At 40.4% G+C, this 69808-nt stretch overlaps 6 protein-coding genes across 11 annotated transcripts; 4 read left to right on the forward strand and 2 right to left on the reverse strand.

Moving 5' to 3' along the window:
* Positions 1 to 3947: 3947 nt before the first annotated feature.
* klhl26 (kelch-like family member 26) lies at positions 3948 to 11640 on the forward strand. Of its 2 annotated transcripts, XM_084356079.1 has the most exons (3): positions 3949 to 4262; positions 6349 to 6531; positions 7179 to 11640. In XM_084356079.1, exons 1-3 carry the CDS (start codon positions 4213 to 4215, stop codon positions 8758 to 8760), a joined length of 1815 nt encoding a protein of 604 aa, XP_084212205.1. In that variant the 5' UTR covers positions 3949 to 4212; the 3' UTR covers positions 8761 to 11640. The 2 variants fall into 2 exon arrangements, with proteins under 2 accessions (XP_084212206.1, XP_084212205.1); XM_084356080.1 differs by lacking the exon at positions 6349 to 6531 and having other exon boundaries at positions 3948 to 4262.
* A 2905-nt stretch (positions 11641 to 14545) lies between these two features.
* Positions 14546 to 33228, forward strand: crtc1b (CREB regulated transcription coactivator 1b). 3 transcript variants are annotated; one of them, XM_084354755.1, is made up of 14 exons: positions 14546 to 14697; positions 16940 to 17056; positions 17589 to 17714; positions 18951 to 19012; positions 19265 to 19359; positions 19884 to 19972; positions 20070 to 20113; positions 20572 to 20795; positions 20888 to 21039; positions 21145 to 21381; positions 22072 to 22158; positions 24610 to 24696; positions 24804 to 24978; positions 25874 to 33228. In XM_084354755.1, the coding sequence occupies exons 1-14, from the start codon at positions 14572 to 14574 to the stop codon at positions 26083 to 26085; spliced, it is 1833 nt and encodes a 610-aa protein (XP_084210881.1). In that variant the 5' UTR covers positions 14546 to 14571; the 3' UTR covers positions 26086 to 33228. The 3 variants fall into 3 exon arrangements, with proteins under 3 accessions (XP_084210881.1, XP_084210882.1, XP_084210883.1); XM_084354756.1 differs by having other exon boundaries at positions 19899 to 19972; XM_084354757.1 differs by lacking the exon at positions 22072 to 22158.
* Positions 33229 to 33516: 288 nt separating this feature from the next.
* comp (cartilage oligomeric matrix protein) lies at positions 33517 to 45567 on the reverse strand. Its single transcript, XM_084354754.1, has 19 exons — positions 45427 to 45567; positions 41446 to 41519; positions 40940 to 40991; positions 40456 to 40604; positions 39979 to 40116; positions 39215 to 39289; positions 38899 to 39051; positions 38380 to 38484; positions 37853 to 37960; positions 37571 to 37730; positions 37257 to 37375; positions 37045 to 37097; positions 36748 to 36941; positions 36483 to 36661; positions 36342 to 36390; positions 35824 to 36020; positions 35307 to 35479; positions 34209 to 34348; positions 33517 to 33968 (listed from the first exon to the last, which is right to left on the reverse strand). The coding sequence occupies exons 1-19, from the start codon at positions 45491 to 45493 to the stop codon at positions 33910 to 33912; spliced, it is 2244 nt and encodes a 747-aa protein (XP_084210880.1). The 5' UTR covers positions 45494 to 45567; the 3' UTR covers positions 33517 to 33909.
* Positions 45568 to 50169: 4602 nt separating this feature from the next.
* tmem38a (transmembrane protein 38A) lies at positions 50170 to 58811 on the reverse strand. Its single transcript, XM_084355430.1, has 6 exons — positions 58309 to 58811; positions 54213 to 54369; positions 53279 to 53463; positions 52837 to 52924; positions 52245 to 52362; positions 50170 to 50878 (listed from the first exon to the last, which is right to left on the reverse strand). The coding sequence occupies exons 1-6, from the start codon at positions 58430 to 58432 to the stop codon at positions 50675 to 50677; spliced, it is 876 nt and encodes a 291-aa protein (XP_084211556.1). The 5' UTR covers positions 58433 to 58811; the 3' UTR covers positions 50170 to 50674.
* Positions 58812 to 60339: 1528 nt separating this feature from the next.
* smim7 (small integral membrane protein 7) lies at positions 60340 to 62211 on the forward strand. 2 transcript variants are annotated; one of them, XM_084354697.1, is made up of 5 exons: positions 60340 to 60428; positions 60657 to 60698; positions 60801 to 60856; positions 60970 to 61060; positions 61581 to 62211. In XM_084354697.1, the coding sequence occupies exons 1-5, from the start codon at positions 60403 to 60405 to the stop codon at positions 61594 to 61596; spliced, it is 231 nt and encodes a 76-aa protein (XP_084210823.1). In that variant the 5' UTR covers positions 60340 to 60402; the 3' UTR covers positions 61597 to 62211. The 2 variants fall into 2 exon arrangements, with proteins under 2 accessions (XP_084210823.1, XP_084210824.1); XM_084354698.1 differs by having other exon boundaries at positions 60804 to 60856.
* A 1640-nt stretch (positions 62212 to 63851) lies between these two features.
* Positions 63852 to 69720, forward strand: LOC311257997 (mediator of RNA polymerase II transcription subunit 26). 2 transcript variants are annotated; one of them, XM_084354019.1, is made up of 3 exons: positions 63852 to 64267; positions 66530 to 66607; positions 66710 to 69720. In XM_084354019.1, the coding sequence occupies exons 1-3, from the start codon at positions 64196 to 64198 to the stop codon at positions 68285 to 68287; spliced, it is 1728 nt and encodes a 575-aa protein (XP_084210145.1). In that variant the 5' UTR covers positions 63852 to 64195; the 3' UTR covers positions 68288 to 69720. The 2 variants fall into 2 exon arrangements, with proteins under 2 accessions (XP_084210145.1, XP_084210146.1); XM_084354020.1 differs by having other exon boundaries at positions 63853 to 64267; positions 66533 to 66607.
* The last annotated feature ends 88 nt before the right edge of the window (positions 69721 to 69808 follow it).

Genomic DNA, 69808 nt, shown 5'->3' on the forward strand with positions numbered 1-69808 from the left:
GAGTTTGATTTGTATTTACCTGTGCTGAGTGTCACGAGGAACATAAACACAACAATATATTGATGTAGTGAACGCCGGCATTTCAAAGTTTCCATGAGCTTGAGTGGAAAGTCTCGAAAGATCATTGTTTAGCGTGTGAGAGTCCATGTATTCGATCTGCCTTCATGTAACTCAGTTGTCTTTTCTCAGAAATGTCACAGAAGTTTCGTGTCTCTCAGGTTAAATGAGCTGCAGTAAACCACAGAGTGTCAGGGGTGGGGGGAGGCTGCGTCGACACATTGCAGGCAGACACAACAGCTATTCTGAAAGTGGCTTCTTTGAAGTCATTTTGTTGATTTTCTTTTTTTAAGTCAGTTTCCCTACAACTGTTTTTGTTCTATCAGACTGCCTTTCAAAAATAACTGACTGTGGAAACTACAGCAACCACCACAGACACCTACGTCTGTCTTGTGTTACTACAGTATGTCCACCGTCATGAAGAAAGAGTGGTGTCAGTCAAGCAGTTTGGAACAGGAGGGAAGAAATTCTTGAACTTTAGTTTGGACATTTTATTTGGTGAGGACATTTTGAAGATATATTTTGTAGGATTTCTACATTTAAATGTCAAAAAAACCCACTAAATCTTTGCTATATATATATATTTTGTCGAGTTGTGCACTTATATTATCCCAAATGTTTCCAACAATGTTCAAACACAGAGGAATTCACAAGTTAACTCAAGTTAACAGCATTTCATTAGTCGCCCATTGCTACTTCCTGGATAGGAAAATTGGCAAACAAGACTAAACTTTACAGGATTAAATCTTTCAAACATTACCTCATGTCATATATGACCAAACAGCATGATGACTTTATTGTACATTAGCCTTAAGCTAATGTTAGCGAGCATGAAGTAAAGTACATTTCCCCTGCAGCACCAGCACCCGAAAACAGACGTCAGGTTGATAAACAGGAGTGAAGATAAATCCACTTCTTAATCCCAAAGTTACATAGTAATCTCTAAACTCTCCTACCGTCTGTAAATGGCTCAGGATCATAGCAGAATCAGATGTGACTCTGGAGGGTCTGGCTCTTTGCTTGTTTGACTTTCCTGTCTCTCGATAGTTACTCACTTCCTTGCCCTGTCTGTGGCCCCAGGACCATTGGTAACTACTGACACCCCAGCTGACATAAATCATCTAAAACAGGTGCCAACTATATAGTTACATTTTTAAAAAGGGCTCAGCAATGGCCTAACACAGCTGGGCATCAAAGTTACTCAATAAGTAATACACAGTATACTTGTTTGGGACTATTTTCAGCTGTGGATTAATACATATTTGATGCTCATGACTCAAAACAAACAACAGTGCCCATGTTGATGGTAATAAAGCTCTCGTAGTCCTGGGAGACCACAGATCATTCTTCCGCAACTGCTCCTCATCTTACATCCTCATTTTTTTCCCATTTCCCATTTATACTAGTTTCACACTAAATCACTTGCTCTATCATTTTTAAGAGGTTACTTCTCTTCACACGTACAAGAGGAGCAGTGAAGAGGAGGAGGAGTCACGGATTTGCATGCGTTTTTTAACTTGACACCCCCACTCTTCATCCACTAGTTGCAGAGAGAGTGACAGAGTGCAGGGGCTGATGGGTCGATTAGTTCAATATGTTAGTCTAGTCTGCCTGGTTCATTAATTCTTTATCCGACTGATTTTTGTGCAAGTTAGACTCTGTGGCCTTATTGAGTAAATGTCCTGTATTTATAACTCCATTGCGCTGTCCGTGGTTCTGAAGTAGCAGATGGATTTGTAATCGCTCAGTCCCGCCCTTCAGTCATTTCCTTTTAGCTGCAGATAGTTCTTACTTTAGGGTTAGGGTTGGGCATTCCCCCCATGCAGGGCAGAGATGCTGTTCAGTTCTGAGTCATTAGTGTTCAAGTACTCGTCCATAATAGTCTCAAGGATGTTGCCCATCTCTGCCTCGATCAGCAGGTTAAACAAGAGTGCAAGAAAGAGTACAGCTATTCTGGACAAAGTACATCTTACTTTCATTTCTAATGTTGACCATTCTGTTCAAGTACCCGTCCATGGTCCTCTTTGCTGTCACCAGCTCCCTGCCAAAACTGCAGAGGAGGTGACAAAAGCACTCCAGAGATTCTTCATCCTGCTCCTCGCAACATTTTTGTCTCGAAGAGCTCAGCGAATAAGTCATATCTTTTTTCACCTTGTTGCATTTTCCCTCGATTTTATTATACACCCTTTTCTTTTACTCTTTATTCCATGAATAGTACAGCACTTTTACTGTCTTCAATTGTCTTGTTTTGTTGTATTGTGTTTATATTTCTGTGATTTTACGCTGCCTTGCTGCAAAAAGAATGAACTCTTGTGGGTCAAGAAAGATCTGAACTAACCCCAACTGTCAGGGTCAAAATTAATTATTGTGATCATTTTCATTTTTTAATATTGACGTCACTTCCCCTTACTCTTTATTTGTTTCTTATGAATCCTTTCTTTCTTTCTTTCTTTCTTTCTTTCTTTCTAAGAAAACTGTTGTGGTTGTGACAATCAAACTTGAAAAACATTTTCTTCACACCTCTAGAAGCCTCCAACCGTCTTCTTCTTCTCAAAGATTTAATCTTTGATGTGATTATGGAAGTTTAGAAACTGACAGTCACTGTTGTGTCACCAGTTGGTGGGACTTTCACCTTAAGAGGAGAAAACTGTACAGAAGCCTTGCTAGGACAATGTCAACTCACATCCACTTTTACATTTGTAATATTCTCATGGAAAGAAATTAAGATTAATTTTTTTTATTTTTTTTTTTTTATCACATTTGTATCCTTTTACAAAACAGCTCTATTTAATAAGCACCACCTACATCAGCTGTAGTTTCATGTCAGTCTAATTTGTTTGTCGTTCCAAATGTCTATATAGTTGTTTGTCTCTAACTTTGCTGTATCTTAATCATCCTTGTTGCTGGGTTGTTTTCAGCAAATTAATCTGAAAAAAAAGAATTAAAATGTAATTTGTGTCATTTAAAGACTTTTTAAAAAATCGTCTGTCTTGCAGAGCAGGTACAATTGTGTGTCATCTGCATAAAATGAGAAAAAATTACATATTATGTGATGTAGAGGTAATTTAAAATGTATTATATATTATATATCTATTTGACCTGGAGTCCTGGCATTGACTGACATGTTGCATCCAGCTCTCTGTAACACATAACAATTAAACACCAAATCTCTTAAGGTCTTGAGGAGTATTGATACGTGAAAAAACAGTACAAAAGCCTTTTGTGTCTTTATGGGAGGAAGCTGCAGGTAATCTGATAAACTGCCTTCGGTAAAAGAGAGCTGAGGTCACACCTCTTCCGGTTTGCCCCATGGGACCTTATGTTGGAAAAACTCTGTATGGTAGTGAAAGGGTAGAGACAAATAATTTGATCTCAATTGTGCCATGAGCTGCACATATTATGTTTTTCAATTTAAAACATATTTTTTTGACCTGAGAAGGTCACAGTTTGTTATATAATTAATGAATTTTAATACTGTGAAAATACATAATTACAAAACTACACAACCAGCTCTCTGTCGCTGAGTGGCGGTTGCATTGTGGGTAATGTAGGAGCCGTGTTTTCAAGAGGAAGAAGAATGCGTGACATTAAAAAAAAGGTCTCTAGTTCTGCTGTATCGATTTTGATCATTTGTTTTTAAACGGTCCCTTATGAGTCCAACAGTGTTGTAGGAGGATAATACGAGATCAGTGGACGGCTTTTCAAAACCTGTCGCCTACATTACCCACAATGCAACTTAGAAACTGTGTGACATCAGTGGAGGCAATTTATCAGATTACATGCAGCTTCCTCTAAAAAGGCTTTATGCTACTTTCTTGACATGTAGCATGTAAACACACTTTAATGTGTAAAAATGGTGGAGTTACCCTTTAAGGACCACAGGAACCAGTGGCCTACAGCTGAAGATGTTGTAGTGGCGCCTCCCAGTGGTCACGAGCGGTCAGTACAGAGGAAAGAGGTGTAACGAACAGCCGGTGGGAGAGGTCATCATCACCGTGTGCACCGTGCAGCTCCAGACAGACGGCTGCTCTCCGTCCGTGCCTGACAAACAGGCTCTCCTCGGACCTCTAACACACCATGACCAGGCCAGCCGTGCCGTTGACCTTCTGGTAACATTCATGAAAATGCCATATGCGTGTTGCTCTGTGCTAGAAGATGGCGGAGTCGGATGGAGGGGATTTTGCTTCGAAACATCCACAGAGCAGGTGAGTGAAGCTGGGTGAGGACGCGGTGTGACCACGGTGTTGGGCTGGTCCCTCGGTGTTACCTTATAGGAAGCCTCCACGGCTCCGGGACTGCAGCCCAGTTCGAGTCCGCTGAAAGGTTCCGGCGTGGCGGCTCGGCTGCAGGAAACACCGGGGAGTTGTGCGGGCCTCCAGGCAGACACACTCTGAGTTTTAAAATCAATGGCCAGCAGTGTAAATAAAGTCAGGATGTAACAATTGTTTATTTAAAATAGTTAACACGCCGAATTATGTCTGCGGTCTCGTAGCAGGTGAAGTTTAACACATCTGTTGACGGCTTGGTAAAGCTTTCTCTCTTTTTTTAAACGCCATGTCAGTATTTACAATACTTTTTGGCAGTGCTGATGCAGTAACGCTGCCCCACATAATGTCTCTGTTAATGATTACAATGCCTTCTGTGCAGCAGTCAACCAACAACACATTGAAAGTTGTGTCCTCAAAACAACACTTTTCTAAATAAAGTTGTAAATTGACTATATACTTGTACCATATTTTGAATGAAGTCAGATACAAAACTGACTGATGACAGCTGTGTCTACAGCACCACTGATAGTTGATAGTTAGCTTAATGCTGCATGTACAGGTTTGTTAATAATTCCTCAAATATGGTTATCAAACATTTAATGAAGGCAAAATATTTGGCAAAATTAACAATAAACTTAAATGTCCAAAGTGACATCAGTGGATCTGTAAACTCCACTGAGAATTTAATAACTATATTACTCCAAGCATCTTTCGGCATTAAGTTAAAGTTAAAAAAAAACATCCGAAATGTCTGTGATATGCTGATTTCAGGCCAAATCAATATATCGGTCGGGCTCTACTTAAATGAATGAATGAGGACTAGATTTCACGTGCCACCTGAAGAGCCATCTTTAATGTTACTAGCAACACCTGTGGTTTTTTCCTACTATGGTCAAAATGTCTGCAGTAAAAAAAGACACCTGAGAAAAGATTTGTACAGAGCAGGACACTTTGCAGTTGAAAAAAAACCTGTGGCTTTCTTGTGGACAGATTACCATATTGGCCCACATATGACATGACCACTCTTTTTGGAGCTCCTCATCAAGATATTTTGTGACATCAGTAATTACTGGCTCAAAACACACTTCCTATTATATTAGTTAAGGAGTTAAATTAGTGCAATGCTACCCTATCCTTTCATATCCTAACAAAGTTGGTACCCATAGTGGGTCCATAAGGTATAGATAATTATGAAAACTGCATGTAATAACTCTTAATTATACGCAGACTTCAACTTGTCCATGTGTCATCATTATAACGTATTTCTGTAGTTCTGGATTTAAGATATTTAAGGGAAGGACACAACTATGGCTCCTTAAAATCTGTACACATTTAGACTGTGCAAGTCAAATTTTTAGGGGAATCCGTCTAGAGCGCCTTAATATTTTAGAAAAAATCTCACAAGATGAAAATGATATGATCTTTTGCCAAACCAATATATTGTCCCATCCCTATTGGCCGATGGATTCATATATTTATTTAGGTATATTATTTTGAGTTAGAGGTTCAGTTCTCCGGTTATCCAGTTTCTAATTAAGGCAGATTGTTCATTTATTCTCAAGATGGCAGCCTGCTGGTTGTGTGTAGTACTACTGAGTCCTGGCTGTTTGTCTCACCACCTCCCCTCTATCCACGCACATACACACTCACATATATCACTATCAGCTATTGGCCTTTATAAAATCCACTAGCAGTCAACTTCTAATTGCACTGTTGTTTCTTTCCTGTGCAAAGATGCACTCTCACTAATGCAAAGACCCTGTACACTATAGACTGCATCCCCCCTCTGACTGTAGCAGATTAGATTACATTTCCACTACAGTATTCCTGTGTGCATCTACACCAGACATTAGATCACATTTTAATATTCTTGTGCTACAGCCTGCTTGGCCAGAATACCCGAGCTTCCTGCAGCATACATAATATTAAAAATAGCCATGGATAAAAACAGTGAGTTTTATTTGAAGGAAGTGTAGGATCCCTTGATTCACTGCTTGTGACAAGGCCTTGTTTTTCTTTCCAGTATGGCTAACAAGAATAGCACCCTGCGCTGTACATTCTCGGCCCCAAGCCACAGTGCCACCCTCCTCCAGGGCTTGTCGGTCTTGCGGGCTCAGGGTCAACTTCTTGACGTCGTGCTGGCCATCAATGAAGAGCGCTTCCAGGTCCACAAAGCTGTGCTGGCCGCCTGTAGTGATTACTTCAGGTTAGTCTGAATCACAAGACTTCTCACTGCTATTTACATTTTAAATTGGAAGCACTTAGCTGATGCTCTTACTCGGAGCAATTTACACTGAGTGCACTGCTAGTAAGCTGCAGGTCACAGATCAACTACTTTCAAAACAATTCGGTTGGGAGAGGAAGATAAAGCAGGGAGAAATGTGAAACCAAATGCAAAGTGATGCACTCACTTCGGCTTGTTTTCTCTCATTTTGTCTTTGATCTGAGCCATTGTACTTCACTGAATTTATATTTACAGAGCTCTTACTAAATTTACTTACTGGCTAAAAGGGGAAAGGCGTATTGCATAGATGGAAAGTGAGGACGTTTTGAAATGATAAATCATGAAATATGAATTAGATAAATGTACAAATGAGTGACATAAAAATGTGGCCAAATATACTTTTTTGCACACTATTCTCATTAAATGGTAGTTTGCAGTTCATCATACCATTGACACCAGACCTTTATCCAAAACATTAATCCAGAAAGAAGAAAGCTTTTTCACATCATACAAGTGCTCTGACTTATTTTTAGAAAGTCAAACAAAATTCATGCAAATTTAAATCGGTGCCTTTCATTTAAAGAGACTGAACACATCATGTGGTTTACTGACTCGTTCTTGTGTTACAGAGCAATGTTTACCGGAGGCATGAGGGAGTCAAATCAAGATACCATTGAGCTGAAGGGTTTGTCTGCCCGTGGGCTGAAACATATTATTGACTTTGCCTACAGTGCCGAAGTCACTTTAGACCTGGACTGTATTCAGGATGTTCTCGGGGCAGCTGTGTTTCTGCAGATGGTCCCAGTCGTGGAGCTCTGTGAGGAGTTCCTCAAGTCAGCGATGAGTGTGGAGACCTGCCTGCACATTGGCCAGATGGCCACCACCTTCAGCCTGTCTTCCCTCAAAGAGTCAGTGGATGCCTTCACCTTCCGTCACTTCCTCCAGATTGCAGAGGAGGAGGACTTTCTGCACATCCCCATGGAGCGCCTCGTTTTCTTTCTCCAGAGCAACAAACTCAAGAACTGTAGCGAGATCGACCTCTTCCACGCCGCCATCAGATGGCTCCAGTACGACGACTCTCGTCGAGAACAAGCCAGCAGTGTCCTGTGCCATGTGCGCTTCCCACTCATGCGCTCCTCAGAGCTGGTGGACAGCGTCCAGACGGTGGACATCATGGTGGAGGATGTGCTGTGCCGCCAGTATCTCCTCGAGGCCTTCAATTACCAGATTCTTCCTTTCCGACAGCATGAGATGCAGTCTTCCCGGACAGTCATACGTTCTGACGTCAAGTCACTTATCACCTTTGGCGGGACGCCCTACACTGACAACGACCGCACAGTGAGCACCAAAGTGTACCATCTCCCTGACATCGCTTCCCGCCAGTTCAAAGAGCTGACAGAGATGGAGTCAGGGTGCAGCCACGCTTGTGTTGCTGTACTTGATAACTTTGTGTACATAGTTGGTGGACAGCACCTACAGTACCGCAGTGGCGAGGGAGCAGTAGACAGCTGTTATCGCTACGACCCGCATCTGAGCCAGTGGCTAAGGATCCAGGCCCTGCAGGAGGCTCGTATCCAGTTTCAGCTCAACGTGCTGAATGGACAGCTGTACGCCACAGGAGGGCGCAATCGATCTGGCAGTTTGTCATCTGTAGAGTGTTACTGCCCAAAGAAGAACGAGTGGACTTATGTGGAACCATTAAAACGCAGGATTTGGGGTCATGCAGGAACTCCCTGTGCAGAAAAGCTGTATATCTCAGGGGGTTATGGCGTCTCTTTGGATGACAAGAAAACCCTCCACTGCTACGACCCAGCTTCAGACCAGTGGGACTTCAGAGCGCCGATGAATGAACCCAGAGTGTTGCATGCCATGATCAGCACCAGGGATCGAGTTTATGCTCTGGGTGGTCGCATGGACCACGTGGACCGTTGTTTTGACGTGCTTGCTGTCGAGTATTACATTCCAGAGAACGACCAGTGGACCACCGTCAGCCCCATGAGAGCAGGGCAATCCGAGGCCGGCTGCTGTCTACTGGACAGGAAGATCTACATCGTAGGTGGTTACAACTGGCACCTGAACAATGTTACAAGCATCGTGCAGGTGTACAACACAGAGACAGATGAGTGGGAGAGGGATTTGCACTTCCCAGAATCCTTTGCTGGCATCGCCTGTACACCAATTATAATTCCACAAAACACCACTCAACGCTAACCATCTGACCTGTGACTGTGAAGATTTTATTCCATTTGTGCTTTGTGCAGACAACTGAGTCAACACAAGGTGTGAATATTATGTAAGCTACTGAGTGTGTGTGTGTGTGTGTGTGTGTGTGTGTGTGTGTGTGTGTGTGTGTGTGTGTGTTTGAGGAAATGACCTAAAAAGTGACTAAGAAGTATTATTTTCTATCCTTGTCTTGTTTTTGGCAAGACGTGTCTAATTAACAGGCAAACGTTTCATCAGTTTTGGATTTTATGTGAAAACTCTTGATATTGAGACATTTATTTGATACCGATTCAAGCTTTTAAATGATAGTTTGTAAGTATTCGACCAACACAATTTTACAGGTTGAGTTTGAGTTATTTCCTGTTTGAATTACTGATTCTATGATTTATAATCCCCAAATGCCATAAAGATCTAATTCTCTTCCTGACGAATATAATTACCTAAATATAAAACACCTCTTGAAGTAGAGCCCGACCGATATATCTGTTGGCCTAAATACATTATTAATTTAATAAGTTCACTGTTTCAGTGCACTGATGTCATTTTAGACATGAGGTGTACTGTTGCACTGTAAAATATCCTGCTTCCATTACATACCTTTGTCACAAGTGTTGTGAAGGACCATTTAAAATATTTTTTATATTGGCCGATATACCAATATTGTAATTTTTCACTCCCTAATGTCAGTATCTGAAGCGGCCCCAAAAATTTGAATTTGAAGAAGACTAATTCAGGCTAAAGTGTTGTAGTTTTACCAGTCAAGGGCTTAAGTTACAGACAGCACAAACTGTCTCTCAAAATCTCAGTTTTGAAATGTTGTGTTTGCAAAGGTATTAACAGACTCAACCTATTGTAATGTAAGACCTTTTGATTGTACAGTTGTGAAAGTTTTATTCTTATTTGTTTGCTTCTTTTTATGTAGTAATATTTTGTTTGTTATTTTATTATTCAAACAGCCAAGCTACTGAAAATGTTGTACGTCTCTTCCAATTCACTAATCAACAAACCACATATCAATGCACAGTAATGATTGCACAAATGGACACGAGTAGTGGTTGTGTTTCAACTTGAATCAGTTAGCATGTGGCTGTTAACGATTTTTTTTATTATTGTGACTGCCCTTGTGTTTCCTGAGCTGACACCCCCACTGACACACTAATTGTTCTCTGAGTCAACATAACAAACACATGTGGATCTCTTATGGCAGCTACAGCCTTTATGTGTGTCCGTTGATGAATGACGTGTGTCTGCTGCTCTTTATCTTAATGAAGTGCTACATCTTGTGTACCACACATGCTTTTGTCCACACACATTAAGGGGATATTTATTAATGCACATTTAATGTTGAAACTATTACTCAAATCCTCAAAAAATCTCCCCTGAAAAATTGCTTAAACTGGCCATTTGCCATGTTTGACACTGGCTCGTGTTTTTATTTTGACTGCATTACTGCACTTTTCAAAGAGACATCTGCTTCTGCTGCTGATGTACTTTATATGTGTATAAGGAAGAAGCAGGCTTAAAGTTCTTGTTCTTCCTTTTTAATGTCACCATCTATATGACGGTGAGGAGTGTCTGTTTTAAAACTGTCTCCTGTTTGCCTTAGTGTGTTTGTATTGTTTTACCTGTACCAGTAAAAGCACATGATATCTTGTTGAAGTGCAATATGAAGTAAACTGCTGTTGTCAAAGGGGAATGTAGACATTTGTGTAGCTTTACGTGCATCCTTTATTAAAGGTGTATCATGTTTTAAAAATACCCCTCAGGTGCTTTTTATGTTTTTATTTCGATATTTTGATCAGCTGAAGCACTGCCTTGTTCAACAAAAGGTTGTGCTGCTTCCACAGACACTTTAAGGGAGAATTACTGTGCAGTTTTATCTAATAGCGCGCTGAAGTCACGCCTCTACCAGTTTGCTCCACGGGACCTTATGTCAGTAGAAATTTGTATGGTAGTGAATGGAGAGAGACAAATAATGTTTTGTTCCTGTCTGAATTGTGACATGAACTACACACATGATGTCTGTAAATTTATAAGATTTTTTCTTTCATCTTGAGAAAGTCTCAGTTTGTCATAAGACTGTGAAAAGACTAAGCAGCCAATAGTCGCATTAGTGACGTCGTCTTGTTGACTTCAGCTCTCTATAAGAATTCTAATATTTCTATTCCTTGGGGCTGTAACTAACAATCATTTCATTATCAATCTGATCCATTAATCATTTGGTCTTTAAAATGCCTTCAAGTAATAAAAGTGTATGTCAAAATTCAAAACCAAGTTGATGCCTTAAAATATCTTCTTTCCAACCAAAAGTAAAAAAAAAAAAAAAGAAACCACAGGAAGAGCCACAGAGAGGGATCCCTCTCCCGGGACACACAGACATGCACTAGATGTACAGATGTGTACAGAACAGACCAACGAAATTGTACAGAAATCAAAAGTATACAGATTTCATTGACAAAATATCTGATACAAGTAAATGATTAAAAAATGATATCAAATATATGTAAAAATATGTCTCCAGGAGGATGACAGAGCAGGCCGGAGCATCGCCAAGTGATGCTCGAGCCACACCACCTCCTCTCCTTCACGGTGATGAATTGCAAGAAAATATCAGCAGTTTTCGAATAATACATCATAAATCATCAATAATAAATGAAATGGAATAATTGAAAGCCCCTTACCTCAAATGTAAATTAAAGTGGAAAAGATGGATCATCTATGTTGCAGAGACTTTATAATTACTGTACTGTATACAACCAGTCCACTAACTTCGTCCAATAAGCAAATGTTTACTTCTAACATACAATATATCATGCAGACCTGTGTCTTTTTTGTTCTGCTTCATAAATAAATCAAGTTTGGGCTTTGTTCTGAGTGAATCCAGCTTTCAATTAGCATCTCAATTCAGACAATGAGTGTTCTTCTTACACATTTATTAGTTGTGTTCAGTTATTATCCTTTTGGAAGTACAATTCAATAACAGTTGTCCAAACTGCCACTCAGCTTCTGTGATGCGATTTTACCTTTACCATCTAGATTCTTATCTAATCGAAGAGTGAACCTCCTGCAATTCCCTTAATTTAGCCCTTAGATATACCAGAAACCTGAATGACTGAGAACCTGCGTAGACATTCAGATTCTTTAATGAATTTGAAATGATTTGTTTAGTTAGGTGTTGCTTTTATCAGATAGTGATAATGTGAGAGACGAACAGGAAACAAGGGGAGAGGAAAGGGGTATGATGTGCAACAGAACTGAACAGAGGGGTTTGTGGTTATCTGGTCTGTGCCTTAACCACTATTATTATTATATTATTTAACTCCTTTAAATTAAATATGTCCCTGAGGAATTTGATCAGTGCCGCGAGTTGCAATATGCTGTTTTTCAAAAGGCAATATCAAGTATTTATAGCTGTCTGACGTTTTTCAGAAAATCTAGATTGCCTAAAATTAATTTACAAGTGTTTGTGCTGTTTATAAGAAGTCCAATAAATAAATAGGATTGAGATGTATGTTGTGTTGGTGGACTTTGTCTCTGGTGGAAATGTGAGAGAGAAGAATAAAATAACACCATCAAGTTGCACCACAGGAGAATCTTCCTCCCAGTGGCCTTTAAAGGGTAACTCCAAGAATATAACACATTGAAGTGTGTTTATAGATGTTGGAGAGTACAACTGCATATGTGGAAAAGTACTATAAAAGCCTTTGGTGGAAGCTGCATGTATTCTCTAAATTGCATCTAGTGATGTCACTCAGTCCATTGTGGGAAAGGTAGGTGCCAGTTTTTGAAAACGAAGAAGAATGCCTGGATTAAAAAAAGTAATTTCTCTGGTTCTGTTGTTTCGATTTTGTTTTTTAATTGTCCATAATAGAGCGGTTTAGTTTGCAGTCCTAAAACCTGGTAATCAGTTAGCATTTTTGCACATCCAGTCCCCTCGTCTCAAAATGAGGTTTTTGAATTGATTTTCGTTCATATGCCTGAAATAAGGTCTGTGGTCACCACAGGCTTAAAATATGTACACACTTTGTTCTGTGGTATAAAATACATCATTAAATGCCCCACAATTTAATAATAAATCACTCACGTGTCTTTAAAACTGTTGCTAACAAGTGGCTAAATGAGACTACAGAAGTTGTCAGGGACATTAAACATCATCACACCAAACTCAGTCTCATCTACTTGATAGTTCATCTTTGCAGGCAATAATTCTCACTCTAACTTTACAACTTGTAGATCAATTTACAGGAAACGTGTATAATAATTGTGCAATAAGATGCTTAGAGGTGGTGACGTTTAAATCACTACACCTTGGTGGAGTCTGATTATAGCCTAATGTAAGCTTTTTAATTCTAGCAGTTTAATTTACCCTTTGAAAATCACAAAAGTAGTGTTCATCTGTGAAGATTATCTTGCTGAACAAAACGTGTCATAAACTTGTGTTTGTCAGAGAGCTAAAACTAAATAATCCCATAGGCTTTTTGTTGAGGGAACCAGGGAGATGATATCTTTCGAGTAAGCCTACAAAAATATGTCATGGTTGCACCACTCTATTGCCTCTCGTGAAGTCACTCAGTGCATTATGGGAAATGAAGGCAGCAGTTTTTTAAAAAAGGAGGAGAATGTCTGGAATAAAAAAGTTTCTTAAATCATCCACAATGAGTCCAACAAAGGTACAAGAATGCATTTATGCAGACCAGTTGACTCCTTTCAAAACCTGGAGCCAACATTACCCACAATGCCATATAGCCATTGAGTGACATCACTGGCGGCTCATAGGGTGCCGAAGTCAGACACCTTCCAGCGGATGGACCTCATGGGACCTTATTTCAGAAAAACTTTGTATTTTAGTGAATGGAGAGAGACAAATCATTTTTTGATCCCTTTTGAATTTTGTCATGAATCACACATATGATTGTCAATTTAAAAGATGATTTTCCAAGTCAAGAAAGTCTCAGTTTGTCATAATATTAATGAAATATTAGAAAATAAAATATTAGAAAGACAATAGCCAACAGTCACGTTGGTGATGTTGTCTCGTTGAGCGGAAACCAAAACCCGTAACTTAAAAACTGTAGAGCTGGTCCTGTTTATTAGCAGCTCATAGAACTAACAGACTCTCCTTTCACACAACTGCAGTTGTCAATATGACCAAGTTTATTGCGATTTTCAGTTTCTATAGTACCTTTCCCATTGGTGTTGGTTACGTACAGGATGTTTAACGAGACGATGCTGTTCACTGAGCGGTTTAACACAAAACTAGATTATATTTTACTTCAATAACGACAAACAGTGACTTTCCTGACTTGAAAAATGATCTTTTAAATTGACAAACATCATATGTGTGATTCATGGCACAATTCACACGGGATCGAACATGTATTTGCCTCTCTCCATTCACAACAATCCTTTTTTTTCCCCTGACAGAAGGTCCCATGGGGTCCACAAAAGACTTTACACTGCTTTCTCACAAATACACAGTATTCCTCAAAGACCTGTAAACACACTTACATTTGTCAAATTGGTGGAGTTCTGCTAAACTATTATTGCCTAGTAGGTTTTCAGGTAATTATACATAAATGTATATTAAAATATTAGAAAAATACTATTAAAAAAAAGTAAGATCGTCCCTTGTTTCAAAATCACCCTGCCACACATTCATGCTTGTTGTTGCCCACAGCTGAAGCAAAAAGCAAGCTCATCCACACACCGACGTCGTGCCGCCGATCGTGCGTGATGACGACACCAGAAGGCCCTAGCGTAGTGTGTAACGTAACATTCCATTGAGAAGAAGAGGGAAAGATGGCGTCCTCTAACAATCCCCGCAAATTTAGCGAAAAAATCGCTTTGCATAATCAGAAACAGGCGGAGGAGACCGCTGCGTTTGAAGAAGTGATGAAAGACTTGAACATCACCAGAGCCGCACGGGTAAGACCTGCTCGCCCCGGCTGTTTACATTGTGTTGCATCGCTGTTTGGCAGCTAACGAACGCTGCGGATATAAATCTGAACGTTGGGATGCTAAGTAAGCTAAAGTTAATATGATCGTCCGTAGCCGCATCAGTCCAACACCACCAAATGAGGTTTCCAGTGTCAGAAGCGCTATTCAGGGACATCAAGCCGCTCGTGCGCTGCGTTAACTGTCTTAGCCAGGCTGCTGAGGATGTGAATAATGTGCACCTGTGCTCTGTCTGAGGCTGCTTTGAGGAGTCACTGCTGTCATTGCACTAGCAAACAAATCGTCTGACATGTCGCTTAATCACGCGTATAAAAATATGTTGGGCAAGTCAGCTGCTTTCAACTAAAAATAAACAGGTATATCTTTAAGGGGGGGCTAAGTTAGCATTTGCAAGCCAATCAGATGTTAACCAGCCTTCCAGCTGTGTTGTTCTTTAACTCGTTCACCATTCAGAACTAGCTTAACGAAACCCGTTATTTTAGCTCGGCAGCATGTTAGCTGACTACTTTTACATGCTGCAAAAAGCAAACGTCGGACTGGTGGAAAACAAATACAGCTCTAAAACAAATCCCACATGCCTCTTATCTGCTGCTATTTATAACAGTTTAATTCAGTCATCGCACGGTCCCGTTAATCCAAACACTTTGACAACTTTCTCTCAACCGCTGTAAAAAGTTACCTCAAAAACGAGCGTTGATTATCGATTAATGTGCTGAAGAGCTGAAATGATCAGTCAATTAATTGATTAGTTCATTGATGGAAAAGAATGGATGATTTTGGTAATTGATTAGTTATTGAAGTCATGTATTACTCTAAAGTTATGTATATGAATTAATGTCTTTGGATGAGGGATTTGAATGATTAATCATTAGTAGATTGATCGTCAGAATTGAACTGAAACGGGCAAAAAATACATAAAAAAGTATCTTGTTAAGAATTACTAATACTTTCTTCTCAAATATATCAAAATAAAACAAAGTGCTGATATGAGAAATGTATTTAATGAAAACACGAGTCAATTATAATTGAAAAGATACTAAAAGTCCTTCTTTACAATCTGACATTATTACATTATAGCCATGTGGTAGCATCAGTATGGGTTGGATATTGTTGGTGAATAGCGACAAGACGTCATTATTTTGTAGTAACTTGGTGTTCACTTTATCTTTTTTTTTACTCTCATTAAACGGACAACACTTTTTCGTACACATACACCGATTATTGATTGTTCAGGCTGTCATTTAAAGATTTCCAACCCTACTTTGGTTTTGTGACTACTGGACGGACAAAACGAGCAATTTTACGACTTTACTGTGGGATTTGAGACATCATGACAAGCATTCTTCATTGTTTTCTCACACTTTATAGACGAAACAAAGACTAAAAATTATCAGTTGATTAAACGATGATGAAAATGATATAGTTCAGTCATAGTTTACTCTATAAAATATCAGAAAATACAAAAAAATGCCCATTCCAACAACAAGTTTTTACTTGAAGCATGACTGAAACAGTTAATCAATTGTAAAAAAAATTGTTGCCAATTCATTTTCTGGTTATCAACTAATCAACACATCGTTTCAGCTCTAATAACCCAAAAAAAGAAAAGAGGAAAGGTTTTTTTGCCAGGAATCGTTTTGGTCTAATTGTTGGCTGTATTGCTGGAAATGATGCCCACATGCTGCATCAGTGTAAACCCGAGCTGTACTGTCATTTACTGCAGGGAAATATAATTAATTGGTCAGTCTTGTGGTCTCTGCCAGATTTCTTTTTGTTGCCATCCAAACATCAATCCATTGCATCTGTTCCGATCATTATCAGTCTGACTTCTGTTCATTCCTAGTGTCAGAGGACTTGCATCACAGTGTTTCTGTAACAACATGCATCAGTTTTGTGACTGGTTTTGTATGAAGACACGTGGCTAATGTAATCACTAGGTGTGTTACATGTAAAGACTCTAATTACACCAGCTGTCAGTCAGGTGTCAGCTGATGTGATTTTTCTTTGCTATGAGAGATGTCGTCTGCCTCCTAATTGTTCATGAAGCAGACAATCTGCCCGTCTCATCATGTGTCATCTGTCACTTAATGGATTCATCCATCTTTCATGTCACCACTGTGGACTGGCAGGCATCATTCACTTTTTAGCATCACTTTTTTGTGAATCAGATCAATCATTCACTCATGCTTTCATGCAATTTTACTTTGCACAGTTGCAGTTACAGAAGACCCAGTATTTGCAACTAGGGCAGAATCGTGGACAGTACTATGGAGGCTCACTGCCCAATGTCAATCAGATTGGAAATGGCAACATTGACCTGCCTTTTCAGGTGAGCCCTTAGCCTCTCTCGGCTGGTAAATCAATGGTTTGTGCTCGACCGGTGTACCTTTCTTAGCTGTTGGTGATGTTATTGGACATACAAAGGTTGCAGTTATCTGTTGTATTGGTGAAAGATTGGCTCAAAACAGATAATTCCACTTTTTTTTATATAAAGAATTGAAGAAAGTCTGCAGGCTTAGTTCATCCTATGAAGGCTGAAAAATGACCTGCTGGTCAGAGCTGCACAGTCCAACCAGGTTCATCATGGTTCAGGAGCGAAAGGAAGCCAGAAGTGTGTAATACAAGATGTACCAGTTCTACCCTGCAGTGTAATTTGGTTCCTAAATTTTAAACTATATCATTGCTTGTCATGGCTTTCCATCTTAAAATACATTTGCCAACTCGAGCATCAGTATGGGGGGCCCATGGCTTGACTCATTTTGAAATGAACACATTTACACCATTAATCCTAAGACATTTTAGTTTTGCTGTGTAAGTACGCTGTTTTTGCTGGCCTCATTCACCCGATGTGTTCACTCCAGAACTCGGTGCTGGATACCAGTCGAACAACCAGGCACCACGGGCTGGTGGAGCGAGTTTACCGCGACCGGAACCGCATCACGTCTCCTCACCGCCGGCTGCTGTCAGTCGACAAACATGGACGCCAGATATCCTTTTTTGGTTACGGAAGCATGTTGTGTTGAGGATGTTTTGACTGCATTCATTGTAGCTTTGAGGCTTGAGAGGCCGCTTGAACATTGTTCTGACAACTTCCACCTTCATCTGTTGTTGTAATTAATTTAGCATGTTTAGAGACGTAACACTGAGTAGGTTTGAACAGTGTCAACACAGTTTTCATCTGATCTACTGCTCCTCGAGTGGTGCTGTAATTGCCTGGGAACCCAAAATGCTCCAGACAGAAATACAAAACCAGAAAGACAGACTTGAACTGATTTGTGCTCCGAGATCCAGATATATGGCTTTTCATTCAGTCATAAGATGATGCTTTATGTACAGTCTGGGCAAACGTGACTAGCATGTTTTAGCCAACAGTCAGTAACCAACAAACTGCCAAAGCTTTCCATGAGAAACTTACACTTTTATGAGTTGAAACATAGTCTGTAGTTAGCACATATTACACCAAGTACAGTCTCTGAACCCATCTACTATCGTATGACGACAGTTTGGCCACTGTTAGTGTTTTGGAGATGTTGTGTAGCTAACTTATATCCAGACCTAGACTTCCTCTTCCCTCTGCCGGTTGTCATTTACAACCCCATTTGCAACATGATATGTGAGATGAACTATTGACGTCGCCAGCAAACGATAGCCAATGGGTTCCAGCTACATGTTGCCCAGTGCGATCTGCCTCTTTTGCACTCCACACGGACTGTTTACCTGCATGCAACCAAAGCCTGCTCAAACGAGGCTGGCAGATACTACTGGGACTACAAACTGACTACAAATAGAAACCAATGCTTCCAAAACCCAAATCTTATCCCTTGCCTCCAGATTCTTCATTCAAATGCAGATATGTGTTTATAGGGATGACACTAAACACACCCTTTAGCTGAAACCAAGTCATGTCCCAAATTCATTTTTAAGAAATGAATTGGGTTTTTTTCACGACACATACGCACAGAGCCTGATACTGAATTATACAAAGCAATGGGCTCTATTATTACACTTCTGTTGAGATTATTCTTAGAACTGTATCTCGCCATTCAATAACAAGACACTGACTGAAGCCCTTTTCAAAGTAGTTGGATCCCAGTAACACTTGTGTGCGGTCATTTATTATGTATCAGGTCTATTAGGTTGAATTAACCAACAGGCTTGAAACTATGGATTAGCTGAGACCTATTTTTCATCCCCTGTGCTTTATTAGCCTTAACTAGATTCACATTGACAGCTGTCCTTACAGCTCAGTTTACCTCTCCCCACCGCCAGACACTAGCTGGAGAAGGTAAGCCACCGCCCCTTGTAAATTTGCCAAAACAATGAGTAAGACAGTGAACCAAAAAAATTAAATTACGTGACTCACTGTTGGTGCAAAGTTGCCAAACTCTGCCGAAACAAAGAAGGCTGTATGAAGGCAAATAAAGGTCTGTAACTGAGTGTGATTCCTGACGGATGTGATGCTGTACATTTGGCTCTCTACCAGTTTTGGGGATTTGGCAGTGGTTTTGCTGACATCTCATCTTTCTAACACATACAGGACAAATTCGGACTCTGCCTTACACCAGAGCGCCATGAATCCGAAGCCCCAGGAGGTGTTTGCAGGGGGATCACAGGAGCTGCAGCCTAAGCGAGGTAATGGAAGATCCAGTTACAAAGACACAGAGCCACTTTTATTTATTAATGTGCAGTGTACTAATGCAGGCGGCAAACCTTAAATGACATAAAAGGGTCGATGTCACAAAGAAGAAGATGTAGACTGTTGATGAAATATTTATGGAGTAAATGGATACTGATCTCTGGCAGAGGAATGCTTCAGCATGTTGATGGAGTGCTCAGTCGGCTGTGGAGAAGTAACATCTCGGAGGGGAGCTGAGTCAGGATGATCTAGAGAGAAGGATCAATAATTCACTGATTATCCATGGATTTTGTCTTTTTATGTGTGAGGCTGTGATATAATGAAGCCAACACTGGCTGGCATCCCCTCAGTCTGTCTGTCTGCTGGTCGCCTTGCTATTTTTAGACTCCCAGGAATCTGGTGCACACAGCACTATATCCTGCTTGACTGGCTCGGATATTGATGACTCATTTCTTGCACATTTGAATTGTTATTTATTTTGTTATTGCAAGCAACTGTGTCTTGCTGTTTCACTAATTAGTACTGCTGCTAACAGTGCCTGGGACGGAGAATTCAGAGTCGAATGCAGACAACAAGGATGCGCAGGATCAGTTGTGGGATGACAAGAAGGTACTGATGGGAGGAGGGAAGGGCGACACTTGTACACTCGTTGTGATACACGGAAAGCACTTCAGAGTTGTGGCTCATGATAATGTTTTCTCCTTAGGATGATTCATCAAAGGCCAACACATGCGATGTTCCTGGAATCAAGTGAGTCATTTTAGTATATTATTTTATTATAAGTAGTAGTAGTAGTGGTATTTACAGTGAAACACTAGAGGAGTATCGCAGCCTGTTAGTCACACAAATATGTTGTGTTTTAAGTGCAAGAGACGAGACAGCTGGTCTCGGTACACTGGAAATCATTCAATCTGCTTTGAGTTTGAAAGATAGACCGCAGTTAAAGATGAAAAGCAACCCCTGTTGCCTTGTCACTGGCACCTATGTCACTTCCCGATCCTTGCCAGCTGCCTGATCGGTGCTGCACATGTAGAAACCCCAACAGAGATGAGAGAGAAGCGAGATGTTTCACTCATTAGCCACTTCGATCATCCCCCCCTGGTTTGATAGGTTGGAACATAGTGATCACAGTATGTCATAGAAGAACTCAGCTGCAAGGTGATATGACAGCAGCTTTCCTCACGTCCGATTCAACTTGTGTCTTTTAGTATATTCCCATCACCAGACCAGGAGTTGAACCCGTCCGTGCTCCCAGCTGCACACAACACCGGTGGTTCACTTCCTGATCTGACCAACATCCAGTTCCCTCCTCCACTTTCCACTCCGCTGGACCCCGAGGACACCGTGGCCTTCCCCTCCCTCAGCTCGTCCAACAGCACGGGCAGCCTGACCACCAACCTCACCCACCTGGGCATCAGCGCTGCCAGCCATGGTAATAATACTATTTGAAAGCACTAAAACTAAATGTACATCAGGTGAATGTTGAAGAGCTTTCATGTGTCGTCTTATTTGCTTCCTCGCTAGGGATCTCCACTTCCTCTCAGCCCACCATGACTGTAACGGCACAGCGCCGGCAACCACCCGTGGTGCCGCTCACACTCACCTCTGACCTCCATCTCCAACAGTCCCCACAGCAGCTTTCACCCACCCTCTCCTCACCTGTTAACATCACACAGGTAAGGCTCTGCCCTGCTCAACCAACGCCATAGAGACTAATTAACAAAAGCCTATTTTGTCACAGGTAACTAGCCTAAACAGAGTCCGTGTTCGTCTTTTCTCAGGCCTTGTCAACAGAGCCGCTGACGCTGGAGCAGCAGCTCGCCCAGTACCCCCTGTTCAACCAGCTGACGGCTCAGGCCCAGGCTCAGCTGCTCAGTGACCTCCAGAAGCAGCAGCAGGCCCTGTCGCAGGGCATCCAGCTCATCACCTTGCCAACTCTGGCCTCCCCTGGTACAGCCACTGCCAGCCCTTCCCCAGACAGCCAGAGCCAGACCACCGCCAGCATCAGCATCAGCTCGGTGAGTGACCAGGAAGTCTAGTCAGACGCAGGGATAACAGTCAATTTGATGACATGACAGGGCCCATTTTACTAATTCTGAAGTGTCAGTTTTTTACCTGATTGTGCTGAAAGTTCTTCAATTGCCCAGAATACATCCCAGTAAATATCTTCACATCATTTTACTGGCTTACTACTTGGCTTTGACACTGATTAGCCATTATGTAGAATAATCCACTTTATTAGGAAGAACGCTTCTGTACTCTGGACTACCAGACAATTATGCCTTAAAATTTATGACTTTTGTTATATTCAGGTTTTTGCTTGCAGGTTCTTTTAAAACTGACAATCTTCCTACTATTTGGCACTTTTTTGTGAGGGTCAGGGCATTTTTTGGATGTAGTTGGTTGGATGTTGTGTGCACATTTAAAGCAAGAAATTGGCTGATGTAAGCTTATAAGATACAGAAATACACTTTCGACTGTTCTCTATGAACCAGCAAGTACTTAAACATTTTACTCAAGTAGTGCCAGATGTTACTTTTCCAGAAAAATTACATTTACAGTTTATCGGGTGTTAATTGGTGATATTTCCTTCCTGTACACATGAAACCCAATGAGCAGATCCGAGGCTCATCTTACATCCCATCCTTTGAGATTTGTGTGTGACAGGCATGAAGCTTAGTGCTAGCTAACCCTCTTCCCTCCAACAGTACCGCAATCAGACTGGCTCACCAGCCACTCAGTCTCCAACCTCCCCAGTCTCCAATCAAGGCTTCTCCCCCGGCGGCTCGCCTCAAGTAAGGGCCCACCCACCGAGCTAGCTGCTGTTTGGGGAAGGGCTTTGCGCCTGGGGGAAAGCTAATTGTAGATGAGATAGGCTGCTTGTCATTCTCTGTATCAGCAGTTAACCTCTCATGGTGTCAACAGCTGCATAACTCATTTCTTCATCACCGCTGTCACTGTTCACTGTGTGCATGACAACACGCCGATAGTTTGCTGATGGAGGCCGTGACAGATTGTCGTCTTAAAATATCTATAACATCTTTTTAGAATGCAGCAAACAGACACTTGTCTGATGTGGATGAGCTGCACTTTCATGAAGAGGACTCCGGTTGTTTGCTCCTGTTTCGAGCTCACATGAATAGACAAACAGACTGATAATGTTCTCTCTGGTTATTACAGAAAAATAATATTACACAATACATTTTGAGTAATTTTCATAATTGATTATACTCCCATTAAAATATTATTGAGTACAGTATTTGCCAAAAAGATCTGATGTAAGAACAGGGTCCACAATTTACACCAAAGGGAAAATGTGGGTTTGAATTGGGGATAACCTGCCTAAATGCACAAGTGGTGCAACATTGCATAGCTTGTACTGCACAACTGAATAAACTAATACTTGCGTCCAAATAGACTACTCGAATACTAGAGTACACATGCCCATCCCTAATTCCTAAATGCCAATCGACAGGACATCTTTTGACAAATTGGTATTGTGCTCTTGCCCGTAAACAGTCTATTTTGGGCTACTGAGTTTTTAATGACATTTTGTCTTTCGTGAGTCAAGAACTCTCATTAGAGCTAAACTCTGCCTACACAAACTAAATATATCACTCTCTGCTGTGGAAAAGTCATCAGGCTTTATCATGTTTTCAGTAAAATATTTGGCAGAAAGGCAAAGTCAGCTGCAAGAACTTTATGTTTAGTGTTTTTCAAGGTGCACTTCATGGGAAAACGGCCAGAAGCAAAAACTGAAAAATGTCATAGCTCTACTAGAGGTCGTAAACTCTACAGGGAACTTTTTAAGATGAGAATGAGCTAAGTAATATGGTCTATAAAAAGGAAATCAAAAAGGGAGAAAGTAGATTTTAAAGACACTGGTGAAATATAAATCCAAATTCTGGGCTTTCTTACACTGAATAAGTCGTCTCTGGTGCATCAGTGACTCAAGAAATGATGTTAGAAACAGTTTGACTTCACCACTAAAGAAAAAGCCACAAAATTCTAGCGTTTTTCACATCGCATGAAACTGTTAAAGGGAAATTCCAGTATTTGTCAACCTCTACACTGTTCTCATACTTTTTGTCAATTGTGTCAATGACATTTAACCCCCATTGTAGAGATTTAAGACCTAACAATGAGAAAAGTTTCCCAAAATAACGTAATCATTTTATCAATTTTATCAAAATAAAATAGGAATACTGGCCTGAGAAAATGTATTTAATTAGAAAATAGTGATGCAACAATATGGAAATTCTCACCCAATTCCGATGTTTACAATTTGTCCAGTGAACGATATTTTATTTAATTTTATTATTTGTTATTATCATTAACTCCCTTTTGTTATAAATGAATAACTAAAAACTGTTTTAAAGCCATTCAGCCCTTCATCACACGTACCTGTGAATGAGCACAAATTAAATCCTGCAAATTTATAAAACAACATTCAATATAATCTTTGTTACCATGAAAACAGAAAAAATAACTGCTTCAAAGGCATTTTTAGCCTGCTATAAAACTACATGCTCCTCTTTAGAAAAAGTAGTAAAAAATAGAAGAAACCATCAAGTTCCTGTGATGCCCTCCTACTTGCTTTTGGCTGACAGTTTTTAAATTGGAAAAACATTCAACATACTTCATTTATTCTAAACGATAAACCAGCAATCTATTGTTAAGGCCGCCAACTATCAAAGAAAGAAATTGCTTAAAATTTGCATCTGTAGATCCAATACAGCAGGCAGCTACGTAGAAACGTGTTGCTGATTTCTGTGTAATTGAAGCTGTTTGGAAGCTCATACTGGAGTCCACACGGGTTAAGAGTTTTCTTTATCAGTAGTCATAAGAGACAAAAATATCAGAATATCACTCATGAAAACCAAAATTCTCCGTTTGTGTCATAGTGAACAGGGCTGCTGCGGTCAACACATCACTGCAACCATGTCTTAGTTTTTGGGATTTTTTTTAGATGTCTGCCAAATTACATTAAAGAACATCATTTTATTCTGCTCTTCTTGACTCTGAACTGCCTCAGCCCTCGTCATGAGAACCATCTGCTTTGGTCGCCGCTCTGACCCACAGCTGTGTGATTTTGTGTTTTTGCTTGTGTTTTCTGTTATTCCATCGCTGAAATGTCTGCTTGTGGGCGCGGATAACTTGCCTTCTGGCTGATTTTGTTCTTTTAAGTGTATCTGCATCCTTTGCATGTGCACTGACTTTTTTATGGCTTCTTTTTCTTCCTCCAGCACATCCCTGTGGTGGGCAGCATATTCGGTGACTCCTTCTACGATCAGCAGTTGGCATTGAGGCAGACCAATGCCCTCTCTCACCAGGTGAACACACACACACACACACACACACAATACGCAGGAAATGACAGAAATGTTCTCCTCAGACAGTCCCTGACTTCACGCTGGGTAACATCTCTGTACCTTTTTAGCTGGAGCAGTTCAACATGATCGAAAACCCCATCAGCTCCACCAGCCTTTACAACCAGTGCTCCACCCTCAACTACACGCAGGCAGCCATGATGGGCCTCACCGGGAGCAGCCTACAGGACTCGCAGCAGCTCGGCTACAGTAACCATGGCAACATCCCCAACATCATCCTAACAGGTAGCCACACACCGTGAACGTCCATCATCTTTTAGCTGTATCATACGCACTATTTTTTGGTTGTTTTTTTGCCAATAATATGCAGATAATGTTGAGTTTAACTGCTTTGACAGGGTGAAATTAGCCTCTAGTCTCTTCTCCTTCAAGCACAAGCAAAGCTCTTGTTCAGGGAAGTCAAGAACGTGCTTGAAATTACTTGTTTTAGTTACGCTAATCACTGAATTATTTCATCTCGAGATAACAAAGCTAGTTTTCTAGTGATAGCGGGTTAATTTGTGTACATTTCTCTATCAAAATAATGAACTTGTGCTCTGGAGATCGCAACACAAACGCATGTGCTAACTAGATTAAGATTAGGAATTTTTTTGATATCGCAACAGAAAATACCCCAATACGTCAGATGGAGCAAACAGGCCGGCTGTCCACATGGCGGGCTGCCACCGGGCTGCTTCACCCAATGAGCCCAGAGACACTACAGCTGTGACAGCCAGTCGGTGTGTTTACCGGCAGGGAAACTCGGTTCACAGTCTGCTGCACCAGCTCAACCGCTGGTTGTTTGTTTTCACAAACCAACTACATGAAAAACACGACGTCAACTCACTGACACCAGACAGCCACTGAATTATCAGGAAATAATAACGTGTCAGTTACACTGACAGAGATTTTCGTGGCCCTGGTCGTTCGTTGAACAACTAGAGTGAGAGATCGGCTGAGTGCCTGTTCTTGGCTGTCCTCCTGTGCCACACCCCTGCGGGTGCCCTGGTAGTCCAATGTATAACTGTGCATGTCGTGATAAATATCGCATCGTGAATTATTTATCCTGACAATATCGTACCAAGAGTTTTTGGTATTGTATGTCAGTACTCACTTGTTTCTCTGATGTCACGTATCTCAGTCACAGGGGAGTCTCCGCCGAGCCTCTCCAAAGAGCTGACTAACTCTCTGGCGGGTGTCGGCGACGTCAGCTTCGATGCAGACTCTCAGTTTCCTCTGGACGAGCTGAAGATCGACCCGCTCACGCTGGACGGACTGCACATGCTCAACGACCCCGACATGGTGCTGGCAGACCCTGCCACCGAGGACACGTTCAGGATGGACAGGCTGTAATGCGAGAAGCTGACTATGGCCGAGAACAAGAAGAAAAAAAACACACTAACTCGTGAATGGAGAGAATCAAAGGGCAGGATGAACCCTCTCCCTCGTTGCATGGCCGTCCAGCTGTCCGACCTCGCCCTCGACTCCGTGAAGCCCTTTGAAACGATGCGCCACCAAAAGACAACAGGGAAAAAGACATCCAGTGGCTTGCAGGGGTATGGCCTTGCTGTCGTTTTGAATGAGATTGGTCGCTCAGCGCTTTCGCTAGCCTGCTGTGTTTACAGTGTACCATTACATGCCACATATATTCCAAAAAAACGCACATTTGACTTATTTTTTTTCTTTTCATATCCACTTTAATATTTGTTTTGTTGATATTTGCTCGTAGCAGGAAGCTGCTAGGACATTGGGCTAAACCGTTCCCGTTATAACGGCTGTGCTTAAAAAAAACAAACAAAAAAAGAAAAGTACCACCACAGCCGGTTTGCTTGTACCCTGCAATCAAATGATCGGTTTTCCCATCATGCCGTAACGGCTTTCTATTTCACACTCAAAGCTTTATTTTTGACAACCAAATGTTCTTTTCATCATGTACTGTATGTGTTGATGCTTTATGTATTTATATGTTCTATTTATTTATTTAGTTAAAGATTTTATATTCCATTTCATAATTTAAATTTGATGCCAAAATGCTCTCTGTAGGCATAGTGTAAAATTGCACTGATGTAATTTGTGTCTATTTATTGATTACTAACATATTTATATATGTGTTTGTTAAGCTACTTGGTTAATGAAGGAGTGCAAAACCTCCCCATAGTTGCTCTTGTGTGTGTTCGATGTGCCATTTTCTGACGTAGGACGTGGTAGACGTTGCCATGCTGCAGCCCAGCGGTCAAATCAAAATATCCTAGTTTTTAGCACAGCTCCAGGAAATGCTGCATGCTCCAGAAATGGGTTGGTTTTACGCCACTTGAATTAACTTTTTCTGAGAAAATCATCAGGTATTTCTATTAAAGTAGAAAGCAAGACAAAACACGTCCAAATTAATTTTCTGCCAGTGAAAAGCCAATATATATATCCAGACTGAGCTTCTTTTCGGTGAAGGAGGCCGTCTGTTTTTAAACACTAAAATCTTAAATCTTTTTAAGTCGTCACTGTGAAATCACCTGATTTTGCCTTACATGAGTATTCTACTGTTCTACTTAAGTGTCTAACGTGACAACGTATTTTCGTAACTTATTGTAACATTTTCTTGTATTTCAGAGGAACTTAACTTTTGGTCAGTGATATTTGTGGTTATGTTGTGTAAGGTTTGACAAATCAATGTACTGTATTTTGTATCGGTACAGTTTATAGCCAAATTGTTGATGTTTTTAAAGTGGGGCTTAAAAACAAAACAAAAAAAATCAAAAGGACGGGTGTGAGGTGTTTTTAGAAGGAGTGCAATTATGGGGAGGCTTTTTGCTCCTTGACAGGGAAGCTCTCACAAAAAATGCTATTGAGCTTTGCCACACAGGTCATCAGTGACAAAAATAAGGATTTTAACAGTCGATTGTTGGATATTCAACATGGAAGCCTTCAAATGGATGTTTTGATAAGATGCAAACTTGCAGATTCAGAGTATTTTTTATTGTAGAAGGTTTGTTTACTCCACTTGGTAAACTGGAAGAAGAACGTAAAGGTTTAAGAAAGAATATAATTGTATTTTTATTTTTGTTATCGTATGCAGTTTTCTCAGAGATCGCTCCTGATCTGTTCAGTGTCACAAACAAACAAAAATGGTCACAATAGCAATCAGGGATGTAGTGGAGTCTAGAAATGTTTACGCCACCTTTTCAAAACGAAAAATGTTTACACAAGTTTCATCTGAAAAATGTACATATTGATATCATCTCCAGCTACATCCATGACGCGGTCTCTTTCGCCAAAATATGTACAACAAATTGTCAAATTTTAAAACGTCAGAGTTCAATCTGCCTTGGCCTTTTGTCAGAGTTTCCCTGAGAGGTGTTTGTAGGTCTGTGGGATCATGTTTGGTATATTGTAATGTTCATGTACAGACGTGCTAATCATTTACTCACCTGAAGCGCTGTTGGGAAGATTTTCCAACCCCCTTCCTCCTCTCCTCCTCTCTCTCCCCCCCTCCCATAAAGGAATCACGTTTGGTTTACTGCACACCTCCACAGCTGTACGATTTGTTTCAGTTCAAGTGTTTATTTGTCCGCTGTAAATCTTCCCATCAAATGTTTTGTTTGCCTTCAACAGATCTGTGATTCCTATGCAAATGAGACAAAATAACGACCCTTAAAGGAAAAATCCACCTCTGTTTCTTTTTTTTCTTTGTTTTAAACAGGAGTTAAGCTGGATTTATTCTTCTGAAATGTTGTGATTATGGAGGCTTTGTACTGCCAAAAAAAAAGTACGAACAGGATCGTCTGAGATACAGAAAGAACCAGTTTTAATGGTCAGCTTAGGCTGTTTTCCCCTATTAATGCTGGTAGAGACCTTTAATAAAGACAGCTTTGAGTAATTTGAAAGACACTAAAATAAACATTAGACAAATCTATTATAGATGCACAATTATATCGGTACATCTTTGGTATCAGCTGATAATAAATACTTGAAAATGAAATATCGGCCCAAAATGAATCTTTCTGTCGATAAGATGACCATAGTCTGAGTAGTTGTCTTATTTTGCCCAGTGAATATGTACATTTTGAAAAGTATTGTACGTCTGCATCTGCCTGGCCCATCACAATAAGAGACTTGATGTTCTCTGCAATTAGGTGACTAAAAGAAATGTGCCTATATTTGTATCCGCATCGGAGAAAACGAGTTTGAAGATATATCACGCCTCCCTAAAAAGATCGTTTACGACCATGATTATTATTATTATTCTTATTGCTCTGTAAAACAGAGTCTCAAAAGATGGACCAGTTTGTAATATAAGACGAAGCTTTCCAAGTCAAACTATAATCTCGACTAGTTTGAGTGCAGGTCATCGAGTGTTGCAGTGGTGCTTTGACAATCAACGAGTGAAATCGTGCGCTGAACTATAAATGTATTTCTCAGAGGAGTGTCTCGACAGAGAAACGAAAATCCAGCTTAACTTTAAAATGAAATAACATTATAAATAACAGAATTCCTCTCACGTCTCTTCTGGTGCGACTGTTGTCTATAAAGAAACCTTTCCCTCTAACCCTGTAGGATGAAACGCCAGTAGTTGCTTGAAATATCTCAGTTGTCATGGGCCAATAATCCATAGGAAGAAGAAAAATAAACCACTAAAAAAGGCCTTGAAATGATCCTTTACCAGAAGCTTTTTTTTATTTATCTTGAGCTGGATTTTTCCTTTAAGTCACTGAAACAAATGTATATTTATTCCTAAAAAAAAAAAAAGAAATAAGCATTGTATTTGAGCCAAACGTCACTGTTGTAACACCAGTGATTTTGAGCTTTCCTGTCACATACTTTCTGTCATCCTGCTGAGTCCTAGTCCTTCACACTGACCTTGTACATAAACGCTATCGCTGAAACAAAATGCATGACTAAACTGACAGTCAGAACCTCTAAATGAAGGCCTTCTATAGCTCCGCAGGTTTGATTTGTGTAACATAACGCTATCACAAAGTCTAAAGGGATGCATGTATGGGTTTCTCCAGTGCAACAGTTAACTCAGTTTTCCTGTTAAGTGACTCTGTTACCTCCATCTCTGTATAATGCTACTTCATGAATGATAAGAGAATGTATTTTCTGTGGCAGCGTACTAGTTTTCTTGCCAAACGTCTTGGAGTTTTTGGTCCCATCACAGTCGGACCAGACTCCTCTCTCTCTCTCTCTCTCTCTCTCTCTCTCTCTCTCTCTCTCTCTCTCTCTCTGCTCTTCACCGTCTTCTCCTCAGAGGACCTGGACTGTTTCTTGTTCTACTCTCTCTCTTACTTCCTACTGTAGCATCTCACCGCATACGAGTGTAAACAGTTTATTCTCGCAACGAAAGAAACCTGCAGTCGATCCGGCCCCTCGCCTCCATCAGCACAACCTTTTTTTTTTGGCTTTCTTGAGAAAATGGAAGCAGGTTCTGTCTTGCAGGGATTGCAGATTGGCATGTGCACTGATCGTTTGCATTGTGTGGACTTTTGGAGCTTCTGCGTTACGCAGTCGACTGCATGACATGATAGACGCATCGAGCTGATTCTTATCCCACGTTATGTACAGGGCAGGAGTTTGATCTAGCTATGACATCAGATATGATTGTTCCATGTTGCTGTTGCCTATCATGTCAGGTTTTGGACTGGGTAAAGTGTAATTCTGTGGTTTTTTTTTGGATTTGTTTTTTATTTTCTGTTTTTGTGCAATGTTTAGTCCACTAGTTGCTTCGCACTTTATTTGTGACTTCCTTGCTTTTCGAGCAGGGTCTGTTCTGCCCGAGCTGAATGCTGACTGTTTCACTCCAGATGTAAACTCCGGAGATATTTTCATGTCAAAGAAAAGATGAATTCTCTATTTTCCTTTGTAAACTATATTTTGGCTTGTCTTGTTTTTTATCAGTGAAGATTTTAGGAGATGCAAAACTAGAAAGGGCTTACTCCAGTGCAGCTTGTGCTCTCGTGTTGGAAAGGAACGGCACTCCGAATGTACTTCTTTGTCGATCATTTACCCCCCCACGTGAAAATCGCATCGAGTTTGAGCAAGTTATTACAGTGACAATAGATTGGCCTCAGTAGTCTTGACTTCTACTGCACATACTGCCACTACCACAGTCTCACTTCATGAAATTAGCTGGAACTCTGAAATGCAGGTTACATGTTTTAAATATGAAGAACTAAAACAGGTCAAACATTTCTTCTCCAGTTCAACGTGCTTCTGTATGTGCATGTAATAAATGTTTCCGTTTACCTGCAGGCGCAATAGTAGAAGCATTTTGGTAGATGGTGCGATTTGTCCTGGAGAAGAGTTTTTTACGCTGGTCTGACGCGCTCCAAGTTAGAAATTAATTCATAGTTTAACAACATGACAAAGGTATTCGATGCCTTTTTCCGTTGTCTCAGATTTGCTAACAAAGTTAACTAACAGCAACCCTAGCGAAGATTTGAGAGTATGGCAGCTAATACACCTCTAATCAAAGTTAGCAAATTGCAAAGGGGAATTTATGAGGGTGTTAAAGTCAACGTTGTTCAGCAGAGTTTGCCTGATCGTGTTTTGGTGGGAAAACATTGAATTGGCATGTTGCGACCTTGCGCTAACTTCACAAACATTGAAACGTGGACAGCAAACCCCATTTCCCAAACAGACAAGATTAACCAATCGTCATCAAAATATATTTTTTACGTCTTGTAAGCTATTTAGTTTTGACTCGTCTGCTTGCGTCAGTCTGAGACACCACTCAGTTGCATTACTTGTTAGCACAACCTGCGTCTCTGTTGGGTTAAAGGGCGCCGAAGCTAAATCGTGTCGCAAACTGAAGAGGCAGGCGAGTGGAGCTCAGACAGGAGTCCTGTGTTTTAAAGGTGTCTCTTGAAGGGAACGTTTGACACGCTTTATGTCAAAATGTCCGATCAGTGTTGATGGTAAATGTAGTCGGTTGAAGCAGTGAATTGTTCAGTCGGAGCTGTATTTACAGAGACAGCTGAGCCTCCCTTAGTTACTGTTGCTAGGTTGGACAAGCTTGACAACAGGAAACATGGCGATGACGGTTCTGGTCAGCTGTGTGCTGCAATGTTTATTAGTTTTTGGGAGGCAGGCAGTGTAGCTCAGCAAGGACAGCCGCACATGATGAAAGTGAATGTTCACAACGTTAAGTTTTATTAACAAATTGAGGCAAAGTCTTCGCAACAAACAAGAGAATCCTTTATCTTCTATGGCTAACTCTAATTCATGTCATCTTACAAATAGGTCAGCAACCAACCTGACTGTCCTTTTCCAAATCTTCTTATTGTTACTACAGAAAAGCTGCTCAGTGGCGCTTAAAGCTAAAAAAGAAAACTTGACTTCCGGGTATGAAAATACCCAGATCTTCTACGTTGTAAGGCCCCAGCGCACTAGAGACCTCTGTTGACCGGGCTGGCAAACAAAACAAACCTAGCACATATAAGTTTAAGGCTGCTAGTATTTTCAGTTAACTTCCAGGAACTACTGAGAAGCTCCGTGATCGGCCATTGCTTCTAAAAAAAACAGTTCCACTGGAGTAAACGGTGATGACGCAACTCTCTGCTCGAGGGCTCTGTTGGGTACCAAGCTTGCTCAACTGTTATTGGAGCACAGAGTAAAAATGGGCGGGACTTAGGGAGGGTCAAATGCTGCAAAATCTCTTCTTTGGTTGTCAGTTATGTAATTTTTGTCAATGAAGGACTACAAGTTATTTCATCTTGGATTTAGCTTCTGGTCCACTCATAAATAAAAGTTGTCCTCCTGCTTGGAAATGAGCGAGATTTCAGACAGCAAAAATGTCATCCTAAAGTGCAGAGGACTTTCAGTTCTTGGTCAATATATCGCGCACTGCAGAATTTATGGCTTCACTTGATTACATTTATCATCAACACTGATTGGACATCCACATAAAATGTGGTGAATTTTCCCTTTAAGTCCCGGGATGAAAGGAAAGAGTTGCTGCTCGGTCTTTACTGCTCGTTCCCAGAGTGTTTTAGGTCTGAATAAAATCTCCCTTTAATAATACGGGGTTTTCTAAACGACTCTACAGCTCTCTCTGGAAAACCAGTTTAAGTTCCACCTTAAGCTTATAGTGAGAATAGCATTATATCACTGTTGTCCTGTAAGTCGTAGTAAAAGATCTGTAGCTATTTATTTGTTGCCATGTGATTCTCCTTATGTGACCATATTTGTTTATAAGATGAAAGAAAAATGTCAATTAAATTGAATGTGGAAGACAGATTTTTCTCTGCACATAGTCTTGATTTGCAGAATATGCTGATTTAGAAAAAAAAACTAAAAACTGTCCGATGTCATTTTACAACATCACAGCGTGTTGCTGTGGACATGCATGGTGTTTCAATCCTGTTGTATATTGTCTTTGCTATCGTTTCTATTTTGTAATCTGTATTTCCAAATGCAAAATTTAAAAGATTATTTTGGATATGTGCATGCTTGTGAAATGTTCAGAATGTTGATTTCCACTAAAAGCTGTTGAGTTTGAAATAAGTCACGTCTGGTACTTAAAATCCAATGTTTGACCTTTTTTAGTGTAGCTACAGCCTTATTATTTATTTCACCATTCATACATTTCATTTATAGAGCAGTTATCTTTATATTTAAAGATGCTTTGCATGACAAAAAATATTATTCCCAGGCTCTTTTTTGACTAAACTAGAAGGTAAATTCTCTCCACTTCTCTGTGATGTAAAAATACCTCTTAAACTTAATGCTTCATCAATTCTGATGAGCTAGTATTCTATTATTATTCATTAATAATGGTCACTTCACACTTAGCAGAGCTTAAATGAATCTAGTTACTGCACATAATTTACCAAAATCCACATTTATTCATTAATGACAGTAAAATCTTTGCAATAATTCTTCTTTCAAAACTATAAATTGTGATGTAAATATACAGTAGACAGTATAGCGAAAAACATATATATATATATAGGAATTTCTGTTTTGGTAACGACAATACAATTCAAACAATAGGTGTATTTACTGCTGTGGAGTTTTCTGTCAGGAGTTTAAACCTTAGGCGGTCTGTTTTTATGTTAAAAAATAAGGAGATTTTTTAAAACCTTTTTTGTTAAATGTTCATGAAATAATGCTGATTATTTTCTGTCTGGTCCCAGTTGTGCGTTGGAAAGTGTTCCCAGAATTCCCTGAGCTCATTTGTAGTCATCAGCCCACCAGCTGGACCTGCTGGGCTCTGTAGGTGTCAAAGTCCTCAGGAAGCGTGTCTGCAGTGGGAAACAGCAGGAAGTGAAAAACTGTTTATCCAATGGAAAAAGGAAAATTCCACCTAAAGTCATATTATATTTACAACTATACATGTTAATGCTTAATTAATTTCTACTTGTTTTATTTAGCAAGCTACCTACTGTAGAAGAGACTACTAATAGGGGTGAAATGTGCAAAACCAAAGGCATGTAGCTGTAAAGCAGAGTGACGCAATGAGCCCGTTCAGAAACTGGACTGACCGTTGCAGCGATAACGCAGGTTGGCCCAGATGATGTTCTCCTGGGAGAAGCAGAAGACTCCTAGTCGGCCTCCTCTCATTGTGGTGTCTATGATGACGCCTGTGTCCGCCACCATCTGAGGACCCTCGTAGAAACGAACTCTGCACGCCAACAAAGAGCAGGTAAAACATCACACGGGAGCAAATGGATTCATGATCTGTAGGTTTGTGCATAAAGAATCTAGAAGCGGTTCTAGTCAAGAACAGCTGTGTTTGCAATTATATTTCAATGTCGTTATCTGGAGATAACAAGTTGATTATTTTGTTTTCTTGAGAAAATGAGCTTTGTTATCTCAAGATCACAAGATAATCAACCTGTTGTCACAAGAAAACAAAAGGAACATTTCCTGTTATGTCTGTTTGTTGGTTGGTTGTTTTGTCAGCCTAATTACACAAAAACTATCTATCTAACTATCCATGATACTTGGATTGAAGATGGGTCTCAGCCCAGAATACAACCCATTTACTTTTGGTGTGGATCCAGATAAAGTGACAGATCCATGAGTTTTTTCTTTAACATTAAGAGATACGCCATTCTTTTTACATTTTCGTTTATTTCTCAGGGAATGGTACAGACATATTTAGGTGGCTGGTATCTATGAGTTAGTACCGTTCGATGCAGATCCAAATAAAAATCTTGATCCAGCGGATTTAAATATGTTTGATGTTGGATCAGGCTTCATTGAAATAAAGGAGACTGTTGGGCCTCGGCAGAGGTATGCACTCTACTGAGTGTTGTTTTTTTTTTTTTCTTTTGATGAATTATTTTGTAATCTTGAGAAATCAGCCTTCTGTTTTCCAGAGATAACAAGATAAACTAGCCCGTTATCACAGGAAAACAAGTCCAGTCTGTATGCTAAGCTAGGCTAAACATGACCAGGACAGAACTGAACTCAGAGATTTCTATTAATTATTTATTTATCCTCATTTACAATGTTGTCGAGATACAAAACAGTTAGGCAACGAGGCAATGTTTTATGTAGCTATTAAAAAAAACAAAAAAATAAGTAAAAAATTTAAAATGCACAGAGATTAATTTGACCTCTAACTCTGTCGGTACCTGATGTAGCCGTCAGCAGGTCGGTGTTGGAGGAACCAGCGGTAAGAAGTCTTGTCCTTCCAGCCAACATTGCGAGCGTCTTTCCACAGCAGTTTGACCTGCTCACTGGTGTCGCCGGTGTGCCACAGGGCGTTCCTCAGGTTCTCACCTGGACCCGTGTCGGACTTGACAGCCTTTTTCAAAACCACAAATGACAAGAAGTCTGGACCAACCTTTGATTGCAGTGTGTTGGTTAGCATGTCGTAGCAACTCTTTAATACCGGAATGCTTCAGGAAAAACTGAATATTGTAAACTTTAAACACATCTGCCCTGAGGTAGTTTACACGAAAGACACTACCTAAACTGCTAGAAAGTGTCAAATGTAATTTCTGTAACTGCAGAGTTCAGTAACAACCATGATCGCAGTTGAAGGCATCCCTGAGTAAACCAGTACTTCCTTATCCACTGGAGCTTACAATCCAAAATGTAATTATATCTAAGCATTAATATTTTTTCTTTAGCAGTCGTATGGGCTACCTTCAGTTGGATGCCTGGTTCTGCCACGGCCCTGAACGGGTTTGCCTGCCAGTAGATCTGTTCAACCTGCTTCCACATCACCACGTAGAAACTGGAGCTGTCCTGGTACCCGAAGATAAACCCTGCGTAGTCGTCGTCCGTTACCGTGTTCACATGAAACGTCCCTTCAAAGTCTACACCGCTGAAGGCAGTGTAACCTGGTGGAGAGACAGGTGTCACAGAAGTGCTGTTATAAAGTACAATATACTGTATTATTGATGGAAACTGAATGTTGTCTTTTGGTCTGATGTAATGGAAGTCAAAGGAAGCTGTGAATCCGGTGGCCAAGTGCTCTTTGGATTGCAATTTTGTTGTTTTTTTGTATCTAGCTCGTGTCTCACTGAGGATTTTGGGTGTGGATGGACTCTTGTGGTATATATATATATTGATCTCCTAATCTAACTCAGGCAAATCAACCAATGCCACTGTCTCAAAATGTCACTCACTATTCCTTTAAAAAGTAGGTGTAATAATCTTACCGACAGCCAACCCAGGATCACTGTTCATAGTCTGGACAATCTCTCTTCCCTGTACAAACAAAAAAGTGGATTTAAGATTGAATTTAATCTGAGATGATGTTTAGTATTTTGGGACACAAACTAAGAAACATGTTGTTGAACCTGGTTCAGCACCACCCAGTTGGGGTCGATCTGTGCGTCTCCCTCCGGGTCTAAAACGACGGTCTGGTACTCCCTGAAGTCGGTGAGGGTGACCTCGGCGTTTTCTGGACAAACATCGATGGTGTCGATGATGGTGTCGTTGTCAAAATCCTTCTCGCATATATCACCCACACCGTCACCTGAGGGGGTAAAAAGATGTAGACTGTGGTAAGAAGAACATTTTTCTTTATTGCTAGATGTAAGAAAACTGAGGGTGATCACACACCATTAGTGTCCTCCTGCAGAGGGTTGGGGATCAGTCGGCAATTATCGGGACCAGGTGGCAGCAGGTCCGGGACGCCGTCGTTATCATCGTCATCATCACACTCATCTCCTTTGCCGTCCTTGTCGGTGTCCAGCTGGGAACTGTTGATAACGGCTGGACAGTTGTCCCGAGAGTCTTGGTGACCGTCGCCGTCACTGGAAAAAAGAGAGTTTCACTGGCACGTGCACATTTTGTTTTCCAGTAGCCTTATTATACAGATAATTAAAAATGAATGCAGTTGATGAGGTCACACAATACCTGTCCTTGTTGGTGTCACAGGGGTCTCCAATCAAGTCGTTGTCCACATCCGTCTGAGAAAGATGAAATTCATTATTGTTGTAAAACTGATCAACATCTGTGTGACACATTCTGAGTCAACAACAGAGGTTCTCCTGATTCCCAATAGACTACAGAGGTGAGTATAAAAACAACATGTTATTACAAAGAGGGGAACAAAGGGGGTTGCAGACCTGTTCAGGGTTTTTAACATAAGGACAGCTGTCGCAGGCGTCTCCCACTTTGTCTCCATCACGATCTTTCTGGTCAGTGTTGGGAACCCTTTGGCAGTTATCCAGGTGATTGGGGATTCCTGAGATTAAAGTGGGCATCAGCAAATGTGTCAATATTTTTTACACAACAGTACAGTTTTTTTAATATTGGTACGATTAATCAAAATTTGCAGCTTTAAACCGACTTTTGATATTTTTTAAAATAGATTAGCTGTTACTACTAAAATATTAAGAAAATCTGTGTTAAACCATGTAAAAACACAGCGAGTACTTACCATCCCCATCAATGTCTTCATCACACTCATCACCGAATTTATCCACATCTGTGTCTTTTTGGTCGTTGTTTTTGATGGCGCGACAGTTGTCGCACGCATCGCCAAAGTCGTCCTCATCAGTGTTCTTCTGGTCCACGTTAGGCACCAACACACAGTTATCCTGCACCAAAATTGTTTTAGTCCTTTAGTTTAGTACAGTGACATGAGAAACATAGATGCCCACTGGCTTTTAATTACTTTTTATATCTCTGTATATCCAATCAATATTTTTTACGCATGAACCTGCATGTTGAGGATCCCATCCCCATCTGCATCTTCATCACAGGCGTCACCAATTCCATCACCGTCGGCATCTTCTTGACCAGAGTTGGGCACAGTGAGACAATTGTCCTGAAAGGAGAAACACTCACTATTAAAGTAGATGACAAGATAAAAAAATAAAATCAGATCATATAGTGACTATAAGAGTGTTTGGTTTACAAACTATCTCTTACATGGAGAACATGCTTTAAATCAAAAACTGTTCAAACTAAAAATTTAAGTTTTGAGTTTTGGTGTCCCATGATGGTCACATTGTTGTTTCTATTGCAAGTCTGGAAAAGTTTTAAGACAATCTTACTTTAAATACTAAACAAAGGTACAATTTCTGACCAAGCATCACAGCATACAGTACACATTTTACCACATCTCGGTAAGACCTGTGAATATTTTATTCTTTGCAGATGACTAAGTCATTTATGTGATTGTTTATGCAGAGGATTTGTGTCAGTAATATTCAAACATGTCTTCATGGTATTCAAGAGACTCACCTTGTCACAGTTTCTCTCAGGACAGACCAGTTTCTCATCAGGGAAACCGTCGATGTCGCTGTCAGGCCCACAGAGGTAGCCGTTGCCAGCCCATCCGACTCCACACTGTGAGGATGCATAATGTTTTATGTACTGTACAGCCTGTTTTCATCGGCCCTGTTTGTGTAGCATACAGAACCAGATGACCTAAATTGCTCAAACAGACATTTCATAATTCATCCTCAGAGATATATATTTCAAAGAGCTGGGTCAAATATGCTTACATGACTTTGTAATTTGTTTAGCAGCTGTGTACAAACCTCTATTTTTAAGCTGTGCCTGAATGTCTCATTTTAGAGGCACTTAAAACAAATGTGGCAGTAAGTAGCATTATTAAGTTTAATTTTGTAGATTTTACAGAAGCAAAAGCTGTATAAGTGGATCATGAAGATTTTCACAAAAAAATCTCCTGGGCTGCAAAAGTGTGATACTCTGAGAAATGTGAGCTCAGAACAGGAAGCAGAAAGTAAATTTATTCACCTGACACTCGATCTTGCCCTCCCGATGGACGATGCACTCAGCGCTGGCGTGGCAGGGGTTGGGTTGGCCATTCCCACAGGCTCTCTCTGGCTTACAGCCACGTCGCTGATCCCCAATGTAGCCAGTCTTGCATGGACCACACCTGAACGAGCCCTGATGACACACAGAGGAAACAGACCCATCATAAGAGTCAAGAGACAACTCTTAAACTAACTGAAATGTGCTGAAGTCTTTTTTATGGGCTATGGGACACTATATTAGCAGCGATTTCCTGTAAACATGACAGTAATGTATCTTAAATGGTGTTTATACTCACAGGGGTGTTCATGCAGGCAGAGTTCTCCACACAGCCTCCATTGCTGGTGCTACATTCATTGATATCTTTGCAGACCTTGATGGGACAAGGAGACAGGAAGAAAATCCAAAAACTTCAACTGGCTTTAGCGTAAAGAGTGAAAAAAGAGGCGGAAAACAAAGCAGAGCGAAGACTGACGTATGTTAAGGGTTAAGGTGGTGCTGAAACACACCAGTGCACACTGTTTGACATATTGTGTATGTACAGAAGAGAGTGAGGAGGTGTTGCTGAAGGATGAAGAGAGGGTAAGGTGGTGAGAAGCAAAGACAGACATGGCGAGGTGTACAGGGGAAAGTTTCTTCTCCCCAAGTTTCATCAAAAACTGTCAGCCATCTCCTAAAGGGGAGAAGTTAACTCTAACCCTTTCAATTAGATAGGTTACTTGGCAAATGCTTTAGGTGACTTTTAGTATTTATACAATCGTAATCTTTAGAGACAATCAGTTAATCTTCAGTGACAACAAGACCTCGATTTCTTTAAATAATATTGATGTAATAATGTTATTGTGTGTGATACAGCACTATAATAGACACTTTCTACCTCTGTACAACTGAAACTCAAGGTTCACTCATTATGAGAAAAATAATAAGTGAACCTTGAGTTGAGAGCCAACATTGAATCTCCTCGCATTGTTTTCTTCTTCTGTTGTAATATTAATTGCAGAAGTATTTACTGAGAGTAGTGAAGAGGAGTTGATCAGTCTCTGATTGTTCTCTTATTCTGACCTGTTTGTTGGCGGTGGCGTAGGCGAGTCCAACGCCCTGGACCTGAGGGCCAGTGTATCCAGCAGGACAGGAACCACAGCGGAAACCTGGGGAGGTGTTTATGCAGCGCACACCCATGTGACACGGCTTCACGATACACTGCCAGCAACAATGACACAGAAACAAACATCAAGACCAATACAAATCTTGTCACACATGTTTACTGAGATGATTACTTTCAACTGTGTTTTGAGACGTGAGAGATAATCAATGACAATTTAATTAGTTTTAACGTCACGCTACATTGTGCAAGTGGAGAATTGGTTCACGTGTAACTTCAAGAAAGAGATGATTTCCTATCAATTGGTAGCTTTGTGTAAGAGACAATGTGTGGGGTCCCTCAAGGGTCGATTGTCGGACATCCGTTATATAATTTATACATGCTGCCGCTAAGGTTATCCAAACCTACACTTAACTTAAAAACACTTCTCTGCGTACCTCGTCCACATCAGTGCAGTGAGTACCGTTGCCCTCCATGCCGTCAGGGCAGGGTCCACACTTGATTCCATGAGGGGTCTCCATACACTTCACTCCTGGGTGGCAGGGGTTGGGCACACAGGAGGGACGAGGGTGCATTCCTCCCATCCCTGAGGAGAGAGGAGGTCAACTTTCCTCTGTTCTCAGCTCATTGAAGCATCTTTTGACACAGTTTGTTCTACTGCTTTATTTATATCATCTCATCTAAGTTGTCCTGATGGTTTCTGTAGTATATTTGCTTTATATAATGATATGAACCTCCCAATCAACATAAATATCATTACATTATTTCTCAATATTATTCTTGTATACAGATCCAGCTTTTAGCAATTAAAAAAAAAGTTGTCATCTTGAGCACAGTTATCTGAACAAAAACAAAGCCTCAAATTCAACTGAAAACTGTTGTGGAAATTTTAACTGTGTTTTGCTCAGCTGGTCAACTCACCACAGGCTTCACACTCCATCACAGTGTTCTTCAGGAATACAATCTCTTTTACCTGGAAAATACAGTCAGTCCAATGATGACGTTTATTAGGATTTACACCAAATGTAGACATTAGCATCACGTGTTAGCTTCATGTTTGCTGTCTAAATGTTTAAAGCAACATTATGTAGAAATCGGCATTTTGTGCGATTTTGCGCCCCCAACAGTTTATGAGTGCAACACCACTATTGAAAAGTCAAATCCCAGCTCTGTACAGTTTGTACTAACTACAAACATCATGACAATGTTATGTGTTGAAAACTTGAATGTTGAAGTAAACATGTATGTAACGCCGTGATCCAACCCTCTGACTGAAGTTACATAGTGCAGAAACAAGTGATAGGGGGGCAGAGTGGCTGAGACAGAGAGACCATTCACCCTATTATAGACACTGTACCATAACATGACTTTGAAGTTGCTATTTTAAGGTAAATATGTTACAAAATGTTGATTTAATGTGTGTTTACCTGTTGTTTCAGAAGCTCTTTAATCTCAGCCAGTGCAAGGTTTGTCATTTTAATCTGACTGATAATTTCTCCATCTGAAACGAGAAAAAATATATAACAATCATTTTAAAAGACAACAACACAACAACGTCTATTTTAAGCAACAGATTTACCTTCTGAGGGAACCAGTCCACACATACACAGTGTTTTACTGTGGACTTGGGGGTAGATTTTACTTTGTGAATCCATGATGTGATGAAGGTCATACTTTTATTTTTCTTCACCACTGATTTAGAAACATTGTTGTTCGGCACTTCACTAACAAATCTTAATTTGAAGTATTCAGATCTCTTTCTGAGGTAAAATTAGAAATAATATTGTATGAATTCTGTATTACAAGTTTAAGTCATACATCCACAACATTACTCAACCAAAAGTATTAGCATTAAAATATAATGAAAGTACCAAAGTAAAAGTATTAGTAGTGATTATTTTCTTTAATATGTGCATTACTTTAATGTTGCAGCTGATAAAGGTGGGACTTCGATATATCAAAGTAAATAGTATCTACAGCTATAACATAAATGTAGTGTAGTAAAAATTACAATATTTTTCAGATGGAAAAAATATCAATTAGAAGATAATTAAAGTACGTCAGTAAAGTACCTCAAACTCGTACTTTAGTACAGTACTTGAGTTAATGTACTTTGTTACTTTCCACCAATGCCTTTAACTGCAACCTCATGTGGCTATCGGTTTCAATAAGTAAAACTAACAAGAGTGAACACACATTTTAAAATAATTCAATAAAAAATGTGAGATTTTGTTCTGAATAACAAATAAAGATATAAAACTTGGAGAGGATATGACCTGCTCCGAATGAAAACCATCATCAAGAGCAGACCAGAAACACAACAGAGGCACCAATAAAGACCAAGATAATATAATAACAAAAGTGTGTAGTCTTGACGAGCTCATCAGTCTTCCTGTTGGCTGAACATCCAGGACCAGAAGCTCAGTGGGGAGCAAATATGGTCATACAGAGAGGGGGCACAACACACAACATGATCCACTGCCTGTCAAATACCAGAGTCTAATACCTGAGGCTCCTCAGTCACCGCAGGCCTCATTTGTATCCTCTACTACCCACGCATTCACTGGAGTCAGAGATGTTTTGATTGCAGCCGCAGAATTGATTTTCCAGATATGGAAAGATACAAGGAGGATACATTTTTCAAGCTTACAGGAAAGAAACTCTGCGGGTGTCTTTGAGTTTGTACAGTGTAGTACAGTGAAGTGTTTGTCTGGGGTTTTGATGGAGATTGTAATCTCTCAACTATTGTGTCTGACAATGCAGAAATGTTGAAAAGATATTTTTCTCTCTTTAAAATATGACTGTCTAACTTTAGAAAGGACTTCATTTCTTCTTTCAAGGAAAAAAATGTCACATAAACATTTAAGTAGTTTTATTACAAAAGTAAAACTGACACAAGAAAATCTTGAAAAGCAAAGCAAAATTGAATCTATTTAGTGAATACACGAATGAGTAAACTGTGTTTGTTCATCAGGAGGAGCTAGCGAACGAGGAATCAGTGATTTATCGGACACAGCTTTTAAAATGAACGACAGTGAATTGTTATTTGACTTTTGGTGACTCACTTTAATTTGGTTTATTTGCTCAAGCTGTTTGAACTATGGTGACACCAGATAACTGCAGTGTGATTAACAAGGAAACAATAAGGTAAAATAAAATGCAAGTTATTGTTGGCATATAAAGGTGATTTGCAGGTCACTGAATCTCTCTCTGAAGAATAACTCACTTCGTTTGTGGAAATCAAATGTAAAATGCAACAAAACTAATTTTGAATCTGCAATACCTGATTTTTTGGCCCTTGTGGAAAGCAGAAACCAGTTGTGAACATAATATTGACATATTATTATGTCCACCAGCTAGTCTCTTCACTGTGTCTGTCTGCTGTTTGGTGCTGAGCAGGTGTAGCACAGTTAGTCTTTCGAGCTTTTTTTGCCGAAAACAGCTGAAAATGACATTGTGGAGCAGTGAGATTAAAACCAAAACTTGCAGCCGGACAGCTAAATGATGAGTTGAAACTCGCTATAAATCTCCAACTTGGGTGATTACTCCTTTATGAGCAACGTCTTTTATCGTGAGTCGCTTTAACTTCTTTTGTGATGATAATAAGATCACAGATTCTCTGGATTTCAGATTCACAAAGCTTATCTCAACACAGGATCTGATCCTTTGGGATTTTCAGGTGTGGTCGGATCCTGACGTTACATGCTGTTTGTCCTAATTGACCCCCATCGTCCCCCCCAAACGCTGTCCCTTCCCCCAGAGGAGCCGTACGAGGGCAGAAATCTCCCTGAGCATGAAGCGCAGGAAATGTGGTCTTCTCATTAGCAGCAACTCTGTTTACTGAATGGATTCCACAGAAGAAAGAGAAGATAGTGGAAATAAATCTCTCTCCCTGCTAATAGAAAGGTAAAGACAACAGAAAGCTCACTGATTGTTTTTCCTCATTGTGTGCAAGCGCAGGCACAGAAAACACAACCTCAGAACACCAAGCAGATACTCATTTACATTATGATATAATGATAAAGAGGAGAAATTAAAAACACTTTCTGAACAAAGCTATACACTAATTCAATGATGTTTCAAACCTTTGAAACGTTCATTCTCTCGTCCATCTCAGACATTTTGCTTTTGGTGTTTCTCCATTTTAACACATTCAATACCAGCCTATATATTAATACAGTAAAATACAGTGTTGTAAAAAGTATTCAAAAGTCACACTTGAGTAAAACTAAAGATATGGTGTGAAAATATTACTCTGGTAAGAGTGAGAGTCACCCACATGAATAAAAAATTGACAGTATTTGAGTAAAGTCTTAAAGTATCAGATATGAATATACTTAAGTATCAAAAGTAATTTCCTGACTGTAAATTTACCTCAGTATAAAAAGTATGTGTAAAAATAAATGATGCATATAATTACATGTATGTATAAACTGTATACTGTAGGTCGTTTTGTTTTTTTAGTCTGACAGTAGATAAAATAAATTTGTTTAAAATGCAATCTGCAAAGTAACTAGTAACTGAAGTTATCAAATAAAAGTAGTGGAGCAAAAGTAAAAAGAAAAATCAGAAAAAGGAAATACTTACGTAAAGTACAAGCGCCTCAAAACTGGACTAATGTAGAGTACTTGAGTAAATGTTCATAGTTACTTTCCATCACTGTTGACCGATTATTGATTCCAATATTCAGCATTTTTCTGATTATTGGAATCGTTTTGTTTTTTTAATCTGATTTGCGATTCAATAAATTAATTTAAAATGGGCTACTTTGGTAACTAGAGGCTAGAAGTTATCAAATACATGTAGTGGAGTAAAAGTACAATATTTGCCTCCAAAATGTAGTGGAGTGGAAGTATAAAGAAGCAGAAAATGGAAATACTCAAGTAAAGTGCAAGTAAAAATTGCTCTTAAGGAGAATACTTGGGTAAATGTTCTTAGTTACTTTCCATCACTGTCGACCGATTATCAGATCTGATATTCAGCTAGATATCTATTTATTTATTGATTTATTGATTTATGAAAACAATGAACATTGGATCCAAAAATCGGTCAGCAGTGACGGATTCTCTATTTAATTGCAATTTTGAGTATTTTACTTGAGTATTTCCATTTTCTGCTACTTTATACTTCCACCCCACTACATTTTGGAAGCAAATATCATACTTTTACTGCGCTACATTTATTTACCTCCAAAATGTAGTACAGTGAAAGTATAAAGTAGCAGAAAATGAAAACACTCAGGTAAAGTAAAAGTACTTCACTTTTGTTTTAGTATTTTATCACAGTTTTTCAGGCAAACATGTTATTTCCCAAGAAAGATTAATGAAGTTCCATCTTATTGTTTCCCACCTGCACAGCCCAAAACAAAAATAATGTCTTTAAATAAACAATAAACACATTCTTCTCACCTCTCTGTCCTGCTGCAGCGTGTCCTCCCATGTAGAGCGCACAGCTCAGCACCAGAAACCACAGCATGGTTGAGTCTGTGCTGCAGATGCTGCTGTCCTCTCTTCTGCCTTCAGCTCGGACTCAGCGCTCCTCCTGCAGACCTACTTTCAGTTCTCTTTTCTACCCTCGCTCTGGCTTTTATTCCCCGCTCCACCTCCCCCAACCTGGCTTTCATCCCCGTCCTTTCCCCTCAAACTCCCCTGCAAACGGGAACGGGATTGATTGCACATTAACACCCCCACATATGATACATGCAACAACATCTGTTTTTATCATACTGCTTCATTGTGGACTTTTATTTCACTCCAAAAACACAATATGGTTTGTTTGAGCGAGTTGATTGGTGTTCATATTATAATCCTTCATTTATGACAAAGTGGGCGGTCAATGTTCAATTTTATATGTTTAGTTTTGAATGTATTGATCGGTTGGTTGTGTGTTTGGCTCCTGATTTGGCAGCCTGACGTGAGAGAGAATATGGCTGGAAACCGAACTGAGACTGAACGCAGCCTCCATGACCGACAGGGGACACAGTATGGAGGCGATTTACAGAGGATCTGACCAGGGTTACTTTGGGCGCAGGAGAGGCGTGAAACAGGAGAGAAGCTGCAGAGGGTCGTACATAAGCAGCAGCCGATTATTTACTAATGTTACTCTGTGAATTGAGGATTTATTTCAACCAATCTGGAGGCGATTGTTGAAAGACAAACCAGTGACTGTGTTGGTGAGCTATATTTTGTTTATGTTGAGCTTGAACGAAGTGTGCTTTAAGCTTGTCTTACTTGAGTAAGAGTATTTAATTCCTTGATATTTTGTTGTTTTGTGAGTTCATAATGTTAACAGCTGGCATATATCTCCCAGCTAAAACTACAGGGCTATCAGACTACAGAGTGGTATTAGTAGACACGACGGGCCAGGGCTAGCTGGTTGACTTGTAGAAATTCTGCAACACAGTACGTAGATGTCTTTGTCATACCATCAACACTGTTGTTTCTTCAAACTACAGTTCTGGCCGTATCTTACAAATTGCTCCTTTCATGACTAAGTAAACAAATAGTCTGTTTTTTTTTACTTTAGTGTCACACCATTTTGAGAAGAAATTCAAGTAAAGAATGATCTTTTAGATCATTTTTAGAGTAAGTACTTACTTTGTCACCAATTTATATTTTTTTATTTATTAAACACAGTAACTATTGTCTTTACAAACCAATCCGCAGCCACATTACCTGATTGTTGATGAAACTGGCTCTGCAACAGCTTTACATAGATGCAATGCTTCCCGTTAACTGGCCTCAGACATCTGAGTAAGGTAACACAGAAGAAACACAACTCACTTCTTAGATAATATCAGAAAATAGTTCAGATCCAGTCCAGATTTTACAACAAACCCAAGTTTACTGCTTCATGATTACAAATGCATTAGATTCTAGTGTGTGTGTGTGTGTGTGTGTGTGTGTGTGTGTGTGTGTGTGTGTGTGTGTGTTAATGGCATCAGCAGATGTCAGTTACATTCCTGGCAGTGAAGTTTTTGGTCCAGTCACCTTGATAAGCTCTCACCACCTCCTCTCTCTGCTCGCTGCTTTGCCCAAAAAGAGGGAAGTCTCACTCTGGGCCTCCTCTGGAAAAACAAACACATCAGCAGCTTGTTTCTGTCGCCATGCTGGAGACCTGGACGCTTCACTCTGAAGTGGAAGAAATTAAACATCTCTGAGATCTTCCTTCTCGTCTTTAAACAGCAGGAAATTAATGTTTTCAGGAATGTTAAGTCATTAAATTAATTGTTTTATCAATGAAAACGATCTTATTCCACACTGTCTGTCAGTATCACTTACTGTATGCAGTATTTCTTCATCACCTCATTCCAGCTCATCGTTGAAGCTTGATGTTTATATTTGAATCCAAGACTCCTTGTTTCATCTGCATACATTAATCAAAATTAATTATTTTCTCTGTCTTTTGCATCATTACAGACCCACTTTCTCGAAATTCAGCCTGACACACTTGGTATCTCTGGAAACTGGGATGTCCACTAGAACTTAAAATAAGTTCTTTCAGTTCGAACGATGTTTGGCTGCACAGAGTGAGTTTGTACTGACTGACCCATCTGCCAGGCTGCTGCTTGTTGAAGGGGAACCCCACCATTTTTACCCACGTACCACTGCATATAGGAAAATATAGGGGAAAAAACTATAAAAAGCATCTATTTTAGCTTTGAAACTACAACTTTGAGGCTAGCAGCTTGAGGCTACATTAGCCTGCCTAGTATAACTGTGTGACCATGTGGTGATGTAATTGGAAAAAACAAGTGAAAAAAAAAAGGTTTTCAAACTGGGAACGCCATCTCAAGTTGGACCAACAACACAGAGAATCTGAGAAAATGATGCTGCATTCACGTGATCCTCAAATAGTCCCACTTCTCGAGTTTGGAAGTCGTTCTTCGGACTTCATGCGGTCAAGTCAGAATGTAGGAGTGACGTGGACGCCAAAAAGAAGTTGTTTTGTGTTTTATATATAAAGCCAGGATGCTTTTCTGGCTATTCTGACCCACAATGCTCCACATGAAAGTGTAAGTACTATGTTCTTTGTACTCCTTCTTTGTGCTAAGGCTGCGATGGATATAGGAGCAAGAGAGTCAAAGCTCAATGCGCACTGTCATGACGAAGGAGTGCAGTATGTCCTAATTGTAGGCATACTGCAAGCAACAGTGTGTACTTTGTAAGGGCAGCTGCAGTACATACTAAAAGTAAAGAGAAAAAGTACACGATTCAGAACACGCCCATGCACGTTACCACCAACCCAATATTTACTTTCATCCGCCATGTTTCAGCGTCATATGACGTCAACCCAGTAACTCGTGTACCAAAACTTGTTCTGACTTTCTGAGCTGTTGCTTTGTCTTGAGGGGGCAGCTGGTGCAGTGGTAATCTTTTTTGTTGTGATTTATTATCTTGAGCTTGAATTATAGTCCTTTCTCATCTGCGTCTTCAGCAGAAATGACCCAGTTTTCTTACAACTATCAATAAAGTTTATGTCATACAGAAAACTGAAGAGAATAAATGAAACCTTTGGACTGTGTCCTTCACTCTGCTGAACTGATGTTTCAGAGATGGTTTCTGCATGTGAGCTCCAACAGTGCAACAAGCGTAACCAACACATCCTTTACCTCCCTGATCTCCTGTGCTGGTGGAGGAATGCCAGAGGAATGTTAAGGTCAAAGGTCGGGTGTAACAACCTCCTGCTAAGTTCATTAGTGATGCTTTATTGCTTGTGCTACAAGAGTTTGTCTTGTTTGTACAAGAGCTCGGCAGGGGGCGTCCAAGTTTCTCAGGGCGTGCCCTCATGTTGACCTCAGACCTGTCCTTTCACCTCCTAACAGCCTCAGAGTTACATAACAGAGGGTTTATGAAGACATATGTAGTCCTGACTGCCAGCTGAGTCCTGGACCAGGACCAGGTCTGCAACAGGTCTTTAGTGGTGGAGTTTTAACACTTCTTATCCTTTACAGTTAAGAATAAGTGCAATGCATCAACACTCCTTAGTGTTAGACAACTGGTCTCAGCTGCAGAATGACTTAAAAGGGCTTCAGATTAATAGATCAAATCCCAACGATGGCTGCAGACAGCTGTGTTACAGCTCAGATACAGAGGCTTCACACGCAGTATGAAGGTTCGTCTGATTCTGAATTGTGAAGTGCTGCACTCAGGTAAAGTTTTGAGGCACTTGTACTGTTGTCCATTCAATGTTACTTAATGCTTTAATCCATTTTTCTGACATGATAAACTTCTAAATCATGATGCGTTTTTCACCAAGTCATTTCAGTCTAAATTTTAAGGGGCTTCATGTCACAATTTGTAGCAATTTACATATATTAATCACTTTTTATTGGCCATATGTGACATGAAAAATTAGACCTTCTTTGTCTCTCTCAGTTGTCTGTACAAGCCTGCAGATGATTTGTTAAAGTTGTTCAAGGAGCTGGACTGTGGATTTCTTTGTGAAGGACTTGGTTTTTCTGCGACAGTCTGAATGATGTGACTTTATGCAGGTTCTCAAGTGCCTCGTCTCAGTGCCTCTCTGCTCCTGTAGCTAACGTTAGTTTAGAAATGGAGTTTGCTAATGTAAACTAATAAGCAGCTTCCACCTTTCCAAAGAAGTCCTACAGAGCCGCTTTAAAGGTGCTTCTTTTGAGAATTGATCCCATTCAGTTTTGGTGCAGATTCAGATAAAGGGACGGTTCCAGCAATTTCTTTCTCTCCTTCTTTAACACTGGGGATAGGGCATTTTTGGACATTTTTGTTAATTTCTCAGGGAATAATCCATGGATCTTGATGAAAAAGTTCATCCCTACCACAAATTTTTGAAGCCATTATCTTTTTATCTAATATTATCTTGAGATCATAAGTACATTATTTTTCCATTTCAACAAGATAATTGACTTGTGACCCTGAGATAAAAACATTTTTAAAAGTATAATTCCAAGCATGGGCCATTCTCAACGTCCACAGACATACTATTCACACCAGCCGAGCATTTACACCGAAGTTACTGAAAGGCAAAGTGTCCGAGCATCCATTTTGTTTTATATCCAGTTATTTCACTTTGATTAAACATCCAAAAGCTGCTGATGTGCTGTTGTAATGTTTCATGTAATGAGCTCAATAAATGTCAACAAGAAAATGAAAATAAAAAGCATCCAGACAAAATGTTTCTCTTGATTTTATTTAAAGACATGAAGTTGTCTCATCTCAATGTAAAAAGCAGCAATGTTCTTTCACATTATGCTTTATTCACATTTGGATTTCTGATTGAGATTCAGGTGAATTTATATTTTCTATTTCTTTATGAACTGAACTCAGTTTAAAGGAAACCACTGACACCCGGTAACACAACTACTGATGTGGAACAGAGGCCCATGCAGCTCCTACACGTGGATCACCACACAGATGTTGAGCACAGATGTTCACAAACACATAAATAAATAGGTTTCAAATGTCCAGGTTGGGTTGAAGTGTGAAACATCTGCTGTGGTATTTACAGAGTCCTGTGCTGTGTAAAATGCAGAAAAGCACCATTTTGCTCTAATAGAGAGGGTCTCATTTGGTAAAACATCAAACTGTCCCTTTCCCTGGAAAGGAATGGGAAGTCCCGTCATGTGGAGGCCATGATGGGGGCGAGTCGGATGCAGTTTCACCGGAGCAGCGCGGCGTCCTACTCGGCTTTCTTAACCTTCCTCTTGCGAGAGCCTTCGCTCAGCTCCTCCTTGCTTTTCAGAGGTGAAGATGGGACAGCGGCGGGAGCGTGATGGTGGTCTTCCTCAGATCCACCCAGAGGGGAGCCGAACAGCAGGTGGCAAACCCAGGACTCGATGAGAGCGAAGGGGGAGCCGTGAGAGTGTCGGGCAGTCATCACCACCTGAAGGAAAGAGGAGTCAGTCAGAGGATATCAGACTGATTTTGTGATACTAAAGGGGCATTTCATGAACCTCAGTACCATGAGAGCCTATGTTATAAACCGGTCACATGGACTGATGGAAAACAGAGAGGCATTATGGGAACTGTAGGATTCCAATCCAATTCCCATCTACAGAATAAATCTTGGCATTGTTTGTTTCAGCAAATCACGGACATGAGGAATCTCTATGTAACCAGAGCTTAACTACAGCGTTGTCACAAGACAGTTTAATCTTGTGACAACGCTGTGGTTAAGCTCTGGTTAGGTTTAGGCACAAAAACTACAAGGTTAGGGTCAAGAAAAGATAATTTTTGGGTAAAAGGTCCAGTTTTGTCGGGAGAAAAACATCAGCAAAACATCCTGACGTCTCCCTAAAAATACAAGATTTGTCGGTTCAAACAGGAAGCAGTCGGTGGTCTTGAACAGAGCGCTGTTGCTTGGTAGCTGTCTCATAAAAGTCATCTGAACTACGTCACTTTAAAACAATGTTATGATATGAAACACAAGCACACAACATAGGTCTGCAGACACAGACAATGCCAACATTTTATTCTATATCTTGGCATCTGCTGCATTGATTTTGACTATTCTGTTTTTAAATGTATCTCTTGCAAGTCCTCCACCTGTATGGAGGTGAAATAATAAATTGCCGCCCTTTAAGGACGTCTTTCTGAGTTATCATGTGAACAAACCAGTCACGTGCACTGTTTCTCACCATAAGGCCTCACAAACATCTTGAATGCATTCTTAACAGATAAAAAACTAAATCTCTGCCTTTATAAAGCAAATTTTATTCACGTTTGCTGTTGGTATTTTTCATTGATGTAGCTGGCCCACTATAAAGAAAGAGCGCAAATAAGTCCTACAGACTTTGTATCATGTGAATGTGCCTCCTTATCGCTTCGATCTGCTGGCAAACATAGAAATGCCCAAAAGCAGCTGTGTGTTTGGATGCTACCAACAGGGTAAAGAACCCAGAGTGGACTTTTTATAAGCTGCTGAACCAAAAAACTGAGCCTCTGAGGAGACAAAAGTGGATCCAGGCTCTCTGTCGCTATGCAAAAAAATGATATTGACATTCCCAATCCCCCCTTCAAAGCTCTGATTGGTCGCCTGTTCCTCTAAACTGGCAGAGACAGCTGGAGATTAGCAAAGCAAAACCTTTTTGAATCACTTAACAAATCAGAGATGTGGGCAGATTATAGTCGAGTGCGAGACACAAACAAAACAAGGCTCCACAGAGTCAATAATGGTCGTATTCACCAACTTCTATGACTTATATCTTTTACTGAGAAAAAAACACTTCACACAGCAGCCCTGATCTCACCTTGCTGGTGGCCATGAAGATGGTGAAGATGAGGATGAGGGTGCTCTTGGACACTGGCAGCCAGTGGGCCTCCTGCATGGTGAAGAGGATGGCTCCGTACAGACTGGCTTTGGTTGGGCTGCACAGACAAAAGACAAAACTGTGAGTCGAACATCTGAGCTGGTGAATATAAAAACTAAAAACAACAGTTGTTATATTTGCATTTTCATTTAATCTGATTGTTTGGTCGAATGTTTTGAACGAAAGCCTGAGCGTTCCTCTGTAGGCTGAATACATTCTCTGCTTATCAGAAGATACAACCTTTTATTTTGGGGGATAAAAGATTTTCATCCGACAGTGACATTGTGCAAGTCTGGTGCATTTTTTGATATGACCACCAGGGGGCGGCAAAGTCACACTATGTCAGATCCTTCACTACGTGACTTCAACAAACCTGCTGTTTCTCAGAAAGCTTGGATGTGTTTTCTGTCAAATCTTAGTCACAGCAGCTTCCTTAAAGTCCTAGTTTTCTCTCTGGGGTTTGGTGGGAAACAACTACACACTTGAGGAGGCGCTTGTATTTTCCCATCCACAGCAGGAAGCACAGACTTACAATGACATGCTGAGGATCTCGTTGGTTTCGGGCCTCCACACGCCACGCAGCAGCTGCTCAAAATTGGAAATGAGAGCCACTCCAGACCCTGCGAAGATAAAAATAGACAATGGAAAAAATGAGGACAAAAAAAGTCTGTGTCTCGTGTGACTGCTCTTATTTGGCTTCAGCTTTTCTCTCATTTTCATCATGGGTGCCTGCAGGGTTTCACTACTGAAGCAGAGGCAGTAGGGGACAAGACTAGGGAACCCTTTATATATGTTTCTATGGACATTTCTACACAAAATATATATGTTTAACTTTGTCGTTTCCTGAAGGTGTTTCTGCGGCAACGTTACACACATCCTTTGCTCAGGTAGAAGTACAGATACTTGTCGACTTGTGTCAACACATTTACAGCAGTGAAAGGAGTCAAATCACAGCGAAATCACAGGACGCTGACCTTTGACGTATCCAACGATGACCATGATGACGAAGCCGTGGTGGTAGGCGTGGTGGGCGTGGTGAACGCCGGCGGCGATCTTACGAGTGCGGACGACCTCCTTCAGGGCGACCAACACCAGCTTGATGGGCAGGAAAGCCACACATTTATAGAAGAGGTTCAGTGGGCAGTAAAAGATGAGGTACCTGAGTTTGGATTGGACACAGAAAAACATGGTGGAGAGTTAGATGGGACAGTCTCTCAGTCTCTCAATCTAAACAACAAAACACACAAGTAGTGTGGCATCATGGGAGTTGTTGTCTTCATTGTTAAGAAAAATCTATCCGGGTGATTAAGCTAGAAGTATCCACAGCCGAGGTAATGTTTTAAAGTTTGATTCATGTTTTTTTCAGTCACATTCGCCAACCTTACTTCCTAAATCTCTGACTTTGTCCTGGAAGTTTTCTATCCGTTTGGATTATGAATTCGACAGGTGGGCGATTCTTACATATTGCACCTTTAAAGGGTGTTAAATAATTATTAGAAATGCTCCACAGTCCTTGCTGTAGACATTTGTCCTATTTATTTTTGGTATAAAAGTTTGAGCTAGAGACACTGAGGTCTGTAGAGGTCTGTAGATTGTTTCTTTAAAGATATTTGTCTGATACTTAAAACCTTAAAGACAAAACTGTCTTCAGATACAGCGGCTGATATGTGGGAATTAGCTGAACTGATCATTTAAAGAGTTGTTTCTTTCCCCTTTAAGAGCCGGAAAATACATTCATTTTTTGAAGGGACCTCCAAACAGTGGCAGGCAAAAGATAATTTGATCACATACAGTCGTCAAAGTTTGATTTTAAAAAAAGCATTAATCAAAAAGTTTGATTTGATGCTCCATCCATTTGACCTTAAGACAGAAACTGAAGGGGAAACATCCTTCTGAGGATTTTCTCACCAGACAGCTGAGGCCAGCAGGATGTGGCTGTTGTGTTGGAAGTAGTCGATGGGGCTGCTTCCAAGCATGATGTCTGCCAGGATGTAACTACCAAAGCAGTAGAGCATGGCACAGAGCCAGGAGGCCACGGGACTCCTGCGAGAAACCTCCACCGAGCCTGCAACACAGAGGAGGAGCCGTCAGGGACAACATGAAAATCTGAAAATCTTAGTTTCAATGCTCATGTTTTCACAGCCTTAACAAGCTGCAGTGTGTCACTGATTATTATAAACAGTTACTCATTGAGTACAAAACAACACTCCTTTGTCATATTTTACCATCCGCCTGACACACTGCAGCTTCTGTGCAAGAATATTTTTAACTGGGTGACTCTTGTCTTCCAATATAAATCATTATTAGGCACAGAAGGTATCAAACAATTATATAATTCAGCGATGTCTCTGCAGTCATGGTCCTGTCTGGTAATGAAATAAAATCCAGAGACCTCTTTGTCCGAGACCGAGACAAGTGCAAGTAAAACTGAGACGAGACCTTCACAAAGTGGTCTTGAGACCACAACCAATCTCAAGTACAACAACACTACAAAACAATGAATGAAAATGATTAATTAAAGGTAAATAATTCCAACAAAGTAAAAGAAATGTGCAGAAAGGGTAAAAAGTTTCAAAGATGCCGTCACAAATGTTCCTTTTCAAAACTTTCTCTGAGTTCCTGCAGAGAAAGGGGTCATTATCAGTGGATCCCTTGTGTGTCTTGGGGCTGTATCTTTGTCCACGCCCAGTCGACTATTCAGCTCACGCCCTGATAATCTGCCTTTTTATCAAGACCTAATATTGACTCAGGACTTCAACAGGCATTTATAAGCTGACAGTTTTCCATCTGAAGGAAGTATTCGCACAGAACAGACCGCTCTTTATAACTTATTAAACTGTTTTTCTGCTTTATATGATGATTTAATATTCTTTTTCTGAATGTGACATGTAAAGGAAACATTTAGTATTTCTATGTGGACTTATTACGTTCTAAACATTTGTATCAGGTCACCACAGATCATGTCATGACATTTATACCAGTCAAAGGTGTATATACAGGGTGTTTACTGTCTGATTAAGTCAGGCCTTGTATCTACAGCCATTATGTGTTTGGCGGGTTGGTTTCAGTCTCAATGAATCTATCAAGCCTTACACGTATATAGTCCATGTTTGTCCTACTAACAAGAGGACAGGAAACTTTATATAAAAATGACTGCATCTCTCCAAGCCGGTCTGTTTGTTGTCCCACAAGCTTTCTTGTTCTCATTTCCCTATTTTATCCTGTGTGTCCCCTTTTCACCTCTCTGTGCTGGAACAGCAGCCGTCCTGGGACGTCTCTCAATGCCCCATAAAACCTGACAAAGTGACTTTCACACACAAAAAACAAAAAGAAAACAAAATCGAGGTCCCTCAAAATGACCAAGTAAAGTTGAATAATAGTTTTAGGTTGTTACAACTTATTAGCTCATACAACTCGGTTTCCTAATCTTTTAAAATGTACAGCGTGTCCCTCTCCACTCATTCCAGATGTTTTGGATCTGGATCTTTGTCCTTCATAGACTCAGCATCTTCTCTCGTCTTTCTCTCCCTTCATGTGCTTGTTTCCTTTCTCCTATCTGTGTGAATGTTGTAGTTGAGTGCATCCATCACATTTTATTTTGAAGGGTCCAATTAAAGTACAGTAAGTGTATTATTTCACTCTTAAATGTAGTGAAATGAAGGTAAAAAAGTACTTAGAATAAAAATGAAACATGTATTTGAAGCACAGGCACCTCAAAAATGTACTTTTGAGCAGTACTTGATTAAACGAACTCAGTAAACGGAGATGTGAACAGAGCGCGGCTGCTCCACTGCACAAATCTCCAACAACAGGTGGGTGAGGGTGTCGTGGTGCGACAGGCGCTCAGTTTGAGAGCAATCTGATCCTGAGAAATGCCGCCCTATAAATACATCCTGCTCAACTGCTTCTCCTGCCCGCCAACTGACAGGCCTGACTTAACCTCTGACCCCAACACTTGTCCACCCCCCCACCTGCTCATGTTGACCCCCGAAACTCATTCATGTACTGAACCGTTCCAACATGTACTGTGAGCCGGGACACTCCTCTCAGACACATGTGGGAACAGTGCGACATTTGACTGTAAAATATTGTGAGAGATGAAGATAACGGTGAACAGTTACAGTCATGATGTCAGCTGTCACAGTGAGCCTGAGCTCTGATGAAGCAATGGACGCACATAAGTGATAATTGTTTACATGAAATACAAGTAACTGTATATATATATATTGGCTAACTTTATGCATGTGATCAATCAAAATGGGAAATGATCACAGCCATGAATGTTAAAAGGGCTTTATGTGACAATTTACATGTATTGATCACTGTTTTATTGGTCAGATGTGAGCGAATTTTAACTTGACGTGAAAAATTATGACCTTCCTCTTCTCTCTCGGTTGTCTGTACAAGTCTGTGGATGATTTGTTTAAGAGGCGCTTCGGAGGTCTGGACAGATCATTTCCTTCTGACTTCATACCCCCAGATGTTATTTTATCACATGAGGCAATCATAATCTGACGTCCTGCAAACAGTCAATGTGCCGCCTAAAATTAGTGTCACTTTCCTTTAAGGCCGAACTGTAAACTAGATTAGATGAATAGTTTATTTTAGAGAGAAAATTAACTCATTTTCACCTCAATTTAATTTCACTGGTCAGGACACCAAATAGACTGAACAGACTCTACCAAAAAGTAAAAAGGCAGTTCCTCCCCATCATTACTACAGACTACAGACACGTCATCCGAGCTGTAAAGTCAAGTCAAGTCACAAGTCTTTAACTTCCCACTCGAAGTCGAGTCTCAAGACGCAGGACACCAAAACAGTAACTTGAGTCGAGTCAAAGTCTCGAGTAGCTCTGATATTTTCCTGGATTTACTGCATGGAGTATCACTGTCGAGGGAAATGTCGAAGATGATAAAATAAAAATGTAAAACTTCTTTTTTTTTACTTTAATCACTTTAATCGCCAATACATGCCCCGGTACAGTTAAACTACCTCACTTTGCACATACTGTAGCATGACAGTAGTTCTAGTTTTCCAATTATATGTCTGCATTTGTGGTTTCTGTGTGTCATATCAGCTACTGGATGTCTACACTTCCCTCAGGAGCAATAAAGTATCTGTCTGTCTAAAAAGATTCATGTCCCAACATCCCCATGTCTGGCAACAAAACACATGTTGATCTTTGAAGCTCTGAAGCTCTTATCTTCGTGCCAGAGTGAACTTTTTCTTTAGGCTGAGGGGAATAGGATATTTTCAAAGCTACACACTCCCAGGAACATTAAGGTCGCGTTGGGCTGTTAGCTCTACAGCTTATTTCATGTTTAGTGTAAATACCTGTGCAGCAGAGGGGCTTCAGAGACCCACTGACACTGTCTATTTCAGGATCTTCTATTTATTGCCTAAGTCGCTGGTATGCACAGGCCTTCTCTCGGGTTTCATCCTGCTCGAGGTCTGTTGCTCAAAGGAGCTCAATCTTGGGAAATATCAGACTTTTTTATCCAAAGCTGAGTGGGTTTAATCTACCCTGAATGAGGTCAGGCTGCTGCAGGAACAGACATTCCCCCACAGCAAGCAAGCAGAGCTGCAAGAGCTCCTGCTGCTGCTTATGTAACAGGTCATGCTTTATAAGGATAGGGTGCTAAACAGATATCAGCAACAGAAAAGTCCCTATAGGGATATTACAGCAATGTGTGGTTAAAAAACAGAAACACAGCTTTAGAGTTGGCTACATGCACCTTTAATTTATCGTCTTTCTCATCTCAGAAATTGCTTCTAAGTTTTTAAGGGTTTAATATTGAATTCAATGTGTTAGAAATATGTTATTCTAGACATATTTTTCTTAGTGTTGATGTGAGTCAATGCATGTTTAGACACAGGCTATGGTGAGCGTGGTAGTGCCTAAACAACAAGCAGAACTGCATTATAGATAATCATGTTTAACAGATTGTAAACAATGCTTTTAATGTGAAAAACAAAGCTGACAGAAAGTGTAAGACACACTCACCTGGCTCATACTTGAGGTAGAGGATGGACACGATGTAATAAGCGAGATCAAACACAGGAAACATTCCCAGTTTGGAGAAAGTTTGGGGAAAATCGCCCAAATTAAGAACTGAGAGCACCTCCATGTTGCCTTTCTGTTGACGACTGAATCCTGTTGTTGTTCTGTGTTTTCTTCTTCAGTCCAACTGCTGCAGTCTGGATCAGAAAAAGCCCCCCCAACCCGGTCCACCGACTCTCCACCAAGCCCCCCGGTCTCGACAGTGAGAGCCTGTGACACTCAAGCCTTCCTATTAATACCGCTCATCTCCAGCAGCCTCTCAGCATCATCTTCATCATCATCATCCTCAGCAGCAGCAGCAGCATCTGCGCTCCGTGCCAGCTGCTCCGCTTTTCAGACGGCAGGTTTTACACGTCAGCTGCTGCTTCAAATGTGAAAACAAAAGGCTGGTTGTCCTCCTGCATTCATCGTTATTTAAGAGAGAGGTTCCTGGAAAACGCAGCAGCGGAGCCCGAGACAAGTGTCCAGGATTAATACGCACAAAGATTCATTCACTCTCTCAGAAACAACAGCCCGCAGCCCGGATGGGATCCTGCACCAAGGCTGACTCACAGCCAAGTGATCCGCTCTAATCCTCACGCAGCTCGGCCACATTTGGTGATATCACCGGCTGTTTACATTGTCCCACATGATGCACACATGTTGTGGTTAAAGGCGCAGTAATACTAAACTTACATAGACGCACAGCAATGCGATTTGATTCATTTTAAATGTGATTTAATGTATTTATTTTGCTATTTCTTGCTTTCTTTCTTTTTTTTATTGGAGAATAATAATAAGAGCAATGACCTCATGCGCCACCAGGGGGCCCTACAGCCACACAGTTGAAAATGAAGAAATGGGAAGGGGGGCGTCCTCGTTTGACATGGTGAACATGTCTTTGTCTTCTAGCTACACATACATTCACAACCCATACACCCATATTTTGAGATTTTACCCTCAGATAGATGCTATGGGTAAGAGTATATACAGCAAGATGCGTCTACCAATTCAATTAAAAGCAAGAAAATCCCCCAAACTAGTGGTATGAGGTGTCCACTTGACATAAATAAATAAAGTTGTTTACCCTATTGATGTTTTATTTATTTATTTTTGTCAATTCTGCCAACAGCACTCAGCTCTCTGGGGACCATATATCTTATGTATTACATATGTGCTTTGAAATTGTACAGACTTTTCAAGTTATATATTTTTACTTATTTCTAATTACATTTACAAAAGTACAATGCAAAATTACATATTTTAAAATGTAATAGAAGGTGAAAGAAATGTGAGTAATTATTTCACAAGAGCACAAAATAATACAGAGAAAAATGGAAATTAAAGTAAAGCATTTTTCACACAATACCCTAAAAGCTCCAAGTAGCCAAAATGTTTATGAGATGATGCAATGATGTCATATTGATACAAAAAAATATAGTTTTGTGTCAATATGAGGGTTATTAGCAGACTATGTAACCGAATTGACAAGCAGCTAAAAACCATCAACAAATAAATACATTTTTAATTTGTATATATTGTATAGACAAAAAATAAAAATATATTAAAATAATAAGAATGATAATAATAATAATAATAAAATGTAAAAAAATAAATAAATACAAATGAAAATTAATTAATTAATTAAATTAAGTAAAAATAAATAAACCTGCCGCTGCTGTCACGTTTCTTGTCTACAGGTGGCGCACGTTGCTCAGGTATGGCAAGAAATGCACCTCTGTAATTCCCTAATTTTGGTCTTACAGGCAACATTTCTTGGTTGATGGACAGCTCCCATCTCATTCACCCCACCCGCGCATCTAACTATATGACCGTAATCATTTACCATCTATTGCTGCTATAACGTAAATCAAATGTATTGATCTGGTCAGTGGAGAAAGACGGAGACACAGAGCTTGACAGGAACAACCTGATAGTCTAACTACAGGGAATAAAACCTATGTATGAGCCGTCAGGGCACTGGAACGCTATTGGTCACAATCCTGATTGCGTGACGAACACGGAAGTGAGGCGTCTCTGTGATGTGATGTGAACAAAATGATCGGAGATCTGTTGATATTCGGGTAATTTGCTCGTTTCTGTCATATTTCTCTTACCTACACAGATTTTTTCAGTCGAAATAATCTCTCGGTGCGTGTTATTGTGTACTGTGTTGTTAGTTAGATAGCCGTGTATCAAGCTAAATAACAAGCTAGCTCTGTGCTAATGCCAGCTCACCAGCTAGCGTTAGCTCAGCAGGTACATAACACTGTTACCTGTCAACAAACAGTTTGTGTCTCTGTTCTCTCTAGGACCTTACTGGTGAATGCAGGGGCTGTGCTGAATTTCAAGCTGTGAGTATTAATGTCACTGTCACAGTCATGAACCACCACTGATTATTTAAACCTGATATCAGAGCTTCAAAACGAAATAAACAATTGCCTGTATGTGATTAGCAGCAAAAGGAAGGAATCCCACGGGTTTGGAGATGAGTCCAGTGCACCAACCACAGGTGTGTCTTCGAAAAAGAAAGAGTTGGTAGCCAAAAATCAACCAAAAGATGTGTGACACAGATATTTGTAGTTATCAAAGAAGTATCACATAAATGACGAGTCTGTCTTTCAGGTGACAACATCAGAGAGTTTCTGCTCAGCCTGCGGTACTTTCGGATCTTCATCGCTCTGTGGAACATCTTCATAATGTTCTGTATGGTCGTGTAAGTAAAAGTCTTGATGCTGGTAATAGTAATGTAGCTGTTGACATGTAATGGTTAGATGTGATGGTGAGCAGGCTGTAACATATATAGAAAACACTTGAATAGTTGATGCTGATGGAAGTTAGTCAGTTCTGAACAAATCCCATGGAAAGACTACAACCAACGATGAATTCATCCTACTTGAGTATTGTTCATGTTGCTGAAGACTAAAATATCTTATACCTTTCTGCCAGAGAGTTCAGTCTTTGTACATGAATAATTAAAAACACACTGATGAGTCACACTGTTGCACTGGCTGATATTACATTGAAAACTATTATATGTTGTGCCATTGTCTCATACACGGCCTCACTGTCGTCAGTCCTCGTTAGATGTTTATAAAGCCGTGTCTGAAGAATAGTCCCACAGTCACTTTTCTCCCCTCAACCTGCCTCTTGTGCTGCTTCAGTTTTTGATTTCCCAAAATACTCTTTTAAAACATGCTTCTTTTCTAACTGGCTGAATGTCTTCGATCTCACAGATTGTTTGGATCATGATCAATATTTGTGGGGCGACTGGACCTCCACCACCAGGACGTCAATTGCCCAAGATGGATGCTACAAACTTCTCCTTAATAAGACTTTGCTGGGTTTTTTTGTCTTTTTAACTGTAATTATCCCCCAATCTCCTTCTGGCTGTAGAGGAATTTATGAATCGCTGTATTTATTTTGTCTTACTGAAGTTGTTACATTTTACCCTTTTTTGCTAAGCTGAAACTGTACCAACACCACTGTCTTTGCTGGGTATTTGTTGTCTTGTTCCCTTCAAAATGACGGACAGCCCTCACTAACAGGAGAGAAATGTCTCCTGTGTGTCACCATTTCAGGGTCCTGTTTGGCCCTAAAACCTCACATATCATCTTGCTTAAACATCCTTTTATTCATTATTTTCTTACACAGCAATCAGGATTCAGCTAAATTCAACAAACAAATCAAAATAATGGCTGTCACTTAATGAGCTCTACATCTCCTCCGTTAAAAGAATATTTTAATGCAACCTCTCAAAAAAATGCCATTTCCCTTTACTCTGGGCCACATGTGCTGTATGTAAATGTGTATGCACTAAAATGTAAATGTGTCCATAATCTTAACAATAAAAATACAGTTTTCTTATCCACTGTCTGTTAACTGACTCGCCTGACTTGTAAATAACTTTTGCCCTTTCAGTATTGCAGCTTTTCCATTTTACTGTTCTTTTTATCAGGCCTTGTTTGTTATTCTGTAAATTTTTTTATAACCTTAAAATCATAATTAGTTGTAACCACTATTAAAATTCCTTTTACATTTTTGATTCACACCTTTTCCACAGTACCTCTTATTTAATTGAGTTTTAAGACGAAGTCACACTTGTGTCATTTTGGTTTTAATTTTGAGAACTTAATTTAAAGAGGCAGCGAGTAGTTATTGGCTTTACATTGCAAAAAGGTCCTGGGTCTCAATGAGGGAGCCAAAGTGAAGATTTTGGCTTAAAAAAAAGTAAATAATACATTTTCAAATCAATTTGGGATCTTGGGGGTTCCTCAGACTGGAGCCATTTGATGTTTTTTTCTGGTTGTTTGTTTTACATTTTAAAACATGTCCCCATCTACTTCAGTTGTTTAGGAGAACACTGTAATTCTGTCTTGCAGTGAAGCTCCAGATATGTTTTGTGGACTTTCCATCCACATGGGGGTGAGTAGATAATGACTGAATTTAAATTTTGACGTAAACTTATCCTTTAAGAGTCAATTCTGTCTCAGCTTTGTATTGTTGTGAAGGATCCAGACACTGTTCAGTCTATTTTTTTCTCGCTATATTACAAACAAGATTTTGAGAGCTCTACATGTATTATACAGTGTTTAATTTCCCTCAAAATATAACATTTTTGTTTAATTTGGCCTATTGCTTATAAGGGGAGAGGTAAGATTATCTTTATTGTTATGTAAATAGAAACCAAATATAATATCTTTGAGGGAAAGGAAACAGTTTTGCTTGTAACCATGGGGCTTCTTCAGACAGGAGCTATTTTAAGTTCTTTTTTCTGGTTGTTTGTTTCACATTTTAAAACAAGTCCCCATCTACTTCAGTCGTCTAGAAGAATGCTGCAACTCTGTCTTGCAGCGAAGCTCCAGAAATGTTTTGTCGACTACAAAACCTTTACCTAGCTTTCCATCTGCATGGGGGTGAGTAGATAATGACTGAATTTTCTTTATGGGGTGAACTTATCCTTTAAGGGTCAATTCTATCTCCGAGTTGAAGGATCCAGACGCTGTATAGACTTTAACTCCAACAGTGCCATCAAGTGATCATGTAAGAAAGGTGCAATACATGTGAAATTGACTCACTGACATACACAGAAATATATTTAGAAACATGGGGGGCAGGGTAATCCGAGGTAAAGATGTGATATATACATAGATAGATAGAGAGAGAGAGGTCACAAACAGGATTTTGACATTTAATTTATTGAGGGTGAAATAGTGGCAATGCAGTGTTCAATTTCCTTAAAATATGATATTTTTTTGTATTATTTTGCGTATTACTCTTTGCAAATTGCAAATGAGAAATTCTGCCATGGCATGAATGATATTTACAATGGGGGAGGTCCGGTATGCTGCTCTTTATTGTTATAGAAATAGAAACCAAATACAATATCTACTGACGGAATAAGCCTATATTCATATTATACACATAAATACACATTTCAGGTGTTAATCTGTTGAGATGAGACATGACAGTCCTCTGCTGCAGACCACACTATTGTCCATCTTTCACAGAACAATAATATCGCGGACGTGAACAATCGGTTACGTAAAAATGTCCCATCATGCTTTGCGCGAACGCTTCACAAAAAGCCCGATGAGAAGAGCGAGGAGGAGGAGGCTACCAGCCGAGAGGGGTAGCCGATTCCCGGAGAGGATTTTCTGTTCCCGTCGTCCCGAATGATCAAATCGTGACGGCGCCGAATGAAAGCGAAGATAAAAGCATCATAAAACATGATGCTCGCTCCCAGAGAAGATCTTCCGTCGGGCCTGTGAGTGTCGGCAGGTTTCCGACCGCCGCCTCTTCGGGGGATTCTGCTGTCTGAGTCCGTCCTGACCCGCGACACCGCCAGGCGATGACAGCGGCCACAGCCACTCCGCAGGTGATGAGAGACCGGCTGCTACAGGCCATCGACGGCCAGAGCAATGTGAGTATACCCGCTGGTTTCCAGAGGACGAAGTGGGCGCAGAAAGGCAGACAACAAGGCCAAGAAGACTCCGGCTCGCCACAGAGGGTTGACAAAGTGGGGGCAGTCGGTGTATGGAGAGTTATTATTTGCTTGCTAATTAGCTGGCTAACATCACTAGTTAGCCAAAGTTACTACAGCAGGCATTCCAGAGCCGGGCTAACTGCTGCTGCTGGCTAATGCTCATGTACCGTAGTTAGCTTAACTGTGTACACTAGGATACACGGTGCCTGAACACAGAAGTGACAGAGACTTTGGTTAACTGAGGTTTAAGTGAACTCAAAGCTTCACATAGATTAAATCTTTACACTTACCTCGAACAGCTGATGAGATTACTGTGGTATGTTGCGGCACTTTTCAGAGACTGAAAGGATCCCTGATGCAGCCAAAACAAATGATTTAATACTAGATTACTTGTAGGACTTCGTCCATTTCATCAGTAACAATGGCATGTCAGTCATTGAAAAGTAGAAACATCATGGCAACCTCATGAGCTTGATTCAAAGAAGTATATAGGGCTGCAACGATTATATTCATTATAATCTGCTGGTTGTTTTCATGATTAGTAATCTATAACATGTTAAAATGTTGTGAAAAATGCTGATCACAATTTCCCAGAGCCCAAAGTGACATCTACTATTGCTTCTTTTGTCCAACCAACACCCAAAGACCCTCCTTGTACTCCTATAAAAAACAGTGAAGAGCAGCAAATACTTACGTTTAAGAAGCAGGCACCCACAAATGTTTGACATTTTACCTTGAAAAATCACTGAATCGAGTGTTAAAACGTTCAAGTTGGCAACTAATTTTCTTTCTCTCCATTAATCTGCCATTCGTTGCAGCTCTATAAGTAGGACCTTTGTGGTATACATTACTGCTATGTTCAAAGGAGTAACATAATGAGCTCATGTGTTGGCTTCGTGATATCTTTCTTTAAAGCTTTGATCATACAAACTGCACACAAATCTAGCTACATCATGGCATGTTACAGAAATAAAATAAAAATAAATCTTTATTGCCATGAAGCAGTCTTTATTGTTGACTTCCAGATCTTGCTTGCTACCACAATGTACACCGTATGGTAAAGTCATTAATGGTGGATACATTTCCCAGTATGTAACATCATTTTGCCTGACCTAAAGTGGTGTGGAGCAGGCCCAGATTAAAGTGAACGGACCGCTATTGTCAGCACTTATCTACTATCTTGCTTGCAGATCTGACTTGGTCTTCTTGTGGGATAGAATGACACATTTGCATGTAATCTCAGTTTGTCATATTGAGCCTGAAACCAGTATGAGTACATTGTGTCTTGACATGCAGGTGCACATTTGAAAGTCTATTCAAATGATGCCTTGACTCGCTTTCTCTCTGTGGAGCTCATGCATGATGGGTCTATAAGGTTCTGAATAGGGTTGTGCGATGTCTACAAAACTGGAATATGATGATGTCCACAGTTAAACATCGCAATGGACAATGACATGTTTCTGTATATGAGGTAGTGTGGCCCTTCAGAATTGCTTACCAGCTCATCACTGTAGTCCCCTGTTGCTCTGATGGCAACCTCCAACTGTCTCCCATCACCAGCATATGGAGCAGCCAGATAAACGCTCACATCCCAGCAGGAGGGTCCAGCATGCGTCCCTGTGATTTTAAAAGTGTCCTCGTCTCCACTTAGTCATGGTCTGCCTCTGAAGCGTGAAGCAAAGTTTGCATGCTAGCTATACTGGGGAAGTTAAGCCAAGAAAATGCAAATAACAACAGTACGATTTAAGAGAAGTACATTAACAGCAGCCCACAGAAAAGAAATACCAATACCATCAATGAAACTGAGCATCTATGGTTCGCCTAACTGAGCAGATTTAATAAGAAAATGATAAACAGGAAACGGAGATGTAACTTTAATACATTGACCAGCAGCAACAGCTTCTTGTTTACCCTCCCTCATGTCACAAACACCAACAACCCTTACCTTAAGGCAACTCTGAAGGGACCCACTATTTTTTGCACTCTCTGGCAAGGGGCCTATGTTAGGACATTACAGGGCTCAGTGGCTGATGACTTTCAGACATCTGCGATGGATGATGGCATCATCTTTCAGCCCAACCCTAGTTCAGAATCACAAACATCTGCATACATACAATTGCACACAGATGCTGTTGTTGCAATGCTGACAATATATGATATCTGAGGATTGTGATTTTATAAACCTATGTGTCTCTTCAGCAGATATGCAACATGGTGGCAGTTATGGAGGTGATCTCCTATTTGGAGAAATATCCCATCACCAAAGAGGCCCTGGAGGTAGGTTACATTCACACCTACTGTGTGTGCATTCAAAATAAAATGCTGTTGAAGCCTGTCAAATCACAGCTGCTGTTAAACACTGATATTATCTTCTTAAAGGAAACCCGTCTCGGCAAGCTCATCAACGACGTGCGGAAGAAAACCAAGAATGAGGACCTTGCCAGACGGGCAAAGAAGCTCCTGCGCAACTGGCAGAAGCTAATTGAGCCAGGGAAGGGTGAGGTGTCGTCCAAGGGACACACCGGTGCATCGTGGTCTTCCAACGGTGGCGCACATCCCTGCATCTCCACTCCAACTGCCACCACTCCATCAGGTAAAACAGGTCCGGAGTTGAAGAACAGAAATGACTTCAACAACTACTCTTCCCCAAGGGTGGAAAAACTGAGCAACAGGAAACGTAAGGGTGACCAGAAGGAAGGGCAGCTATTACCAGCCAAGATATCCAAAACGACTCTCAATGATAAAATACAAAACTCCAAACAGCTGCCAACCAATGGAATTGGTGGTAGCTCTGAAATTTTTACAGACACTTGTGCACATCAGCCTTTAGACAAGGACATTTCTGAGCCTTTGGACAGTGACAGGCTAAATAAAATCCCTGTCAATGCTGTAAAACCTCATCCAAGTGCCCCAGGATACAGCAAGCCTCCTAGCACTTCTTCTTTGCTAAAAGCATCAGTTCTGCAGCAGCAAGCCAGACAAGAGCAAGCTGCCTCTGGAGGGCAGTATCGACCCAGAAGCCCACGCGGTTCCTTGCACAGTCCTCAGACTCCAAAGCAGGAAGCTGGTGTTAAACAAACGGCATCACAAGTACAGAGTCCTTCTGGCCTCAGTGTGAGGCCTGGGTCTGTGGACACCTCTGGACTGGGGTCTTCGCCTCAGCCTTTTAGTGTTTCTGTTCAGGGTTTGCCCACCGATGGTTCATGGTCTGCAGATTTGGACTCTAAAAGCAGGCTTCCCAATACATCTCTTCATAACTCTGTAATTGGGTGCAGTAATGGGGTCAGTTCGGAAGATGGTGGTGCTGTGAGCAATACAGGGAAAAGGAGAGGACAGAAATACAAAACGAAGGACTATGTGGTGAAGTTAGATGGACAGGCTGTAGAAGACGGCACTAAACCAGTCAGGTTAAAAGACAGGAGACTGACATTTGACCCTGTAACAGGACAGATCAAATCCTCCTTTCATAAGGAGTCTTCCCAGGAGGGGGAGGTCAGACTGGACCTTAAGCCTGAATCTCAGTGGTCAGAACAGCCGAAGCAAAATCCACCAGTTGCTCCCAGTCCCTTCCAGCAGACAGACTGGAAAGAGTTGTCAAGGAGCGAAATCATCCAGTCGTACCTTAGCCAGCAAAGCAACGTGCTGACATCGTCAGGCGCCCACACCCCTGGTGCACACTTTTTCATGACAGAGTTCTTGAAAAAAGAGGAACCCCAAAGTAAAGATGCCAAGAAAACACACACATTGGCACCAGAACTCCCAGCCAGGGTTTTACCTGGGATTAGCAGAGACGTCATCAGTGAAGACCTGGACAGATTACACAGACAACACTGGTCCGGGGTTAACGGTTGCTACGACACAAAAGGTAATTGGTTTGACTGGACGGAGTGCATCTCCTTAGACCCACACGGAGATGAGAGCAGGTTGAACATCCTGCCGTACGTCTGTCTGGATTAAAACTGAATTCGGGTTTTTGAATAGGAAATCGTAAGCTGCCTTCATCGTACAGCATGTGTGAAGGCACTTCTAAGTGTAAGCTGCTGTTTTTGCACCGTACGTTGGTGAAAGTGGAGTCAATATGCTGCCTGCTTGGGTGTGTGTAAAGCACAGAGGATGTAATCAGTGTTTTTATGGGTTTTTGAACATTGTGCGAGGACAGCACGAAGGAAAAAGGCTATGCATTATCTGTCCTTTTTAGTTGTTGGTGTTCAGTAACTGTACAGATTATGTTTCTAATACCTGCCATTGTTTGTATGGGAGAGGGCGTCACGTTAAACTGCACAGCTACATTTGATTTGACTTTGTTCTCCACATGCATCGTTCAATGTGACTTCACTGAATTTTTTGTATCCACTCACGTTGAGACCACACCACAGTATTGTTTAATTTAAAGTTAAGTTCAATTATATTAAATAAAGGAACCTGTGACTCACTTAACTTTTATCAACTTTCAATGGAGATTAGTAGGATACATAATCGGAGCAGACATCCAACAGATCCATCTCCCAGTGGGGTTTTTGTCAATATTTGCTCATGCATCTTGAACAAGCCTGTGTAGATGACATGCTATCCTTTTTCCCATTGGTATTAACAGCTATCAACTGTTCGTGCTGTGAAAATAATTTAATCATTGCACCTTTTTAGAATCGCTGTTCCATCATCGCACAACTGTCTCGAGCAGCGACTTTAAGCAGACAGAAAAACTGACAAATCAGTTTTAAAACATTTGAATATTTTCTTGGTTGTGAGGTTTGATCGCTGTTAAATAAAGTGACATGAAACTGCCAGATGTGACTGTGCAGGTTGAGGGGGGGGGAGAGAACGGCTGCAACAATGCACGCTGATAAAGAAACGTGGCTGTCATGTATGATATTTAATTACATTTTCGTGTTCATTTTAAGATTTTTATACATGTACAGACTACACTAAATCATGTTTTGTTAATTTCTTTATTCAGAATTGGTTCAGTGATGCAGCGGCTTTCTAATTTTTTCCTGTTGATGCATCAATCGACCTTACACAGGAAAACTCTCAAATGCCACATTCTGATAATGTGAACTTATTTTATTTTATACTTGCCTTTTCCCTTTACTGTGTATTTAGGTTGTATAATATGAATTGGAATGGCAGAGCAGATTATGCTACTAGCTTGCATCTTTGTACTGTCAGGAAGAACTGAGATACAAATTGACATGCTGGATTAAGTACTTAATATCATTCCTTTAGATATTGTTTGCCTTATGGAAACCTGTGTTTTCCCTAAAGACAGAGCCTTAGTGAATGTACAGAAATTAGCCTTTTGTGTTCAGTCGAATGCAGAAGAGAACATATTTGCTACTTAGTCCTTTAAGTGGACATGTTGATATGTGTTAATAAAAAACTGAACAAATTGTGATTGTCCTTTCTTCTCGTGTTTATTACTGACTCATTCTCGCATTAATCTAACAGACAAATGAATCCCCACAGGGCAGGTATCTG

Source organism: Pagrus pagrus, assembly GCF_965226575.1.
Source record: "Pagrus pagrus genome assembly, chromosome: 6".
Classification (NCBI taxonomy): Eukaryota; Metazoa; Chordata; class Actinopteri; order Spariformes; family Sparidae; genus Pagrus; species Pagrus pagrus.

Coding starts and splice junctions, on each gene's coding strand:
- comp (XM_084354754.1), bottom strand. CDS start 45,493: ATGCTGTGGTTTCTGGTGCTGAGCTGTGCGCTCTACATGGGAGGACAC. Junction 37,731..37,852: donor ATGGGATCCTCAACATGCAG/GTTCATGCGTAA, acceptor ATTTTGGTGCAG/GATAACTGTGTGTTGGTGCC. Junction 37,098..37,256: donor ATGTTAAAAACCCTGAACAG/GTCTGCAACCCC, acceptor CATCTTTCTCAG/ACGGATGTGGACAACGACTT.
- klhl26 (XM_084356079.1), top strand. CDS start 4,213: ATGGCGGAGTCGGATGGAGGGGATTTTGCTTCGAAACATCCACAGAGC. Junction 4,263..6,348: donor TCGAAACATCCACAGAGCAG/GTGAGTGAAGCT, acceptor TTTTCTTTCCAG/TATGGCTAACAAGAATAGCA. Junction 6,532..7,178: donor GCCTGTAGTGATTACTTCAG/GTTAGTCTGAAT, acceptor CTTGTGTTACAG/AGCAATGTTTACCGGAGGCA.
- tmem38a (XM_084355430.1), bottom strand. CDS start 58,432: ATGGAGGTGCTCTCAGTTCTTAATTTGGGCGATTTTCCCCAAACTTTC. Junction 53,464..54,212: donor CTGCTGGCCTCAGCTGTCTG/GTGAGAAAATCC, acceptor ATCCAAACTCAG/GTACCTCATCTTTTACTGCC. Junction 52,363..52,836: donor GAGATCCTCAGCATGTCATT/GTAAGTCTGTGC, acceptor TTGTCTGTGCAG/CCCAACCAAAGCCAGTCTGT.
- smim7 (XM_084354697.1), top strand. CDS start 60,403: ATGATCGGAGATCTGTTGATATTCGG. Junction 60,429..60,656: donor GGAGATCTGTTGATATTCGG/GTAATTTGCTCG, acceptor TGTTCTCTCTAG/GACCTTACTGGTGAATGCAG. Junction 60,699..60,800: donor GCTGTGCTGAATTTCAAGCT/GTGAGTATTAAT, acceptor GTATGTGATTAG/CAGCAAAAGGAAGGAATCCC.
- LOC311257997 (XM_084354019.1), top strand. CDS start 64,196: ATGACAGCGGCCACAGCCACTCCGCAGGTGATGAGAGACCGGCTGCTA. Junction 64,268..66,529: donor CCATCGACGGCCAGAGCAAT/GTGAGTATACCC, acceptor GTGTCTCTTCAG/CAGATATGCAACATGGTGGC. Junction 66,608..66,709: donor TCACCAAAGAGGCCCTGGAG/GTAGGTTACATT, acceptor ATCTTCTTAAAG/GAAACCCGTCTCGGCAAGCT.
- crtc1b (XM_084354755.1), top strand. CDS start 14,572: ATGGCGTCCTCTAACAATCCCCGCAAATTTAGCGAAAAAATCGCTTTG. Junction 21,382..22,071: donor CCAGCATCAGCATCAGCTCG/GTGAGTGACCAG, acceptor TCCCTCCAACAG/TACCGCAATCAGACTGGCTC. Junction 22,159..24,609: donor CCCCCGGCGGCTCGCCTCAA/GTAAGGGCCCAC, acceptor TTCTTCCTCCAG/CACATCCCTGTGGTGGGCAG.